This window comes from Ceratotherium simum, chromosome 16 (assembly GCF_057802395.1).
Source record: "Ceratotherium simum simum isolate JZ-2026a chromosome 16, ASM5780239v1, whole genome shotgun sequence".
Classification (NCBI taxonomy): domain Eukaryota; kingdom Metazoa; phylum Chordata; class Mammalia; order Perissodactyla; family Rhinocerotidae; genus Ceratotherium; species Ceratotherium simum.
This window is the reverse complement of record NC_141915.1, coordinates 30,632,574-30,704,662: the sequence shown is the minus strand read 5'-3', so window position 1 is coordinate 30,704,662 and position 72,089 is coordinate 30,632,574. Positions and strand designations below refer to the sequence as shown.

The 72,089-nt window shown below is 42.7% G+C and overlaps 2 protein-coding genes across 2 annotated transcripts in view; one reads left to right on the top strand and one right to left on the bottom strand.

Annotated features, from left to right (window-relative positions):
* Positions 1-27,107, top strand: part of DGKE (diacylglycerol kinase epsilon) — a 27,300-nt gene extending 193 nt beyond the window's left edge. The window contains exons 2-12 of the mRNA XM_087440943.1: positions 352-828; positions 10,287-10,446; positions 12,255-12,374; positions 14,228-14,371; positions 14,643-14,800; positions 15,172-15,223; positions 16,413-16,526; positions 17,586-17,657; positions 20,603-20,730; positions 20,949-21,060; positions 21,707-27,107. Coding sequence (XP_087297069.1) covers positions 374-828; positions 10,287-10,446; positions 12,255-12,374; positions 14,228-14,371; positions 14,643-14,800; positions 15,172-15,223; positions 16,413-16,526; positions 17,586-17,657; positions 20,603-20,730; positions 20,949-21,060; positions 21,707-21,886 — 1,695 coding nt within the window. The 5' untranslated portion in view covers positions 352-373 and the 3' untranslated portion in view covers positions 21,887-27,107. The remainder of the gene's footprint in view (positions 1-351; positions 829-10,286; positions 10,447-12,254; positions 12,375-14,227; positions 14,372-14,642; positions 14,801-15,171; positions 15,224-16,412; positions 16,527-17,585; positions 17,658-20,602; positions 20,731-20,948; positions 21,061-21,706) is intronic.
* Positions 27,108-51,282: 24,175 nt separating this feature from the next.
* Positions 51,283-71,420, bottom strand: TRIM25 (tripartite motif containing 25). The gene is made up of 9 exons (XM_087440942.1): positions 70,728-71,420; positions 66,686-66,781; positions 63,406-63,639; positions 61,183-61,354; positions 59,813-59,878; positions 57,337-57,363; positions 56,925-56,999; positions 56,747-56,845; positions 51,283-55,747 (listed from the first exon to the last, which is right to left on the bottom strand). The coding sequence occupies exons 1-9, from the start codon at positions 71,340-71,342 to the stop codon at positions 55,218-55,220; spliced, it is 1,914 nt and encodes a 637-aa protein (XP_087297068.1). The 5' UTR covers positions 71,343-71,420; the 3' UTR covers positions 51,283-55,217.
* Positions 71,421-72,089: the final 669 nt, after the last annotated feature.

Here is a 72,089-nt window from a genome sequence, read left to right as displayed (position 1 = left end):
GGCCAACGGTCCCGGGGCCCGCGGTCGCGGGGCCCACGCGCGCCATCGCGCCCCAAGCCCGGGAGGCGGCCTGTACATTTTTATTGCGCCCTTCCTTGTGCCAGGCCAGATGCGGCGGTGGCGGCCGAGGCCGGAGGAGGAGAGAGGGCGTGGAGTGTGCCCGCGCTGGGCGCCGCCCCCTCGGAGGCTCCGGGGTCGCTCCACGGGGAAGGCGGGGCGCGTGCTCCTCCTCGGAGAGAGTGGAGCCACCTGGACAGACGGCGCCCTCGGCGTCCCTGAAAGGCAGGAAGGAGGGCGGGGCGGGGACGGGGACGGCGAGCCGGGGGTGGACCCCGCGTGTTTCTCTCCTAGTGAGAAATCGTCTTTGGAGAAGATGGAGGGGGAGAGGCGGCCGGCGCCCTACGAGGGCCTGTTTGCGGACGGGCACCTGGTGCTGTGGACGTTGTGCTCGGTGCTGCTGCCCGTGTTCATCACCTTCTGGTGCAGCCTCCAGCGGTCGCGCCGGCAGCTGCACCGCAGGGACATCTTCCGCAAGAGCAAGCACGGGTGGCGCGACACAGACCTGTTCAGCCAGCCCACCTACTGCTGCGTGTGCGCGCAGCACATCCTGCAGGGCGCCTTCTGCGACTGCTGCGGGCTGTGCGTGGACGAGGGCTGCCTCAAGAAGGCCGACAAGCGCTTCCAGTGCAAGGAGATCATGCTCAAGAATGACGGCAGGGACCTGGACGCCATGCCGCACCACTGGATCCGGGGCAACGTGCCCTTGTGCAGCTATTGTGTGGTCTGCAAGCAGCAGTGCGGCAGTCAGCCCAAGCTCTGCGATTACAGGTATGGCCTTTGTGGGTACTGACTGTCCCAGAATGGGCGGTAGGAGTCAGGATGTCATGGAGTGGGCGTAGAGGCCTGCTTGGATCGCTGCAAATGGCATAAACTGCCCACTTCGAGGAAACAAGCTCATAAACATCCCTGGTATTGTACAAGCCGGGCAGCTTTGCAGTAGTCATTTGCTGAGATGGTGCTTCTAGCCTCCACTGCTCAGCCAACCGGCCCTTTTGTGTCATAAAACTTGGCTCTTAACTTTCATCCAAAGTTCTCCAAGTGCTGCATGCTTCATGGCCACTGTATGTTATATTTTAGCTTTTGTTACTATGGATCATCTCCATTTTACGTAAGGAAAAGTGAAGTAGGGACAAATTAACTTTTCCCTAGAGTCGCAAAACTGATTCATCCTGGCTGTTGTAGTATGAATGTACAGTGAAAACAAGTGTCATTCCAAGGCAGCACTTTAAGCTGCTTTTTTGCATACATGTAGGTGTTGGTGCTATAGTGAGCACGTAAAGGGACACTTCTTTTGCCAGATGGTCTTTCAGGATATGTAGCATGTGACTTTGATTAAGCCAAGAATTTTTTTTTTTTTTTTTTTTTTTTGGTGAGGAAGATCAGCCCTGAGCTAACATCCATGCCAATCCTCCTCTTTTTGCTGAGGAAGACTGGCCCTGGGCTAACATCTGTGCCTGTCTTTCTCCACTGTATATGGGACGTCGTCACAGCATGGCCTGACAAGCAGTGAGTCGGTGCACGCTGGGGATCTGAACCCCCGGCCGCCAGCAGTGGAGCGTGCACTTAACCGCTAAGCCACGGGGCCAGTCCCAAGCCAAGAATATTTTAATGGCTTTTATGTACACCCTGGACAACACATTTGTGTTCTTAAATATTGTCTAAAAATAAGGGAAGGTGTCCTTTGATCTTGTTAGAGATTGGTCATAAAAGGGCGTGCTGCCTTGCAGATCTTCTGTTCTGTGGTTGAGAGAATTGTACTCAGTGGTAAAATAGAACTGGTGTTCAGGATTTCTAACCCCCAGGACAGGTCTCCTTTAAGATCTCCTTTTCCTCAGCCTTAAGTCTCGACATCTTCATTGTGATGGATTTTATTTCTGACAAGTAGAAAAGGCCCCTAAACATAATTAAGAACTGACATAGAAAGCTGGCACTAGATAGCAAGCTACTTTTTTTTGTTTTATTTTTTCATTATTTTATTTAAAAATCCATTTTTTTAAATTAGCGTGAGCACTGTTATGTCAACACCTATTTTTAAATCTTATTTTAAACAATTTTATACATCAGATTTTCAAAAAATGTGTATTTTAAACAACTGCAGGGTTTTGTGTACATTCATTTTTATTTGCTATCTTTCAAATTTAGATGTTGTCCTTTTGGCATCAGTGAGAGCTAGGTTACCAATGTCTTTAAATAAATTGCATAATTCTCTCTGTAGGTAAGCTTTAGTCTTCAAGAGTTGGGATTAGTTGGAAAGAAGACATGAATTGAGTATTGTTTTACTTCCTTCCCTTCTTTGTGTCTGTGCAGAATTAGATAAAAATGGCTTCCATAAATATCTTAACTGCGTTTCATATACTCCTTAACAAATAATCACACTGCTCTGATCCTCCACCCAAATGATATTTCTAGAAATGCATATTTGACTGAGTCCCTGCTCTGCTTAAAACTGGTCGATTGCTCCCATCACTTACACTGAGGGTCTTTCAGTGTTAACTCCAAGTGCTTAACACGGTACACAAGGTCCTACATGCTCTCTGAACCCTGTCGGCCCTTCTAGTCTTATCTACCAGCGCCTTACATTAACCTTTATGCACCAGCAACATCAGGCTGGTTGTGGTTTCCTTAAAATGTCAGGCTTTTTCTTACTGCGCTTCTTTTTCTCAAGGCTTTTCTCTCTGCCTTAAGTGTTCTCCTCCTGGCTAGCTTCTAGGCATCCTTAGAGACTCGTCTCTTGCCCTTTCATCCAGGAACTCTTGCCTGATCTTCTACTCACCCCCACCCCCAGATTTTGCTTCTTGATAATGACATAATATCCTGTATCTCAGTGGTTCTCAGAGGTTTCCAGACCAGCAGCATCAGCATCACTTGGAAACTTGTTAGAAATGCAAATTCTAGGGTTGCCAGATTTAGCAAACAAAATAAAATATTTGCAATATTTCGGACATACTTCTACCAAAAAATTATTTGTTATTTAGCTGAAATTCAGATTTAACTGAGCATCTTCTATTTTTCTGGCAACCCTAGCCCCACCCCAGACCCACTGAATCAGAGACTTGGGCTGGGGACCAGCAATCTTTGCTTTAGCAGGCCCTGCAGATAATTCTAAAGTTGGAAACCACAGCTGTATTTATGTACCTTTTTAAACATGAGCTTCTGTCCTTAATTTTATGTCCCCCTCTTTGAGCACAGTGAATGTTCGCGATAATAGATCTCCTTTTCCTCATTAGCTTTTTTTTACTGGTTCCTGAGCAGTCTGTTCCCAGCGTGCTAGAACCCCTCACCCATGGTAGAAATAGTCTCTGTGTAATTTAGGAAGTATTTGTTATTCCCAGGAGAAAAGAGCACAGTGTCCTGGAGTTGTACATGTTCTGCAACGTTCTGATTTATTTTAGCCAATAATTTTATGCAGGATTACAGTCTGCTATGACCTTCTGTAGGAGTGAGATATTTTGGAAAGAGAAACAAAGCAAATATCTGTTTAGAACCATTAGACACAGACCAGACTGTCCTGCTCTGGATTTTACCCAGCCCTGCAGAGAGCTCCTTGCGTGTCTGCATCATACTTGGGAAGGCCGAGACTTGAAGTCAGCTCTGAAGACTGTTCAACAAGTTAGCAGCATTTCAGAGGGTGGTAACGACAGGTGATAACTGAGGCTGAAGCCTGCAGCCCAGTCAGACTCTGCAGAATACGTGACAAAGGCCTTTTTGTTTATACTCATTCCATCCTTATTTAATTCTCACATATTGAGCGTCTGTTTTGTGCAGGCACTGTGCTAGACTCTGCCTTCCCTGTCGGTTTTTTTCTCTTTTGTGCATATTCCTGCGTCCACCCCGAACCACAACGTTTTCCTGCACCTCGTATCTTAGCACGTCTTTCCTGTACTTCCTTTTCTTCTGCTCACCTCTCTTCTGACTAAAATAGGGAATCAGGTTGTATTTTTAAGTAGTCATTACATTTATTAAATAAACCTGTGTTCCTTATAGTGCTCTGTCTCATTAAGAAAACTTGAGGTGCCTTTTTATTTATTTGTAAGATTTTTTCTTCGTTACATGCCACCCCCCATCCCCAACACACACACACACACTGATTAATAAAACAAAGCTTGTGACTCTTAGTAGCTAATTACATTGGCCACTTTTAGTCTTGGCTTTGATCTTAAATTTTATGTTTCTGTGTTCTATTAGTATGTTTTTATTCATTTCATTAATTATTTGAAACAATGAAAGATGCCAAATCATCTTCTAGAGCAGAGGTAGGCAAACTCTTTCTGTGAAAAGCCAAAACTAAGTATTTTAGGCTTTGCAGACCGTATGGTCTGTCATAATTACTTGACTGTGCTGTCCCTCTGAGTACAAACCCAGCCACAGACAATACATAAAGGAATGAGGGTAGCTGTGTTCCAGTAAAACTTGATTCACGAAATCAGGCAGCAGACGGACGTGTTTGTAGTTGGCCAGCCGCTGTTCTAGTGTGAACTTCATAAATGACCATCTCAATTTCACATGTAATTCTATTGTCTCCTCCAGCGTACTAAAGAAAAGAGCTATTGTGAACAGGTAGCTTTAGAGAAAATAAGAAGCAGTGTTGCCAGACACATGAAAAGATGTTCAAAATCACTAACTATCAGGGAAATGCAAATCAAAACTACAATGAGATATCACCTCACGCCCGTCAGAATGGCTATAATTAACAAGACAGGAAACAACATGTGTTGGAGAGGATGTGGAGAGAAGGGAACTCTCATACACTGCTGGTGGGAGTGCAAACTGGTGCAGCCACTATGGAAAACAGTATGGAGATTTCTCAAAAAATCAAGGATAGAACTACCATATGATCCAGCTATTCCACTGTTGGGTATTTATCCAAAGAACTTGAAAACACCAATTTGCAAAGGTACATGCACCCCTGTGTTCATTGCAGCCTTATTCACGATAGCCAAGACTTGGAAGCAACCTAAGTGCCCATCAAGGGACGAATGGATAAAAAAGCTGTGGTATATATACACAATGGAATACTACTCAGCCATAAGAAACGATGAAATCCAGCCATTTGTGACAACATGGATGGACATTGAGGGCATGATGCAAAGTGAAATAAGTCAGAGGGAGAAGGTCAAATACCGTATGATTTCCTTCATTAAGTAGTAGATAATAACAACAATAAACAAACACATAGGGACAGAGATTGGATTGGTGGTTACCAGAGGGGAAGGGGGGAGGGAGGAGGGTGAAAGGGATAATTGGGTACATGTGTGTGGTGATGGGTTGTAATTAGTATTTTGGTGGTGAACATGATGTAATCTATGCAGAAATAGAAGTACAATGATGTACACCTGAAATTTTTACAATGTTATAAACCAATGTTACTGCAATAAACAAAAAATTAAAAAAAAAAAAAAAAAAAAAAACCGACACCCAAAGGCAGAAAGAAGCAGCATGACCTAAATTCCCAAGTAGTCATGAAGATAGTGACTTTGAAACATATGTCAGTAATATTTTAGGAACCGAGAAAAATACAGATGGTGAATGCATACGTGTAAATTGATACTATTAAAAATTGTGCATATAAAGTTAAAACAGATCCCAAATTAACAAAAAATCCTTCAAACGCAGATGAAAATTTAGGTTTACATTAAGGAGTAGTTTGAACAAATATTTATCCAGTTATTATTTTTCAATATGATTAATTTGTTTTTTATAATTCCAGATGTGGGATATAATGGAACACCCCTAAAGATGAACACATGAGTTTTTCTCAGTTTAGAGACCATAGTATTTTCCTATATTGTTACAGAAGCTTATTAAGAGAATAATAGGTATATGCAAAAAAAAGATAATAGTAAATCATTGAAACATTATTGTAACATCTATTACCACAACTTTTTTTATAAACAACCATATATATACATATATATGCATAGATACATATCAAATTATTCCCATTTTATAAGTGATGAAACCAATTCAGATGAATTATCCAATCACTGATTGTGATCTCAAAGCCAGTAAGTATAATCCTAGAATAAAAGCTATGGCTGATTTTTGTGTAACTTCTGAATGATTAAGAGGTAGTGCCTTTGAGCCGGCCCTGTGGCTTAGCGGTTAAGTGCGTGCGCTCCACTGCTGGCGGCCCGGGTTCAGATCCCGGGCGTGCACCGACACACTGCTTCTCCAGCCATGATGAGGCCGCATCCCACATACAGCAACTAGAAGAATGTGCAACTATGACATACGAGTATCTACTCGGGCTTTGGGGGGAAAATAAATAAATAAATAAAATCTTTAAAAAAAAAAAAAAAAAAGCAGTGTTGCCAGGAGTTTTTTTTTTCCCCTGTGTGAAAGTTCTTTTTAAAAACATAGTGCAGTCATACTCCTGCACAAGAATGCCACATAGGGTGACATTCTATGGCTTGATAAGGGTTTTAGTGACATGAATATGTTCATTTGTCAAAGCTCAGCAAACGTACAGACTGGTATATTGCATCATATGTAAATTTAACATCAAAAGAAAAAAAAACCCATAAACAAATAATGAAGTCTAGGTAATGCTATGCCTGCCTGCCGAGGTATTTAGGAAGTATTCTGATGTCTGTAGTTTACTTGAATGCACCAAAAATAAGATGGATTAATGGATGGATAGAATGTAACAGAGCAGCTACAGTAAGATGTTATCTCTGGAATGTAGGTGGTGGGCACACCTGTGTTCACTATAAAAAAATTTTTAACACAAAACATGTTAAAAAGCAAGGAGACTATGCTTATTTTATGGAAAAACTTGCTGAAATGTTGAAAGATGAACTCTCATAATGTCTGCAATATATTTTCAAATGATTCAGCAATATATGCATTTATATTGAAAGAGAGAAAGCAAATGTGGGAGAAAAAATTAAGAATCAGAATGAAGAGTTGGTTTGAGGGTATTCATTTTGCTATTGTTTTGATTTCTGTGTAGGTTTAAAATTTTTCAAAATAAAAAATAGGGAAAAAATAAAAATCAGAAGCAATTATTCAGTGATATGATTGCTAAAACTAAAATATCAACACATTATTAGTAATGTTTTACTTTCCCATCAGGTTTGAAATCTAGATGGAGTTAAATACTAATTACAAAATATGTAAAGAGACCAAGTCTCAATTTTGAATATGATATTTCTGAGGGAGAGTACAATGTCAAATAACTAGTAAGCAACTTGGCTTTACCTTTGCAGAGCAAAGGCTGATAATAGCCATCATAGTTAAAACAATCTTTTCTAAAATTTATGAGAATTTAGTAAAGGATAAAAGGTATCACAAATCAGTGGGAATAGAAAAGATTAATTCATAAATCTTGCTAGGACAGGTGCTCTTTGGGGATAAAAAAAGGTAGATCTTCATATCACACTATACACCAAAATTAACTCCAGATGGATTAAGCAGGGATTCCTGGTTCTTACATAGATAAGGTTCCGGGAAAGCCTGACACTTTCATGAGATTCTCAGTGGAATCTGTAGCCCCAGAAGGTTAAGAAGCACCGAATTAAAGACATAAATAGGAAAACTGAATTGGGGTGGGGGGATAACTGTAGATGAATACTCATCTAGTTTGGAAATGGTAAAGGACTTCAAAGCATAAAAGCATTTAAATAAACCACAACAGGAAATATAGATCTATCAAAAAATAAACTTAAGTACATTAAAAAGTAAATTTAAAAGAAAACTGAAACAAGTTTGCAATAAATATAAGAGAAAAGAGGTTGATATCCTACATAAATAAAGTGCATGCAGTTATTAAAACCTAGTAAAAGATGACTATAGGACATAAATCAGTTTACAAAAGAAGGCAAAAAATATTCAACTTCGCTTAGTGATCAAAGACCTCCAAATTAATAAAATACTTTTTCTATGAAATTATCAAGGAAAAATTTTTAAGTGCTACTGAGCAGTATTAGCAAGTGTTACATATGATGGACAGCTTCATGCACTGGTAACAAGCAGACTGGACAGACGTATTTAGAACCTTAGGAAAGTGCATGCAGTTTGACTTAACAACTTGACTTGTGAGATTCCAGGGAAATAATCTCATTTATGTTTAAGCTTCTTCATCAGGTTGTTTATACTTAGAAAGACTCTCTAAATTTTAAAAAAAAAGAGAAAAGGGGTAAGATAAATTATATCTCCATATGATCATATGATGTGATATTATACATTCTTTACAAACCTTTTTTTTTTTTTTTTTGGTGAGGGAGATTGGCCATGAGCTAACATCTGTTGCCAGTCCTCCTCTTTTTGCTGAGGAAGATTGGCCCTGAGCTAACATCCATGCCCATCTTCCTCTATTTTGTATATGGGACACCGCCACAGCGTGAGCAGTGCGTAGGTCCACACCCTGGATTCGAACCTGTGAACCCCGGGCTGCCGAAGTGAAGCATGTGAACTTAACCACTACGCCAGCAGGCCGGCCCCACAAACTGTATTTTTTTAAAAATATTTAATGGCATAGGACAATATTCATGGTACAATGTGGGAAGAGAAGTACTACCCAGATATATACACATCATATCCTTAACCTGAAAAACAAACATATTTGTACTATAAAACTGAGAATGAGTACATCAGAAAGTTAAGAGTAACTGTCTCTGGATGATTTTCATTTTGTGTCTGTATTTTCTAAATTCTCAAGCATAAACTGATACTACCTTATTTAAAATACAATTTTAAAAATTTATACGAGTAGTTCATGAATATATTCTGGTGTTTAGAAACTCAAACAATACTAAAAGAATATAGAGTCAAAGTGAATGTTCTTCCCATCCCTCAGTTCCACTCTCCTTCCCAGAGGAAACCATTGTGAAATAATTCAGTGGGGATCCTTTCCGGTTATTTTCAATAATAATACACCATTTTAAAGTCAGTAGTAGAGCAGTAGGTGGAGATAGTATACTTTGGCTGCATAAGCAGTCTATTGTAGTTTCTCAGGCTTAGTTTGAAAGCAAATATTTAACAAAGGTTATCATGCGTGATACTTTACAGTTTTCTCTTTAGCAGATGTTGCAGATAACTCTTCTGTTAGCAGTGAACAGGACTCTTGAGTAAATAGCAGTAATTACTTGACAACTCTGAACATCCAACTGGAAAAAACAACCTTAAAATAGAAGTCCAGGAGAGTTGACCTTGGGATGAAAGAGTTTTTATCCTCTTTTTTTTTTTTTATTGTTTATGTAATTGTAGCCATCATTTTCTGTTGGCCTCCTTTTGTCTGTAGGGTCAGATCTGCATCATCTGTGAGTGGATTAAACACTTAGCAGATTGACAATAGAAACAGCGACCTTGAGCAGCACTGTCCTCTGCTTGTTGCAGCATGGGTCCAAAGGTGGAGGCAAATCGGAATGTACATGTCTCTTCTGTGTTCCAAATGCAAACATACAGATGAGTTTTGTATTAACTGCCAGCATGAAGTTAACTATTTCACTGCATTTACTAAAGTGTTCACAGATGGTTATTGGGTAAGACACTTGCAAGCTGGACCCGGAGGAACACTTCAAGGACCCAGGCCAGCAGGGCATTTAAGCAGCAAGGACTTTAAGCCTCACAAACCTATTTCAGCCAAAGCACAAATAAACAATACACAAAACCATTGTTCTAGACGAGTTTTTCTTCAGGTGGATTTTATCTACTGGTGTTTACCATGTTATAAATTAAAACTGAGCAACTGTTTAAATATTCATTTTTAAAATAACAATAATGGTAGCATAAAGGATTTTTATGAATGTAAAAGAAATGAAAATTTAGTGAGAAGAGGGACATTGTTTTACAATTTTGGTATATTTCTTTGGCTTAGAAGTCAGTAGATTCTCCTGTCTGTCTCCTGTCTGCATTCAGCTTCTTGATATAGCACATGTCATACAGGTTCTGGAAACCTCCGCTGTACACTTGTGAGAGACTAAAAGTGGAATAACATCTTAATATTCTTATTGAGATGATTTTAACCTCAGAGACACCCTGAAAGGATCTTGGGGGCCCCAGACCACACTTGAAGAACCACTGTTAGATTAAACTGCCAAGTATGTTCAAACTTTATTGCTCCATTTTCACCATGCAGATACAATTATAAATCTTATTTGCCAGACTTTATACACAGTGGTGATGAAATTACTGTTTTATATTTTTTTGACAAAAATGATTGGTTGGCAGACCAGTAAGATTATGGTTTAAAATTAATTATTGTCTTTGTTTCTTCCTTCCTTTAGGTGCATTTGGTGTCAGAAAACAGTACATGATGAGTGCATGAAAAATAGCTTAAAGAATGGAAAGTGTGATTTTGGAGAATTCAAAAACCTCATCATTCCACCGAGTTATTTAACCTCTATTAATCAGATGCGTAAAGACAAAAAAACAGATTACGCAGTGGTAATCAGAGTTTATTTTTCCTTATATAACTGATTTCCAAAAAGTTGTTGAAGTCTGTGTGACATAATTATGACTGTGTGTGTGAGAGAAGAATCATTATGGTAAGCCATAAAACCCTGCCCACTTCCTAGAGATGTGCCACAAATTCTGGTTCTCTGAGTTCTTTCACATCTAAAGGGAGATTGGAAATGTTATATTGGTGGTTTCTGTGTCACTGCCTGCATCTCAGTCACTTGGGAAGCATTTTAAAAATACAGATTCCTGGGCCAGCCGCGATGGCCTAGTAAAGTTCGACGCGCTCCGCTTTGGTGACCCGGGTTCAATTCCTAGGTGCAGACCTACACCACTCGTCAGTGACCATGCTGTGGCAGCAACCCACATACAAAATAGAGGAAAATTGGCACAGATGTTAGCTCAGGGCCAGTCTTCATCACCAAAAAAACAGATTCCCGAGTCCACCTCCATGGTTTGATTTAGTAGGGCTAGGGTAGGTCCCAGGAATCTGTATTTTTTTAAGGTCCTCAGATGGTTCTGATGAACAGCCAGGTGTGAGATTCATGATGACTGCCTGTGAAAAGAAAACAGATTTTCCTCATACATTGTTCTAAAAGAATTTTTCCGTTTGGAACTTTACATAGGGTGCCTGGAGGTAGGTTTACATTGCACATTAGATGTCCCCACAAATGACATTGAACATTAAAGCTGTTGCAACACTTTGCAGTATGTATGTATATGAAAATTGATATAAATGTATCTCTCAGTCTTTATGTAGCTCTTAAGGAATAACTATAAAAATTTGCATTTATTTCCTACTTTAATATGCCAAAATATTTGAACTATTTTATTTTAAAATTGTGTCTTTTCCAAGTTAGGATTTTATATCTTAAATGTCATCTTTGTCAATATTCCTGCAAAAGAAAGAGGCATGTTAAAATTTAAAAACATTATGTTTAATGTTGTTGTGATACATATTTTTTAAATGTACAAGCCCTTATATATCTGAATTCAATCTAGGATCACAAGAGATGAGAATCAGTAAGTAAAACCATGGAACATCTTCATTAATGTTTACATTCACAAGGAGAAGGGGAGAGGAAAGAAATGGTTAGGTTAGAAAAACATGAATTTCATTTAACTTTGGGCTTTGTAGAAATCTGGATTCTTGAATCTATTCCTGAGCACCCCATTAAAAAATTAAAAAATAAATAAATAAAAGAACTTGCAGAGTAAAATACAAGAGAATATATCCAGAAAAGGACAGGCAAGGTGAGAGAGCAGAGAACATCAATGTTCATTCTATGGACAGTTGAAAGAACTTGACGTGTATTGCCCAGGAGACAAGGCTAATGAAAGCTATAATGCTTCAGGTGTTTGAGCACAATAGTTACAGGGAAGAACAAATGAAATCATTTCTGGTTGCTTCAGGAAGCAAAGTTAGAACAAGAAATGAAAGTTATTGAAAGACAGATTTTTTTAACTCAGTTTAAGTCAAAACTCTCTAATTGATTTAGCAGTGGAATGAGCTGCCCTGTTTGTGAGTTCCTTCTTATGTGAGTGTCCAGGCAGACGCTAGATGGCTATCTAGAGTAACGTGGAAGAGAATTATACATTAAGTGAAAGTTAAATTAGTTCATCTCTAAGGTCTCTTCCCATTCTCAGAATTCTTTGATTTTTATATTGTATTGACTGTCCTGGGATAGTTGTTTTTCTCTCAGCAAATTTACAGCACTGTTGTTATCAAGAAATGAAAAGTTTGTCGCTCACCGTCTTTGAGCTATTAAACCCTTTCACTCACATTAATTTTTTAGCTAGCCTCTAAGCTTGGAAGGCAGTGGGCTCCGTTAATAATCCTGGCCAACTCTCGCAGTGGGACTAACATGGGAGAAGGATTGCTGGGAGAATTTAGGATCCTCCTAAATCCAGTCCAGGTAACTAAAGAGAAAACCTTCCTTTCTGTATTAATCTTTTCATTTTTAGCTTTTCATTTTCCCTAAATTGTAATGGCTAATGCTTTAAACCAGTAATCACCTGATTATAGAAAAGAATAATAATTATAAAATTATCAAGCCAGTCGAATATGTGGAGAAAGAGGCACTCTCATAGTGAGGAAATAAATGGTGCAGCCACTTTGGAAAACAGTTTGGCAGTTTATTAAAAAGTTAAACATAAATTCACATTCCAGCTAGCAATCCCATTTCTAGGAATCTACCCAAGGGAAGTGAAAACATATCTCCCACAAAGACTATTATGCAAATGTTCATAGCAGCATTATTCATAATAGCCATAAAGTGGGAACAACCCAACTGTCCATTAATCGGTGAGTGGATAACACATAATGTGGTGTACCCATGCAGTGGAATATTATTCAGTGATAAAAAGGAATAAACAATGAATGAACCTCGAAAGCATGCTAAGTGAAAGAAGCCTGCAAGGGGCCTGTATTGTATGATTCTGTGTATATGACCTGTCCAGAAAAGGCGAATCTAGCAACAGAGAGCAGACTAGTGGCTGCCTGAGGCTAGGGCCAGAAATTAGGAGTGACTGCACATGGACATGGAGGGATCTTATTGGAGCATGAAAATGTTCTAAACTGGATTATGGTGATGGTTGCACAACTCAGTAAACTTACTAAAAATCATGTAATTTTTCACTTTAAATGGGTGAATTTTATTATGTGTAAATTACACCTCACTTTAAAAAATTCACTTTAAAAAATAAGAAAAAAAGGATCACACTATAAAGATGGAGTTTACATGCCAGCAGATTCTACTTTGAGAAACTAAACAACCCATTGTGCAACAATCAGAAATGCAATAATAGCTTTTTTCCTTCCAATTTGTATTTTTCCCTTTCAAATTTATACAACTTAAGGAAATTATAAAAATAATAAAAAAAGAAAGAGAAAATCACCTGTGGTTTCCCCACACAAATACATCAGTTGTTTTCATTTGTCCATGTTCTTCCCATGAATTGTCTGTGCATTTACATATTAAAACTATTGTAACAATAATCTAGATACAAATTTGCATTCTGTTTTCTTTACTTAAAGGTATAAGTATTTTTCCATGTTGCAACATAGTCCTTATAATTACATATGTAATGACTTGACTAAGATAATTAATCAAATGGATAGATCATAATGTATTTATCCAGTCTCCTGCTATTGGAGATGGAGTTTGTTCCCAAGGTTGTACAGCTATGAATAATGCCACACTGAATACCTTTATACACAGGGCATTTTCATCTTTTGAAATATTTTCCCAAATCATTTACAGAATTATAGATATCAAGGATTCTTGCATCTTTGTGTCATTTTATGCATATTACAAAATAATTTTCCAGATATGTCTACTAACTTACACTAGTAATAGATTTTAAAAATTCAGTATAAAATATGAAGCACTAGTTAAAAGTGAACTTAGCACATTCAGGTTTGCTATGAACAGGAAGGAGGCAGTGTTGTCTAATGGATAGACTATAGGATTGATTTGTATGTCAGCACTTTATTATCGGGGGAGTCGTAGGCAGGTTCTTTAACCTTCCTGTGCCTCGATTTCCTGGTCAATAGAATGAGGCTTACTCATGCTTTGTAAGGTCAGTGTCAGGATGAACCACAATGAATATAGAGTCTGGCATAGTGCCTGGTGTATGGTTGAAGACCAAATGCATCATAGCCAGGATTGTGATTTTGCCATATCTCTACTCATCTAGAGGGAAATGATCCTCACAAATGGATGTCAGTGTTGGATTAAAATAATTTTTCCTTTTCTTTCATTTCTAGGTTTTTGATGTAACTAAAACGCCCCCTATCAAAGCCCTGCAACTTTGTACTCTCCTTCCCTATTACTCAGCCCGCGTGCTTGTTTGTGGAGGGGATGGGACTGTGGGCTGGGTCCTGGATGCAATTGATGAAATGAAGATTAAGGTATCAATCTTTCAGACCTACTTGCCTTTCACAGAAGCATTTCCAAGATAATTATATAATATTTTTGGTTATATTTTTTATTATACAGATGAATATTGGAAGACATTGCCAATTTTGAATATTATGATTAAGCATTTAACATAACCTTTAGCAAAACAATACAGTTGTTATGTTTGTACCTTTATTGCTTTGGTCTTTAAGTTTTACCAAATATGATTGCCCTACAAATAGTCTGAAGAGAAAAATCTAAAATATACCTTCCATATTCTAGGGACAAGAGAAATACATCCCACAAGTGGCAGTCCTGCCTCTGGGAACAGGCAACGATCTGTCCAATACCTTGGGTTGGGGTACAGGTTATGCGGGAGAAATCCCGGTCGCCCAAGTCTTAAGAAATGTGATGGAAGCAGATGGAGTTAAACTAGATAGGTAAGTTCTACTTTCCCCCAAAAAGTAGATTTCTTGAGCTTTGGGAATATTGTTTGGTTTATAAATGAAGACTTGTGTAGTTATAAAGTTAAATTAATGTAAGTGTAAAAGACTATGTTAGTTGTACTTGGTTGGTGTTTTATTGTGTTGCTGCATATTTTGGTGTTCTGTGAGGACTAAAGGCATAAGTTAGGCTGAGTACTTACCTCTGAATTTGCATACTCACTTAGATGTGCTTATTTTTTCAAATGCTGTTTTACTAGAAGAACTCCATCTACCAGGCATCCAGAGTTGATTTGTAATCATTACAGTTAATTGGTAGTTAATTTGGTAATAATTACTGATTTTTTTTTTTAACTTATGTTTTATAGATGGAAAGTTCAAGTAACAAATAAAGGATACTACCACTTAAGGAAACCCAAGGTATGTTTTTGAGGCTTCAGCTGCAAGTAGTGTCAACAGACATGATGGAGTGCCTCCCTTGTGCAGGCATGGCTCTGTGGTGGGGACAGAGACACAGTGCTTATCTCTGGGGGCTGGTTAGGAGCAGAAGAGAACCCCTGTGCTCAGCTCCCAGGTTGGACTGTGAACGGTGCTGAGGAGAGAACAGGCTGCGAGTGTGCTTAGTTCTGCCCTGGTAGACCAGCGGAAAGATTTTGGGGGAAGTGACATGTGAGTTGGTCCTTAAAAGGTAAACACAACTGAGATCAACAGTGAAAGGAGCAAAAGACTTTCCATGCAGAGGAAATAGAGACTAAAGGGTGCAAGTCATGGTTAGCAAATAGCAAATAATACAGAGATAGCAGGTCTGTATTTTCGAAAAGATACTCTGGAGATAGTGTGAAAATAGCTTGGAAACCTGCAATAGGGCAAAACCGGGGGAGTGTTAGGATGAGGAGAATTCAAAGACATTTTAGAGGTAGAACTGATCAAGACTTGACAGCTGATTGACACTAGAGGAAGAGAGAAAGTACGTATTACTACTAGATTTCTAGTTTTTATGACTCGATGTATGGAAATGACATTAACCAAGGTAAGAAAAATAGAAAGAGTTTCAGTTTTGAGTAGGAAGGAAGTGAGTTAGATTTGGGGCATATCAACCTTGAGGCTGTGATGCACTGAACAAGTTCAAGTGGGAAATTCAGGCTTATTGCTCAGTAACAAGACAGAGCTGAAGGTGTAGCTTGAGGAATCCATGCTGGACTGAGAAGTAAGATAAATTAAGGGAGGACCAATAGCCTGGGTTGAGACTAATAGAAGCCGAGATCCTGAAAGTTGCAATACAAGTAAAAAGCAAATGTCATGTGAACACAGGAGTGCAAAGTCTAGATGCAGAGCATCATTCTGGATGATAAGATCTGAGGTGCAGCATATTAAACAGAAATGGAAGGTGAAATTCATATCTATGTTATCAGCCTTTGAACTATGAAGCCTTTGAAGCTTTATTTCTGGAAACTTCACTGGATAGCATAAAATAGTTCTGTGTGAAAAGTAAATTCAGAAAGTATTAAATTTTCATAAAGAACATAAAGCCTGGGATTTACATATTTATTATATGACACAGGTTTGTACTGAAGCATAATCTGTTGCTTATTTCTACCCTTTTTCACAGGAATTCACAATGAACAACTATTTTTCTGTTGGACCTGATGCTCTCATGGCTCTCAATTTTCATGCTCATCGTGAGAAGGCACCATCTCTGTTTTCTAGCAGAATTCTTAATAAGGTGTGTTGGATAAAATAACATTTCCTGCTTATCACCGAAGGTACAGTAAAAATCAATAGTTCAATTATATCTAGCACTCTTTCAAGTAGATTCAGATAGAACTAATTTATGAAAGCATTTACCTGCTCTGTTTTGTGTAAGACTGTCAGATTACATCCTTAAATGTATTTTATTAAAGTATTTTATAACTATGACAAATTTTTTAAAATTTAAAGTAACAGTTTTACAGCATATTTTGCTTAGATGGCAACTAAATGGAATATATGATAGCTTATCTTACTTAAATGGCAACTAAAATTGGAAAGAAATTTTAAGCAGGATAAATTTTTGGTGAAGTCATTAATGGAAAAATAGATTCCATTGGCTTGAAAAAACTCCAAAAGGTAGATAAGGTGGGAAAAAAAAGGAGCCTTTTGTTTACCACGGCTTTTAACTAAGATCATCACCCTGGTTTCTAGTACAATTGATTCCTTTGGTGGAAGTTTTGTTTCGGAATTTTTTTTAATGACTTTTGGTGATTAAGCAACAGGATGTGAAAAATAAAACAATTTTGTTCCTGGTTCTGTTTTAGAAATATTTCTAATTTACACATAGTTTCCTTTTATTAATATAGTTACTAAGGCAATAAGTATTGCTCTTTATACAATTGGTAATTAACATCTCAGTGCTTCCATCAACCTTTCTATATTCAAAAGTGATTATAAAACGCTTGCTAGATTTATCTCTATTACTTTCATTAAGTAATTTGAAGTACTAGGAAAAGGTGGAATTTTCTAATTTTAATATAGTATTTCTTTATAAAATGTAGCTTTTTGGATAAACTGGGAGAAAACACCATATAGACACAAACCACTCCTATCCCACATTCCCCCTGAAAAACGGGCTAATTAAACTCAAAAGTACTGGTGTGCCTTTTTCCCATCAGTATCCCGTCCCTAGTCCACTCCAAGGAAACATGACTCGGCAGCCACACCAGGGAGCTTTGGGACAGCGTCTTGTTCTTGCTTACAGGGCTTGTGAGATTGCTTTAATATCGTATTTTCTGTCCATTTCTCATAGGCTGTTTACTTATTCTATGGAACCAAAGATTGTTTGGTGCAAGAATGTAAAGATTTAAATAAAAAAGTTGAGGTAAGCTTTTAAAGTTTTAGGTGGTCTCTGGATTATGAACTTTGTTTTTTAACAAAAGTGCTGAATTTTCTATTAACATATTTTGCTAACATATATGGAGTATTTATTGTGTGCCAAGCACTTTACTAAATGCTTTATATACACGTTATAAAACAAAATTCTAATTTTTAATTCTAATTCACACTCAATACAACCCTATAAAACAGGTACTATTATGTTGCCATTATGCAGAAGAGAAAACCATTTGAAATTAAGTAATTTGCCCAGATTCTCACAGTGCCCAAATACACATGTAATCAGGATTTCAACCCAGGTTTATCTAACTCCAGAGTCTGTTTTAACTCACGATGAACAGCTTCCGTTCATACACGATGTGTGAAGTTATCTCACACAGTGCCTGACTCATCACTGACTCTCAGAAGAAGTTTAAACCCAAAGGTTAATTTGGTTTACAGTTGTGTAAATGGTTGTTTATTACAGTTGTGATGTATCTCTCTTAGATACTAAAGCAAAATAAACATGTATGAGCAAGAAAAATGGGATATTAATGCATGTTCATTGCTACAGTATCCCTGATACCATGATATGGCAAAGTCTTATCTATATTCCTTGCTTGCTTCCTAAAGAATCTGTAATGATTAATAACAACGACAAAGACCTTAATAAAGAAACCTAGAACTAGTAAAATAAGTAAAAAGGGAAGAGCCAAACAATAAACAGCTTGGGAAAAGAGTGAAAAAGATGAGCAGGGAGTGAGGAGCCGGACTCACATAAGCCCAGGGAAGCTGCTGTGGTCAGGCGCATACTCCGCTCACAGCCTCTGCAGCCACAGCACAGAAGGAACGGCAAGATCTTCCATTAAAAGAGTTTCCTTCTGCTTTATCATATTTCCTTTTTCCTGGGCTTTGGTAGCACTGGTAGAAAAGCATACAAAGTAGCACTTTATTTTTTTGTCTGATATTTTATTCATATAAAAATTATTTGTGAAGCCACATACAAAATGCCAGGCACTGTCCTGGACACTGGGGATACAGTGATAAACCCCTTGCTCTAAGTTGATAGTCTAGAGAGAAGAAAGACATTTAAACCACATGGCAGTGCAGTATGAGAAGGGCTATGATCAGGAAAGTATGCAGTTTTATAGGAATAAATAAAAGCAGTATATAACCCAGGGGCTGGAGAAACTATCTAGGGAAAGTGACTGTAACAAGCAAGTCTTTGTGGAAGAAGTGACAAGCTGGAATCTGAAAATTAAGTAAGAGTCAGCTGAGTGAAGAAGGAGGTAAAAATGGTTCTAAGCTAAGAACAGCATGTGCCAGGGCATGTAGGCAAGAGAGAACATGGCATATTTGAGTGAGTTCAAGCTGGTGCATGGCTCAAAGGAGGGAAAGTGGCAAGAGCTGAGGCTGGAGAGACAGACAGAGGCCAGATCACAGAGGGGCTGTATTGGTCTGTTCAAGACTTTGGATTTTCTCATGAGCACTGAGTCAGGCCATTGCAGGGTTGTAATTAGCGGATGACATATTTGCGTTTTATAAGTGTCAATCCAGCTGCTCCGTGAGAGATGAATAAGAGGAGAGTAAAGCTAGAGACAGACCAGTTAGGGACATTTTAGGGAAGAGATGATGGTGTGTGGGACTAGAGTTCTGTTAGGAATGATGGAGAGGGACTGGTACTTAGAAGTAGTGTCAGTTGGGCCGGCCCTGTGGCTTGGTGGTTAAGTGCATGCGCTGCGATGCTGGTGGCCCGGGTTCGGATCCCGGGTGCGCATCGAGGCACCACTTCTCCGTTCATCCTGAGGCCGAGTCCCACATACAGCAGCTAGAAGGATGTGCAGCTACGACACACAACTATCCACTGGGGCTTTGGGGGGAAAAATAAAATAAATAAAATCTTTAAAAAAAAAAAAAAAAGAAGTAGTGTCAGTTGTTTTTGGTGATTAATTGGATGTGGAGAGTAATGGCAAAGAAGTCAAAGATAGCTTCCAGGTTTCTGGCATAGGCAACTGGGGGGGATGGTCCTGCTGTTTCCTGGTAGCGGGTGCTGCAGGGAAGATGCTTAACTCAGTTTTGCACATAGGAGTCTTAAGTGCCACAGTCAGTTGGAAGTGTTTTGTGGGCAGTAGGACATACAGATCTGGCCCAGTTCACTTTCCTGGACCAGCAAAATAGAGCTGTCAGCACAGAGATGGCAATTAAAATATAGAAGTGGCTAAGATTTCCCTCCAGGGTCTGTAGCATGAGAAGAGAAAAGAGCCTAGGGCCGGCCCCGTGGCTTAGCAGTTAAGTGTGCGAGCTCCTGCTGCTGGCGGCCCGGGTTCGGATACCGGGCGCACACCGACGCACCGCTTCTCCGGCCATCCATGCTGAGGCCTTGTCCCACATACAGCAGCTAGAAGGATGTGCAGCCATGACATACAACTATCTACTGGGGCTTTGGGGGAAAAATAAATAAAAAAAATAAAAAAAGAAAAAAAAAAAGAAAAGAGCCTAGTACATAGCTGTAAGTAGTGCATCAACATCCAACAAGGCAGGAAGTGGAGCTCTCAGTAGTAACTGGGGAGGAGCATCCGGAGAAGTAGAGCCGGGTTCCGGAAGGCAAAGGAAGAGAGTGTTTCCGGAAAAGAGGGAGGGGGGCAGTAGTGTCAGGTCTTCCTGAAACAGTAAGTTAGAGAAGGCCTGAAAAAAATAATGAGATTTAACAAAAAGGACATCATTGATGACCTTGGTTAAAAAAAAAAAAATCATTTGTTATAATTCATTTATTATAATAAACATTGAACAGATGGGAAAGGCCAGATGACCTTGAGCAAGGGGAAGGAAGTAGTCTTCTCTTACACGTGCCTCTCTCACATCTTATAAATATGAAAATGGATGTGAATTCTAAGTGGATATGTCTGGAAATGATGTGCCCAGTAGTAACTAACTATTTGTATTTCTTTAAAGCTAGAACTGGATGGTGAGCAAGTAGAACTGCCTAATTTGGAAGGTATCATAGTTCTGAACATTGGATACTGGGGCGGTGGCTGCAGACTGTGGGAAGGGATGGGAGATGAGACTTACCCTCTAGCCAGGTATGTACATCTGTGATCTGTTTTTTTATGTCACTGTTTTCTTTAAAGCAGTTTGTTGTTCTTTAGTGACTTAACATTTTTCCCTCAAATTTTCTTTTTTGTATACCTCCTTAATATAAATATTTGATAAGTTGCCCGTGTTAAAAAGTAATTGTCCCAACATGGCTGATTTTATTTTATTCCATCATATAATCCGTATTTCCTTTTTCCAATTCAAGGCATGATGATGGTTTACTAGAAGTTGTTGGAGTGTATGGGTCTTTCCACTGTGCTCAGATTCAAGTGAAACTGGCAAATCCCTTTCGAATAGGGCAAGCACATACAGTGCGGGTAGGTGAGCTATTGCTATAATGGGCTGATTGGTCCCAGTCCATTTCTAAGCCATTGATAAGTAAAAGAAAATATACATGCTATAGCTTTCCTTAAACAGAGATTTACAGCCTATGCTGTTGATCACCCTTCACCAGGGGTTCTAGTGGGATGGGGAAGAAACAGGAAATATGGCCCTCAATCCAGTTCAAGAAGTAAAGCGTTGAGTGGAAAAGAATCCCTTAAACAATCAATGAATAAAGATGTATTCAGGGGGCCGGCCCTGTGGCCTAGTGGTTAAGTGTGGCATGCTCTGCTTTGTTGGCCCAGGGGTAGTGGGTTTGGATCCCAGGTATAGACCTACACACCACTCATCAAGCCATGCTGTGGCGGCGTCCCACATACAAAATGGAGGAAGATTGGCACAGATGTTAGCTCAGGGCAAATCTTCTTCAAACAAAAAGAGGAAGATTGGCAACAGATGTTAGCTCAGGACAAATCTTCCTCAGCAAAAAAAAAAGATATATTCAGATTAGTTTTCTAAGAATGAAATGCTAAGAAATGTCCCTAAGAAGGGTTAAGGGACTATGGATGATTTTATTAAGGAAGACCTTTCTGAACCTTTTTGGAACTGACTTTTTTCTAATTATTTGTTCCCTAATACCAGCTGATTTTGAAGTGCTCAATGATGCCGATGCAGGTAGACGGGGAGCCGTGGGCCCAAGGGCCCTGCACTGTCACCATAACTCACAAGACACATGCACTGATGTTATATTTCTCTGGAGAACAAACGGATGATGACATCTCTAGTGCTTCGGATCAAGAGGACATGAGGGAAACTGAGTAGATGGATGAGGAAATGAAAACTTGGGTACAATCCTCACAGACGAGTAGACACGTATTCATCCAAAAGTAGAAGTTCTCTATCAACTACTTAGTCTTAATTTCACCAGTAGTATAAAGGGTGTACATTTATGTAAATAGCATTCCAAAAACAGCCAAACTTCCAGTTGTTTACAAATGCCAGTTCTTTTTCAGCAAAACGCTTTGATCAGTTAGTACTAACTTCAGAAAGTCACAGAATGTTCCATGGATGTGAAATGTTTTTCATGGCTTTATGTTTGAGAGTGGACTCACTCTGAAGTATGCGCTTTCCTTCCTTATTCTGAACCACACATTTGATGGACACATTATACGTCCAGCAAGATAGGGGTGGAAAAATATTTCCATCTTAATTTTTAATGTGGTGACACCATAACATTTTAAAAATTAACTTGCTTTTTTGAAAGGAGATGGTTAGTGTCAAACCTCCTATAGCATGCCCCTCAAGATTTCCTACAGCCCAGCACCAGGTGGATCCATAAGTTTCTATTTCCAGGAAACCCTAAAAGGAGAAATATAAAGGAAAGACAGTACTTAAAATTTTCATTATAGTTTTTATTTTAGGAGCATTTTCAGACCCCCAATTGTTAATGACCATGTTGAGCTGAAAGTCAGTGTCTTGTTTATAACCGAGTATAGCCAAAAGAGAACCACATAACTGGTAAAAGTTAACATTCAGAGCACCTTGGATTGAAATTGATGGGTTGTGAGCTGGCAGTTCACCAGCTTCTCTTTTGGTTAAAAGATAGTGTCAACAATTCAAAAACTGCACTAATGAAAATTTACTAGTCAGATTAATGACTCAAGAAAAGTTCACTAATGATCGATAAGTTTTAAAAATCCCGTGGTTTTCTAGTATTTTGAAATACAATAGTCTTTTATATCCGAAGTACTTAACAGACTTTCCCCTTGGGGAAGTAGACAGAATCTTCTGCTAAAATATTTATATCGTATTTTTTTTTTAAATGAAAGATATATTTTTTTTTACTTATTTATTTTCTTTATTGTGGTATACCTGTGTTTAATATGTACAATATATGGCTTTATTTAATAAGTTAAATCACATAAATTCTGTCACAATCAGATAGAAATGTGGCCTATTGACTCGGTAATTAAAACCCAAAATTTAATTCTCCTGACAGATAAATTATCCAAATATTCTCATTCTTCAGAAATATTGCAATATTTTTGAAAATATATTATTTTCAAATGTATTATTGCAAAATAATACAATATTTTTGAAAAAGAGGGAGAATGAAAGCACTGGCAGACGACTTTTGGATAACTGAAAGTTTGTTTCATTGTTTTATTTGATCTTCAGTTGCCAAAAACTTATTGAAGGGCTAGTCTCACGGTGACCTCTGGGAGGGCGCTCTTGTGTCGTTAACCGGCCTGCTCCCTCGGGTATGGCAGTCAGCAGACCCACTGGGCCTCCAGCCTGGTGTTTGTCTAACAAATGGCCCATTTGTGGGTTTGGTGGTCTTTCATGGCATTAATCCCTGAAAGATTAGAATGTACCCCCCTAAACACCATCAGCTCACTTTAAGGATCTGTTATGCATCTGTCATCCTTGAATTGCCATAAACTTACATTTCAGTCACCTTCAGGCCCACGCCATGTTTTGAAGGAACAACTTAGTAGTGTACACAGTACCTTATATAAAATAGTTTTATTTGCTTAAATTAGCCTCCTCCAGGTCTCCACGGGAGATGCTAAGTTCTAGTATTGAAGGAGTTTGTGGGCAGGTCTGTTTTCCCCTCCACACTGCTTTCACGGCAGGCCACCTGTGGCAGTATAGGGCAATCTGTCCACTTCCTCTCACGGCTGGATCATGTCTTGAGGATAATGAGTTTTATTCTTGAATTCATGGTCAGAATTGTTACAGATATCACATTTTATAAATACACTTAAATTCACTTTGCTTTAGGCTATACCTTATTTATGATTCATAGTGCTAATTGTAGAATCAAAGTAAGTAGTTAATTTGGGATACCAGAATTTAAAAAATCAAAATAACTGTATAGTTTTTTTGAATTGTTAAAACTATACTCTAACCATAATGTTACATTGGATTTAGAACAGGTTTATAGATAACATCCTCATTTATTTAAACAAATTGATTTTTCAATTTTCATGATCCAGTGAGGTTTTCTCCTGCTGACCCTTCATGAAGTTTTCTGTTGCGTTATTCACTCATTCTGACTTAATTTTTATTTAACAAAGTTATTTCAGAATACCAAATCATAAAACACATGATCTTATTTTAGCAAAATTCACTTACTTAGGCACGTTTGCCCAGCATTTCAAATAAGTGTATAGGCATGTGACTTGTTTTAGATAAGTACCATTTACAAGACTCATGTTTGCAAGTTATATATTAGGGTAGCAATTGTTTACATGATTAGGGATTCTACACTCTACAAAAAATAGTTTGCCACAAGATTTTCCTGTTCTTTAAATTTTAAATTGTCTTGATTTGAAAAAAATAACTTCTACATTCTCAGGAACAACTATATGAAGTAAAGCTTATCTCCATGTCTGTTTTCAGATTTCTCTCATCTTTTACTGTCCTAATACATTCCTAACTTCTCGTCAACGTAGTGGCTTAAATACTGAATACCTGGCAGCTCTTATGGATCCCATAAGTAGATGGTGATAATTTTCAGTGCTTTGTTATGTTTAATAGAAATCAAACTGACTTATGTCTTAAAATACAGGTCATCTAATGGTAAGATTACATGATCTTAAATGTGTTTTAGATTTTCTGCGACAATTAGCTGTGAACCCTTAATGTAGCTAATGTTTATAAAATTTTATAGTCAAAATTATTTATTTTTATTTTTCTAAGGTGTGTCAAAAACATGTAGTATTTGCTTTTTGAAATATGTTTGCCTACTTGAGTTGTAAAATATACTGTGACTCAGAAATTGTAAAGTCCTTTTCACACTGTAAAAATGAATACTACCAGCATGTCAAAAGAAAAATAGTTTGCATTTGTAATATAAAGAAAAATTGCATTTAATGTATATTATGGAATTTTAAATTTGCACTAACTAGAAAACTTTAAAGGTTATATTAATTTACAGATTCATGTGGATCCGAATACATAATTTGTACTTGTTCAGCTGAAAAGGTCAATAGAATAGGTGATAGTTTTGTGTGGTTTTCCCTCAAAATGATGATATTGAAGCAAGAACCAGCACTTTATATTCAGAATTTTCTTTTACTTCTATCTAATTTGGGACAATGGCATGTAGGTAGATTTATTTTTTAAAAATATCTAGAAATTTAAAAAGAAAAAATAGTATTGTTACTCTCTCCCAATCTAAATGAAGATGTGTTCTCAGCAGCAAGACAGAAGAGGTTGTTTTTGTTTTGCTTTTAACAAGTATGTCCCTGCTTTTTCTCAGATTTTCCCTTTAAGGGCCATGTCCTGTTTCTTACAGTGTGGTCTGCAACCTTTCTGCAGCATCAGAACCACCTGGGGTGCTGGTGGTCTGCACAGAAGCCTAAGCCCAACCACCCTTGGCTTCATGACTCAGTCTCTGGAGATGGGATATAGGGGTCTCTGGTTTTGTTAACAAGCACCTCTGGCGCTTCTGATGCACTCTGAGATTTAAAGCTACTGGTCTGTTCCTCGTGTTCACCCAGGGTTTTTGCCAGTTGGATACCATGCAGAACAACTGAATTAATTGGATGTTCTTAAAATTGTTTTTCCTTCACTCCACTAACTACCCTCTTCTCCCCCAATCCTTCTAAAAGAACTCTAGGAGAAACCTGTTCGGATCATATCCAAATTGATATATTTGTCTAAACTCTGTTACATACAAATCGGTGGCTTCAGACTCTTATGTGGAACCGTAGGCTTTGGACCATGATCCCTGGAGTCTTGGAGGACAGGCCGTGCTTCAGGGGCCATGGAGTAGACCCCCAGGGGCTCCTGCTTCCTCACTTCAGTCCGTGCAGCCAGCCCCACACTGGGTGCTGCCTAAGAGAAGATGTCAGTAGAGAAAATACTTCCTCTTTTCAAAAAAAATTCTGTGGTTTTCTTTAAAGGGTTTGGAAGCCACTACTCTAATGACTCTGTCACCTGGTTAATTTTCTGCTGATTTTTACATATTCAGAAACCTCATGTTTTTTGGTGAAAATATTTTGAACGTCTCAGTTGCTGCTTGGAATATGGCCACTTGGGTATTTCACAAGTTTTAAAGGCATTCTGTTGAATAGTGAAGCACTGACTTAGCCTTGGTTTCTCATATTTCTGATTTTAATCAAGTACAGAAATGGTCTCTGTGTTTAATAAATACACACACATGTTTACCCCCAAGACCCTGACTGTGTAGTTGGTGCATGAGGCTTGCTGGTCTCAAAAAGGTGCATTCCAAGATTCTGGAGAAAGAATCAGAACACGTCACCTAGAAGCTGCAAACATAAGTGTACTGCTGATATTAGACCTAAGACACTTCTCAGTCTCTGCAAGGAGGCCCTGGGCTACCTCAGCACTAAAGGAAAGTGTCAGCAGAATGCCCTTAACAGAAGATAAACTATCATCTGGGACCTTTCCATGGTATGGTACTATTTGATGACTGACATGGTGTTGAAAAGAGCTGGAAAGTGGGGTTGCTCTCCTTGTTCCTCTAATATTGTCCGGGCAGGAGGGCATCCTAATGGAGGAAGAGATTGGACCATCTGTGAGGGACTTCCTAAAGTAAGGAAGGGCACTTGGTGTGGTGGGAGGACACTGGCTCACAGGAACATTGCCCTCGTTACTCCAGTTCTGGGCTCTGCCAGCGGCCTTTCTCGAGCTCCATCTGCTTGAATGAGCCCTACAGGTAAACTGGTACTCGGATTGTAATTATTTCATACAAGTTTAGAGCAGCCTGAATCCTTGGCCCTGATCACTGGTGCAGGGGAACTCACCAAATGGGCTCTCTGAGCCCGCAGTGTCGAGGACACGTGCGATGGCTTCTCTTAAGCAGCCAGCTGGCCTCTTGCACTTTCTCCCCCACTCTGGCCACAGTGCTGTGTTCCAACCACTTAATTACCCTGTGTTAATTGCTTTTGTTGTGTTGGGTCTGTATTGTGGTCAGTGCCTACAAACAGAGAAATGTGAATTAAAGCATTTGATATGTTGAAGATGTTGGCTTGGTTTTTAATAAAATTAAAAGTCCAGCACTTTAAAAGTATGGTCCTGTATTGTTTTTTGACACAACAATAAGAAAATCAGTGGCTTTGAGTTAGTTTTGCAAAAGATGGTCCTTGGTCTACAGCAGGACAAACATGTTATGTGGCAAATTCTGGATCAGATACGTTTTGACGGAGGGGAGAATATAAAATTAGCATTGCATGGCTTTTTGTAGCCTCGGGGCATGGAGTGTACACGCTGGAATAACACCTAGGAGAAACACACGTTCCTATGTGTATAGACTGGCTCGTGGCAGAGTAGAGCAATAAATGGAATGAATGAAATGAAGTGAATTCTCATTTTCAGTGGGTACAGTGGAAAGAGTACAGAATTTATTTGAAATATCCAAGTTGAAAACTCAGCCTCTGCCACTGTTGAACATTGTTCTGCCTGGGCCTCAATGTTCTGTGTAAAATTGAGAGTTAACACCCACCTAGGGGTTGCAAACTCAAATACTTAGAGGAATGCAGCAGGTGATAAAGGTAGGAGTGGTGGGGACTGCGGTGACTACAGAGCACCTGATGTCAGGAAAGCAGGGCCAGTGGGGACAGAACTGATCTTTCTAGAAAAGAGAAATTTAGACTTTTTAGATTGAATCTAATTTTTAAATATTGGTTGGCACCTGATTACCTGTAGCCTCCCACAGGCTTATATGATTATAGTGGGGAAAAGAGTGAAGGTATCTTAATATACCTGGGGGAAATATACATTTCCTTCCATTTGAATTTTTATAGAGCTTTATAGTTTTATCAGCTGTGATCTGGATTTCACATAACATTTTGTGGCATATAACATTTTTTATTCATTTCACTAGGTATTAGAGGAAGGAGATTCTATGGTCCAGCTTCCTCTGTCATCTTTATCCAGAAGTCCATTTTTACAAAATTTTTTAAAATAACTTAAAATTCATTGCTCACTTGCCTGTTTTTTTAAAACAGACAATGCCAAGCATAATGCACCTTTTCTTGATCAATAATTTTAAACGTCAATTATCATGCTTCGCTGAGATACCACCGAAGTTCGCAAGGAAGGCTCTCTTATTAATTAACCCCTGACAATTCCAGGTTTTGACTTCTTAAACAACTTTAACACATTTATTGGGCACTTGGGTGTGGTGCTAGTCGCTTTTACTTACCTTTATGTCATTATCTACGACTTTGTGAGGCAGACCTTAATGACTCCATCTACAGATTGGTAACTCAGAGCTAGATGTTGATCCCAGGTTGTCAACCCTGCAGTTTTTTCATCATCCGCACAACCACCACCAGTGATATAAAAAGATAATGTTGAACTAGGTGGACATGTTCTTGTGCTGGGCACTGGGAGTGCTGGGGTTTATGACACAGCCCTCAAAGGGACTCCCCATACAAGGGAACCAATCATACACATCAAAGATAAATTACTCGTGGAAGGAATTCAGAGATTTTGATGAGCTGAAAGTTATATATTGCCTATAAATAAGAATGTACACCTGAAATTTTTACAATGTTATAAACCAATGTTACTGCAATAAACAAAAAAATTAAATAAATAAATAAATAAATAAGAATTTAATTTTTTGGTAGGGTTTTGGGACTAGGAAATAGAGCATTTTTCTCATGTGTGAGTAGATAGAAAAGTAAATGTCTGTGAGAAAGCTATGTACACTGTGAGCTTCTTGAGGACGGGGAGCTTACCGTGGTCATCTTTGCATTCAAATTAATGAGCATTTGCGTATCTTTTGTGAAGATCCTAGTCTATGTGTTAGGGAACACTTACTCTGCAGGACATGACACTCAGCCTCCAATTTCCAGCCTATGGGGGACACTCAGCAGTCTTGGAACAAATGATGTTGCTGAGGCACTGCATTTGTAAGGCAACCCTGACAAACAGCATGGCTGTGTGCTAGAACATGCCTGCCTATATCTCATGCCCCATTCTCTGGGACGTGCCCCAACCGAAGACTCCGCCAGAGGGCAGTGTTCATACCATGTGGTCATTCCTCTCTTGTGGCTGATTGGACCCAGGGTTGTCAACTGACCAGCAACCAACCAGATTCTCGGCAGGGCTTTGTTCTCATGAATGCCTTTGTATCTAAATCTGTACTACTCAAAGTATAGCCCACGAACTGTTTGCTTCCAATCCACCAGCAAATAAGTACAGAAATGGAGGGCCAGCCCTGTGGCTTAGCGGTTAAGTGCGGGCACTCTGCTACTGGTGGCCTGGGTTTGGACCCCAGGCGCGCACCGACACACCGCTTCTCCAGGCATGCTGAGGCTGCGTCCCAAATACAGCAACTGGAGGGATATGCAACTATGACATATGGCTATCTACTGGGGCTTTGGGGGAAAAAAAGGAGGAGGATTGGCAATAGATGTTAGCTCAGAGCCAGTCTTCCTCAGCAAAAAAAAAAAAAAAAAAAGAGGATTAGCACGGATGTTAGCTCAGGGCTGATCTTCCTCACACACACACACAAAAGATGGTGAGTAAGTGTTCAGAAATTTTTTTAGCTATTTTGACAGTTAACTATTGAATCTAATCATAATAAAATGTGGCTTGAATTTTGTATGTCTTTTTCATGTCATTTTTCTCTTTATTGTATTTTATAAAAATATTAATACACGATGTATTGGAAATTAAAAAAAAAAAACTAAACGACGCACTTGGTCCTTCACCACAGTCTGAGACACACTGCTTTCAGTAGCATGCTTACTTCCTTTGGGGAAGGAGGGGGCCCAGCTCCAGTGAGTGTCTGTTTCTTATAAACCAATAAGCTCTGACTAAAATGTTGCAGGAGGCTTGCTTTAATTTGGTAAGAGGAGCTGTAATCTTGAGTGTCTGGTACCAAACCTTGTGACCATGATTCAGACAACGGCAACAGACTCCGGATGAATGAAACAAACAGGAAGGAGGGTGAGATAAGACTAGTAAGAACCTATTATTTCAAGACAGATAAGATATGATGTAAACTGGAACATATAAACTGAGAAAAATATGGTCTGGAATTAAGTGTTATAATTTATATTTGTAAAGTATTTCATCATTTATAAAGCAATTTTGTATATTTTATTTATTCCTCGCAACAACACAATTGAGTAGGAATTAAGTGGTATAATAATTTATATTTGTAGAGTATTTGATCATTTATAAAGCAATTTTATATAACGTATTTTATTTATTCCTGGCAAAAACCCAATTGAGTAGGCAGAGCAGACATAATTTCTGTTTTCCAAATGAGTACACTGTGATTCAGAAGGGTTAGTGACGTGCCAGTGTCACACAGAGCTGGGATACCAATCCCGTCTTGTGACTCCAAAATCTAGTGGAATTTGTGTTGCTTTGTTTTTTCCCTTTGTTATGCCATCTTCTGTCTAGGTCAGGGGTTCTTAACCTTTACTGGGTGACGTGCAGACCTCTGTAAGAAGTTGGTTACAGTTATGGACACACACACACAGACCCGTGTTGCTATACACATACAGCAGAATTTTGCAACCAACTTCAGTAAATACTGATTGTGCACACTCCATGTGACTGACAGAGATGGGGGCGTGCAGGACGTGCAAGGCCAAGGCCTGACTGATTCAACCCACAAAGAAAGAATAAGCCAAATGTGCCAGCTCCCGGGATTTTTGTCTCACACCCTGAGAAGTATGACATGACGGCAATGTGAGCTGTGGGACACCCATTGCTGAGGAGCTAATTCTTTTTTTATTTATTTATTTATTTATTTTCCCCCCAAAGCCCCAGTAGATAGTTGTATGTCACAGCTGCACATCCTTCTAGTTGCTGTATGTGGGACGCGGCCTCAGCATGGCCGGAGAAGCGGTGTGTCGGTGCGCGCCCAGGATCCGAACCCGGGCCGCCAGTAGCGGAGCGCACGCACTTAACCGCTAAACCACGAGGCCGGCCCAGGAGCTAAATCTTGACTGCAGGGAAGCGGCTTGGTATTCTCAAGCCCGTGCCTCACCAGAACCCCAGAGAAATGAGAAACCTTCTCATGACAGCTTCCCAGGGGAGATGAGGAGGGGACCAAGACGGCCTCGCACAGCTCTTAACAGGCCTCCCATCCGCTCACGTCTGGGAGGGTCACAAGGCATTCTGCCAAGACTCGGGTAAGGGGTGGTTCAAGCCTTAGCCTAAGTGGCTATGTGCAAGGGCGCCATGACAGCACAGCACAGCTGTTCCTTTACACAGGGGAGAGCCAGCCTTGAGGAACAGAAAACAAGCTTGGTTCTAGATGTATAGACTGTAAAGTTACATTGGGAAATTCATGTAGAATTGATCAGGGCTGGCCAGAACTACAGGTATAGATCTCTGTGTCATTTGCAGAGAGCTGGGAGTATAATTGAGTGTTGGAGTTTCAACTCCAGATCCTGGCTCTGTCACTCACTAGGTGTGTGTTCCAGCTACCGGAGGAAGTAAGTGTGTTACTGAAAGCAGTGCTTCTCAGGCTATCTGTGGTGAAGGACCAGGTGTTTTGTTTCGTATGTTCCAGCTGTCACACCATGGCTGCATGGCAAATTACCTGAAAACTTAGTGGCTTAAAATAACATTTATTGGGGCCTGCTTGTGGCATAGTGGTTAAGTTCAGTTTGCACGCTCCGCTTCGGCGGCCCGGGGTTTGCGGGTTCAGATCCCAGGTGCGGACCTACACCCCTCATCAAGCCATGCTGTGGTAGCGTCACATACAAAACAGAGAAGGATTGGCACGGATGTTAGCTCAGGGACAATCTTCCTCACCAAAAAAAAAAAAAAACCAAACGTTTATTTTGCTCCTGAGTCTGCAATGTGGGCAGGCCTCTGTGCATTTTTCACATGAGTCTAATTCTTCTCCCACTGTCTGCTGAGATAGCTCAAATGCTGGGGACTGAATCAGTGGAAGGCTCAGTCATTCACACGTCCAGCAGCAGATGCTGGCTGTCACTAGGACTCTAGCTGGGGCTGGGGCTTCCTCACACATGGTGTCCGAGTTCCCACTAATGTGTTCCGAAAGGAAGAGCCAGGTAGGAGCCCTCTTTCCTTTTGTGACCTAGCCTCAGAAGCCACCCAGTGTCACTTCCACCATTTTCTACTCACCAAGGCAGTGACAAAGCTCTGCCTAATTTCAACAGGAGAGGAAATAGACTCTGCCTCTCAGTAGAGTGTGGCAGGGTTCCGGAAGAGTATGTGGCCCTGGAAAGAGTGCTGTGGCCATTTTTGGAAAATACAATCTACCAGAACCTGATCTCTCTCTCTCTCTTTATTGTGGTAAAATGAACATAACATAAAATTTACCACCGTAACCATTTTTAAGTGCACAATCCAGTGGCATTAAGTACATTCACAATGTTGTGGAATCATCGCCACTATCCACCCCCAGAACTTTTCATCATCCCAACAGAAACTCTGTACCCATGCAATAATAACTCCCTATTCCCTGCTTCTTCCAGCCCCTGGTAACCACTGTCCTGCTCTCAGTCTCTATGAATACCCTATTCCAGGTACCTCATATAAGTAGAATAATACAATATTTGTCCTTTTGTGTCTTGCCTTTTTCACTTAGCATGATGTTTTCAAGGTTCAAACACGATCTCTTGAGCCTTTTTCGTCACAGGGTTGCTTGGAGGACTTAGTAAGGTAATACAGGTTACAGTCTACAAATGCCTTAATATTCTTCTTATCAAAAAGTGGAGTCTACTAGCCATCCCATTACTGGGAATCTATCCAATGAACCTGAAATCAACAATCCAAAGAGGCACCCCTATGTTCATTGCAGCATTATTCACCATAGCCAAGAAGTGGAAGCAACCTAAGTGTCCCTCGACTGACGATTGGATTAAGAAAATGTGGTATATATATACAATGGAATACTACTCAGCCATAAAAAAGACAAAATCGTCCCATTTGCAACAACATGGATGGGCCTGGAGCGTATTATGTTAAGTGAAATAAGCCAGAAAGAGAAAGACAAACACTGTATGATCTCACTCATATGTGGAATATAAACCAACACATAGAGAAAACTGTACTGTGGTTACCAGGGGCAGTGGGGGTGGGGGGTGGGCACAAGGGGTGAAAGGAGTCATATACATGGTGATGGACAAACAAAAATGCACAACCCAAAATTTCACAATGTTAAAAACCATTAAAACATCAATAAAAAAAAAAAAGTGGAGTCTAATTCCATTCATATGAGCTGGCCTTAGTGACCTGCTTCCAATGAAGAGAATGCATCAGCAATGACACAGGGGGCCTTCTGAGGCTCGGTGATAAAAGGTGATATGGCTTCTGCCTGGTCCTGTTGGGACACTTGCCCTTGGAACCCAGCCCTCTCTTTAGCCTTGCACGGAGAAAATTTACCTGCTTCAGGGGAAGCAAGCAGCCACATGGAAAGGCCCCAGCTAGCAGTAACTGCCAGACATGTGAGTGAGCCAGCCTGAAGATGATTCCAGCCCCAGCCTTCAAGCCACCACAGTGGATGCCACGTGGAGCAGAAATGAGCTTTCCCAACCAAACCCTACACAAATTGCAGAGTCAAGAGCAAAATAAATGTTGTTGTTTTCATCCCCAGGTTTCTTTGTTACACAGCAGTAGATAACCAGAACACATGTATAGCAGAAAATGCTGATTCACCACCCAACACGCATTTCCCTTCTTCTTTCTTGTGCTCCAAATGAGGTACTCTGAGCCAAATACTCGGAGAAGGTGATCCCATCCCAAATCAGGGTAACCAACATGGTAATGCTGTTCTCTTGGCAGCTGGAGGTAGACATGTGACCTAGTTCTAGCCAATGAGACGTAAGGGGGACATCTGCTGGGGTGCCTCCAGAAAAGACTGCCTGGCTCTTACAAAGAGAGACAGAGACACTGTCACAACCGCATGGGATACCTGCAACCATCACAGTCATTTTCTGACCATGAGGTAAGCAAACCTGGCGACAGAGCCAACAGGCCAAGACTGGCAGTGTAGAAAGAAGGAAGGACTCATTGATGACAGTGTTGAGGCACTAAGCCAACCAACCCTGGATCTGCTCTACCTTGGGACCACTCGGTATGTGAGAGGAAAGTTCTCCTTATTTTTTTAAGTGGGTTTTCTGTTTATTGCCACCAACAGCAGCATCCTAACTGATATGTTTATGTAAAGTCTGGCACATTACCGGGAACACAGGAACACAGGAAGTGTAAATAAATGTCAGCTATGGTGATAATGATGACAACGATGATGATGATGATGATGAAAGTGGGTGGGTTCTTGGGGGGCAGAATGCTAAAGTGAGAATAGCAGAGGCTGTGGACCTTGGAGAACACTCCCCTTTAGCGGAGAGTGGACAAGTAGAATCAACAGAGGATGAAATGACAAATAACCAGGAAAGGAAAGGGAAGTGAAGGATGATGCAAGCCAAGGAGAGTAGAGAATATCACTCTGCAAGGGGTGGTTCCACCAAGTAGAATGCTGCACGGGAGATTCTATTCCCCTCACATCAGTGGAGACATCAAAGTGGACCAGACTTGACACATAAAAGCCCAGATGGATGTATTTGCTGATGCCCCCTGAGGCGTTCTTCCAGACCAGTGATTTCCAAAGTGCAGTCCCCAGATCATCATCATCAACAACACCTGAGAACTTGCTAGAACTGTAAATTCTCAAGCCCCACCTTGGACCTATTGAATCAGAAACTTGGGGTGGGGCTCAGTAAACTGTTTTAACAACTCCTCCAGGTGATTCAAATGCCTCTAAAGTCTGGGAATCATCCAGACTGAATACCTAGATGCTAGCAAACTTGCTCCTAAGCACGTTGTGTCCTATGAATTGCCCTGTGGGAGAAATTCGGAGAACTAAATCCTGGGGCAAAGTCCATCTCTACCGGGGTGGTGAGAATTTCCGGGGGGGGAGGGGAGCAGTGCGCAGGGCAGAGATTTTCTCTGTGCAAGATTGAAGAAAGAAGTCTCTCTTGGCAGTAAAATCAGAAGATGGACCCAGGACAGGGGCCGGCTCCGTGGCGTAGCAGTTAAGGGCGCGCGCTCCGCTGCTGGCAGCCCGGGTTTGGATCCCAGGTGTGCACCAACAAACGGCTTGTCAGGCTACGCTGTGCCGGCATCCCATATAAAGTGGAGGAAGATGGGCACGGATGTTAGCCCTAGGGCCAGTCTTCCTCAGCAAAAAAAGAGGAGGATAGGCATGGATGTTAGCTCACGGCTGATCTTCCTCACAAAAAGAAAAAAAAAGAAAAAAGAAGATGGACCCAGGACAGAAAAGATAAGCTAAGATCTAGAGCACTTTCCTAAGGGAACACCTTGGAAAAATTTAACTTTCACTCTTTTCTTTTTTCCTAGGATTCTGGGAACAGTCATATTTAGCATCTGGTTATAAATTTTACTTTTTTCCTCTGTTATAAATTCCTCTGGCTGACCCCAAACGTACAGCAGCATCTCTTACACACACTAGAGCTTATATTCGTCCATTCACACACTCTGCAAACATTTCTTGGGCATCTACTAAGTCCCAGGCATTTTTCTGTATATTTAGGAAATAAATTCTGTGTATTCAGCAGTGAACAAAAGAGGAAAACTCCTGCCCTCAAGGAACTTACTTTCTGGAAGGAAGTGAGAGAGGAGGATTAAAGGGCGGTGTGGCCTTCCTCAAACTGCCTCACACTTGGAATAAAATCCAAAACTCTGCTACGGTATCCTCCCAACACCAGACCCATTCCTGCCGCGGGCCCTTTGCTCTTCTCCCAGAGCATTGCATGGTCTGACCCTCTCCCCCACTTCAGTCTGGATGCTGATCAATGTCACCCATCAGAGGGGTCTTCCCTGAACACTCCTCTAGACCAGCACACACACAGATCTATCATGCTAGGCCCTTACCTTGCTCTCTTTTCTTTATTGCCCTTTTCCCCCTACTAATATTTATCTGTGTTGTCTGTTCCTTGTCCTAGAATGTAGGTTCCATGAAGGCAGGGATTTGGGTTCGTTTTTTTTCACTGCTGTATCCCCAGCATGAGAACAATGCTTGGCACATAGTAGGAACTCAAAAAGTATTCACCAGGGAGCTGGCCCGGTGGGGTAGTGGTTAAGTTCCCCTTCGCACTCCACTTGCGTGCTCCACTTCGGTGGCCCAGGGTTCGCAGGTTCGGATCCTGGGCACAGACCTACGCACCACTTATCAAGCCATGCTGTGGTGGCATCCCATATAAAGCAGAGGAAGATGGGCACAGATGTTAGCCCAGGGCCAGTCTTCCTCAGCAAAAAGGAGGATTGGCAACAGATGTTAGCTCAGGGCTAATCTTCCTCACCAAAAAAAAAAAAAGTATTCACTGAACTGTAAGTCACCCTCAATGAGGCCAGTGTGGCAGCAGTAGCATTGTATGGTGGGGGTCGGTGTCCAGAGTTCCAGGTGAGGACTCACTAGTGAACCACAGAGGCACGCCTGGGGGAGGGGTGGTGGGACAAGTTATGTGGAGGAGCCGTCCTAAACAGAGTGACAGAAGATGACCCATGACCTAGGGAGGCAGACCCTGGGGCTATACCAGATTTTGCAAGTTGGTGGGGTTTTTCCTTAAATATTGTGGCTTTGTTAAAGAACACAGGGGAAAGGAACCACCTAACGGAAAGGGAAAGATCAAGACGCAAAAGAGAGGAGACAACTGTGGGATAGAATTCCAGCATCTACCTTTCACCTCCTCTTAGTCTCCACCTTGTCATAAGGCTGGGAGTTATCACTTCTAGTATTCTCTCCTTTGCCCCAAAGTAAAGACTGCTGTTTCCTAAAAGTGTACAACAGTGCCTAGTACTGCTGTACGTAATTTCTGGCTATTGGCTACCTTCCAGACAGGGGAGAAATGAAGAGTCACTCTGTGTCATTGTTAGCACATGTTAAAGAAATCTGACTGGAGGCATATTAAGTAAACAGTTAGACCAAGAGTAGTGTCTCATTATGAGTCACTAAGGAAAAGACCAGTAAAAGCAAAACAGAAACCACCCCACCCAGCAGATGGGAGTCCTGTTAATAGAGCAAAGGGCTGCTTGTGGAGCAGTACAAGATTGTGCAGCCACCCCACAACAGGGAAATAAATGCAGAAGCTTTTTTTGTTTACATGCATTTCATAGAATTTTTTTAAGGTTATATTGATGGCATCTATTTCTGACTAAAGATAGTTGGCACTTCCTACCTCATTAGTAAATTTAGATTTATATTTTTAAAAAAACAGCTTTTCAGGGGCCAGCTGGGTGGTGTACTGGTTAAGTTCCGCGTGCTCTGCTTTGGCGGCCTGGGTTCACAGGTTTGCAACCTGGTTGCAGACCTACACCACTCATCAAGCCACACTGTGGCAGTGTCCCACGTACAAAACAGAGGAAGATTGGCACAGATGTTAGCTCAAGGTTAGACTTCCTCACCAAAAAGAGGAAGATTGGCAACAGATGTTAGCTTAGGGCCAATATACCTCACCAAAAAAAATTAAAATAAAAATAAATAACTTTCCAAAAGGAAACACAGCACAGATTGCATTCAGCCCTTTCTTTAAGTGTTGTATAGAGAGGTGTCATTTCTTACAGATAAGCAATGAGTGCTTTACAAAGTGGGAATCAGTTTTGAAGCTTTTTTAAAAAATAAATAGTTTCTGTTAAAGAAGGATTGATTCGGTTTGACATTTTAAGATTTTAGTTTCTGTTCTCCAAATAGGTGACACTACTCTTTGTGTCACTTCAAAGGTTATTGTATCTGGTAGTTCCTGTAGCACCAGAGGGTGATTAGTAATCCAAAATTATTAATGGATATTGGCTTGAAGGTCAAATGCTATTTTGTGTGTGTGTGTGAATCTTTTACATAGAGAAAGATGAATGTAAAATTGAAAACTGAGTGGTTTTTTCATATGAACATTCCCGTATCCTCAAAAGTGGAACAACAGTAATTCCACAGAACAACAGTAAATTAACATTTATGGTGGCCAACCTGAAACCAGAATGTAAGTGTTAAAGGAGAAAGAAAACACTGAGAGAACTATGGCAGGTTTTTTTCAGCATTATTTCCCATTCTACATGCTTAGTTACATTAAATATAAATGGTCTAAACACAACAATTAAAAACAGATTATCTGATTGCATAGAAAAGCAGGCTCCAAATATATGCTGTCTACAAGAAATACACTTTAAATATAATGACACAGGTTAAAAGCAACAGGATGGAAAAAAAGATACGTCATGCTAACATTAATCAAAATAAAACTACAATGTCTATATTAATATCAAAGTCAATTTCAGAGCAAAGAATCTTACCAGTTAAAGGAGAAAGAAAACACTGAGAGAACTATGGCAGGTTTTTTTCAGCATTATTTCCCATTCTACATGCTTAGTTACATTAAATATAAATGGTCTAAACACAACAATTAAAAACAGATTATCTGATTGCATAGAAAAGCAGGCTCCAAATATATGCTGTCTACAAGAAATACACTTTAAATATAATGACACAGGTTAAAAGCAACAGGATGGAAAAAAAGATACGTCATGCTAACATTAATCAAAATAAAACTACAATGTCTATATTAATATCAAAGTCAATTTCAGAGCAAAGAATCTTACCAGGTTTAAAAAAGGTCACTTCATAATGATAAAGGGGTCAATTCACCAAGAGGACATAAAAATCCTAAATATTTATGCACTTAGTAAGAAAGCTTCAAATTACATAAAATGAAGACTGATAGAATGTCAAGGAAAAATAGATACGTCCAGAATTTTACTCAGAGATTTTAACACCCTTCTCACAGTAATTGATTTATGTAAGGATAGAAAAGACCTGAACAACACTATCAACTTGACAGGTTGACATCTATAGAACACTCTGCCCAATGACAGCAGTACACACATTCTTTTCAAGTGCACATGTAACATTTTCCAAGCTAGGTCATATTCTGAGTCATAAAACAAAACTTGATAAATTTAAAACAATTCAAACCATGCAAAGTATATTCTCAGACCACAATGGAATTAAATTAAAAACCAATAACAGAAAGATATCTGGAAAATTCCCAAATCTGTGAAAACTAAAAAACACACTTCTAAATAACTGATGGGTCAAAGAAGGAATAAGGGAAACTAAACGTTATTTTGAACTGAATGAAAGTGAAATCATGGATACTCAGTTTCCAGTTCCACACGTAAGAAGCTTGGAAGTTGCCACTCTATCCTAACAACAAGTAAAAAGCTCAACAGACTGAAAAACCAACAACTCTTCTTGGATCTGTGAGAGTGAGGAAGACACAGGGCAAACTGCTGCACCCAAGGTTAGAGAGACAGACAGGAAAATACAGGGAATCACAACTTCCCAGAGCAGAGACTCATGAGCTGAAACCACCACTGGAACCAGTGGAGGAACAGGAACACCTGAAGTGTAATTGACGAATTGCTGGAGGCTCAGAGTGGACAGCTCTGGGAGTTGAGAACTCCACTGGAAATCAGCCATAGGGGACCCCCAACAGGTTGGGAGATTTACTTCAAAGAACTCAACTGGGTTCCCACAGTAAATATTGGAGAAAAAATCCCCTCGGGCTTCTGGCAGGAGGAGGGGGAAAGGAACCATTTTGAAATACACCAGAGCACTCTGTTCTTAAACAAGGCCTGCCTTTAGGAGAAACTAGTTAACCTCCTGGGGTTTTATCAGGTTTTTTACTGACCTGGGAGAAGGGAAATACCCAGCTCCAGCCCCCTCTAGCCATCCTGTCCCACTTGGAGGAGGGGAGGGAAAAACTGAGAAACACTTGTGAAGTTCACAGTCCAGAAGCACAGGCTCCCTAAAAGACTGAGACCTAATCATACAGCTGTAGAATGCTCCTCCTCGCCCACACACACCTCACCACCACACTACCAAAGGCCTATTTACAGCAGTTCCTTTACCCAATACATTGTGTCTGGCTAGCAAGAGGAAATTATAAGGCATACCAAAAGGCAAAAAACACAATTTGAAGAGATGGAACAAGCATCAGAACAAGATATGGCAGGGCTGTTGGAATTATCAGACTGGGAATTTAAAACAACTATGATTAATATGCTAAGGGCTTTAATGAATAACGTAGACAGCATGCAAGAACAGAAGGGAAATGTAAGCAGAGAGATGGAAATCCTAAGAAAGAAGCAAAAAGAAATACTAGAGATCAAAAACTCTGTAACAGAAATGAGGAATGCCTTTGATGGGCTTATTAGTAGACTGGACATGGCTGAGGAAAGAATCTCTGAGCTAAAGTATATACCAATAGAACCCTCAAAAAGTGAAAAGCAAAGAGAACAAAGACTGAAAAAACAGAACAGAATATGCAAGGGCTGTGGGACAACTACAAAAGGTGTAACATATGCATAATGGGAATACTAGAAGAAGAAGAAAGAGAGAAAGGAACAGAAGGACTATTTGAAAGAATAATGACTGAGAATTTCCCCCAAATTAATGTCAGACAGCAAACCACAGATCCAGGAAGCTCAGAGAACACCAACCAGGATACATGCCCCAAAAAATTACACCTAGGTCTATCATTTTCAAAATACAGAAAATAAAAGATAAAGTAAAAATCCAGAAAGAAGTCAGAGGGGAAAAACACCTTACCCATAGAGGAACAAAGATAAGAATTAGATCCAATTTCTCCTTGGAAACTATGCAAGGAAGAAGTGAAATATTTAAAATGTTGAAAGGAAAAAAAAACACCATCCTAGAATTCTGCACCCTACAAAATTATCTTTCAAAGTGAAGGAGAAATACTTTCTCAGACAAACAAAAATTAAGGGAATTTGTTGCCAGTAGACCTGCCTCACAAGAAATGTTAAAAGAAGTTCTTTGGAGAGAAGGAAAATACTATAGATCAGAAATTTGGATCTACATAAACTAAGGAAGAACACTGAAGAATAAATAAGTGAAGGTAAAAAATAATTTTTCTCAGGGCCAGCCCTGTGGCATAGTGATTAAGTTTGGCATGTTCTGCTTCAGCAGCCTGGGTTCACAGATTCGGATCCTGGGTGCAGACCCGAACCACTTGTCAGCCACCCTGTGGCAGCAACCCACATATAAAGTAGAGGAAGATTGGCACACATATTAGCTCAGGGCTAATGTTCTTCAAGCACAAAAAAAAAACAAGGAGGATTGGCAACAGATGTTAGCTCAGGGCTAAATGTGTATTTGATTATGTATGCTTATGTATACATCTTATGTAAATGTATGCTTGTGTATGCTTATATATAAGTGAGATGAATGACAGCAATGACACAAGGGACAGGAAAGAGGAATTAGGATAATTTTGTTGTTGTTGTTGTTGTTGTTGTTGTTTTGTGGGGGTTTTTTTTTGTTCTTTTGAGGAAGATTGGCCCTGCGCTAACATCTGTTGCCAATCTTCCTCCTTTTTTTTCCCCCTCCCTTAAGCCCCAGTACATAGCTGTGTATCATAGTTGTAGAGTTGTAGTTCCTCTATGTGGGACGCCACCTCAGCATGGCTTCATAAGCGGTGTGTAGGTCCACGCTCAGAATCCGAACCAGCGAACCCTGGGCTGCCAAAGCGGAACGCGCAAACTTAACTGCTATGCCGCCGGGCTGGCCCCCAGAATTAGGATAATTCTGTTATTATAAGGTACTCACACTACCTGTGAAGTGGTATAGTGTTATTTGAAAGGATTTGGACTAGCTGTAAATGTGTACTGCAAATTCTAGGGCAACCACTACAAAAGTTTTTTAAAAAGTATAACCAATATGCTAAGAAAGGAGAGAAAATGGAACTACATAAAATGCTCAATTAAAACCAAAAAAGGCAGAAAAAGAATAGAAGACCAAAAAAGGAGCAAAGAACAAGGGTGACAAGTAGAAAACAGTAACAAATATTATAGCTATTAATCCAACTATATCAATAATCCCTTTGAACATGAATAGTCTAAATATACCAATTAAAACACAGAGATTGTCAGAGTGGATCAAAAAACAAGACCCAACTATATGTTCTTTACAAGAAACCCATTTCAAATATAAAGATGCATATAGATTAGAAGTGAATGGATGGAGAAAAATATACCATGCTAACATTAATCAAAAGAAAGCAGGAGTAACTATATTAATTTCAGACAGAATGGGCTTCAAAGCAAGGAAAGTAATCAGGGATAAGGAAGGGCATTACAAAATGTTTAAGGGTTCACTTCTCCAAGAAGATATAACAATCCTTAATGTGCATGTGCCTAACAATAGAGCGTCAAACTATACAAGGCAAAAACTAATAGAACTGCAGAGAGAAATAGATGAGTCCACTATCACTGTTGGAGACTTCAACAACCCTCTATCAAAAATGGCCAGATTAGTAAGGAAAGAGTTGAACTCAACAACACCATCAATCTACTGGATATAATAGACATCTATAGACTACCTCATCCAACAACAGCAGAATTCACATTATTCTCAAACTCACATGGAACACTCACCACGATAGAACACATTCTGGGTCATAAAACACACCTTTACAAGTTTAAAAGAATAGAAATTATACAAGGTCTGCTTTCAGACAACAGTGGGATTAAACTAGAAATCAGTAACAGAAAAATAACTGGAAAATCCCAAAATACATGGCAATTAAACAACACACTTCTAAACAACACATGGGTCAAAGAGGAAATCTCAAGAAAAATTTAAAAATATTTTGAGCTAAATGAAAATTAAAATATAGCTTATCAAAATTTGTGGGATGCAGTGAAAACAGTGCTTAGAGGGAAATTTATAGCATTGAATGCGTATATTAGAAAAGAATAAAGATCTAAAATCAATAATCTAAGTTTCCACTTTAGGAAACTAGTAAAAGAAGGTAAATTAAATCCAAAGTAAGCAGAAGAAAAGAAACAATACGAATTAGAGCAGAAATCAGTGAAATTGAAAATAGGAACTCAATAGAGAAATCAATAAAACAAAAAGCTGATTCTTTAAAAAAAAATCAATAAAATCAATAAGCCTTTAGCCAGGCTAAGAAAAAAAAGAAGACACAAATTCCTAATATCAGAAATAAAAGAGAGGACATCACTACAGATCCCATGAACATTAAAACATTAAAGGAATACTAAAACAATTCCATCCCCACACATTTGATAACCACTTAGCATCCCAGTCTGGAGTGTTTGCACTTGGATTATTTCATTGATGATCAGAGTTCACCCAAGCTCTCTGGCCCAAGACAAGAAAAGTATCTGCCCAAAGAAAAATCCTCTGACTCCACTGTTAGTTATTGGACATGTATTTCAGGTGATTTTAGAATAGGCATTTTGTACCTGCTTCCAGCCATCAAGGGTTCTGAAATATTGAGGTCCAATCCCAGAGCAGGCCAATCAGCCAGCAGGCAGTGGATCCTGGTGGTGAGCAAACACTCAGAAGTCACATAGAAGAGCATTCTGAATCCCGGTCATCTGTCCCACTGGGCTCCTGGCCCCAGGAGAGGGACTGGCCTAGGCAAGACCTCAGGTTTGGCCTGGAAGAATTGATTGTCAAGGCTGGGTGAGAAGTTTCAACTTCTAATAGATGGATTAGCTCTTGTTTAATGGAGATGACATCACTGATTCAGGGTCAAGAGATTGGAAATCTTCAACCTTGTATATGCTTTCCTAGAATAAACTATCTTCATATGGCAAAGATCTACATTTTTAAAAAATTTATCCATTTCTCCCTCCCCTGACACCCCAAACCCCCACCTCTGGCAACCACCAATCTGTTCTCTGTCTATGAGCTTGTTTGTTCATTTGTTTGTTTTAAGATTCCACATATAAGAGAGATCATATGGTATTTGTCTTTCCCTGTCTGACATTTCATTGAGTATAAAGCCCTTGAGGTCCATTCATGTTGCCTCAAACGGCAAGATTTCATTTTTTATGGCCAAATAATATTCCATTGTGTGCATATATATACACACACACACACACACACACACACACACACACACATATATGCATGTCACATCTTCTTTACCCATTTATCCATCGATGGACATTTAGGTTGTTTCAATATCTTGGCTATTGTAAGTAATGCTGCAGTGAACACGGAGGTGCATATATCTTTTCAGGTTGGTGTTTTCATTTTCTTCAGATAAATACCAAGAAGTGGAATTGCTGGATCATATGGTAGTTCTATTTTTAATTTTTTGAGGAACATCCATACTGTTTTCCATAGTGGCTGAACCAATTTACATTCCCACCAACAGTGCACAAGTGTTCCTTTTTCTCTGCATCCCCTCCAACACCTATTATTTCTTGTATTTTTGATAATATCCATTCTAACAGGTGTGAGGCAATATTTCATTGTGGCTTTGATTTGCATTTCCCTGATGATTAGTGATGTTGAGCATCTTTTCCTGGGCCTGTTGGCCATCTGTATGTCTTCTTTGAAAAAATATCTCTTCAGATCTTCTGCCCATTTTTTAATCAAATTGGGTTTTTTTGCTATTGAGTTGTATGAGTTCTTTATATATTTTGGATATTAGCCCCTTATCAGATAAACTATTTGCAAATATTTTCTCCCATTCAGTAGGTTGCCCTTTCATTTTGTTGATGATTTCCTTTGATGTGCAGAAGCTTTTAGTAAGATGTAGTCCCACTTATTTTTGCCTTTGTTGCTTGCTTTTGCTTTTCGCATCAGAGTCAAAAAATCATCACCAAGAACTATGTCAAGGAGCTTGCCACTTATGTTTTCTTCTACGTGTTTTGTGGTCTCAGGTCTTACATTCAAGTCTTTAATCCATTTTGAGTTAATTTTTGTGTTATGTAAGACAGTGGTCAAGTTTCATTCTTCTGCATGTAGCTGTCCAGTTTTCCCAACTCCCTTTATTGAAGAGACTATCCTTTCCCCATTGTACATTCTTGGCTCCTTTGTCATAAATTAATTGACCATATATGTGTGGGTTTATTTCTGGGCTCTCTATTCTATTCCATGGATTTATGTGTCTGTTTTTATGCCAATATCACATGGTTTTAATTACTGGAGCTTTGCAACATAGTTTGAAATCAGGGAGTGTGATGCCTCCAGCTTTGTTCTTCTTTCTCAAGATTTCTTTGGCTATTCAGGGTTTTTTATGGTTCCATACAAATTTTAGGATTATTTGTTTTATTTCTTTGAAAAATGCCATTGGAATTTTGATAGGGATTGCATTGAATCTGTAGATTGCTTCGGATGGTATGGATATTTTAACAATATTGATTCTTCCAATCCATGAGCCCAAAATATCTTTCCATTTATTTGTATCTTCTTCAATTTCTTTCATTAATATCTTATAGTTTCCAATATACAGCTATTTCACCTCCTTGGTTAAATTTAATCCTAGGTATTTCATTCTTTCTGACACAATTGTAAATGGGATTGTTTTCTTAATTTCTCTTTCTTATAATCCATTATCAGTGTACAGAAATGCAGCAGATTTTTGTGTGTTGATTTTGTATCCTGTAACTTTACTAAAGTTGTTTATTAGTTCTAACAGTTTTTTGATGGAGTATTTAGGGTTTTCTATATCTAAATATCATGTCATCTGCAAATAGTGACAATTTTACTTCTTCCTTTCCAATTTGGAAGCCTTTTATTTCTTTTTCTTGCCAAATTGCTCTGGCTAGGACTTCCAATATTATGTTGAATAAAGGTGGCAAGAGTGGGCATCCTTGTCTGATTCCTGATCTTAGAGAGGAAATGCTTTCAGCTTTTCACTATTGACTATGATGTTAACTGTGGGCTTATCATATATAGCCTTTATTATGTTGAGATATGTCCCCTCTATACTCACTTTGTTGAATTTTTATTATAAATAGATGTTGAATTTTGTCAAATGCTTTTTCTGCATCTAGAGAGATGATCATGTAATTTTTATCCTTCATTTTGTTACTGTAATGTATCACATTGATTTGCATATGTTGAACCATCTTCCATCTCTGGAATAAATCTCAATTGATCATGGTGTATGATCCTTTTACTGTATTTTTGAATTTGGTTTGCTAATATTTTGTGGAGGATTTTTGCATTTATGTTCATAAGGATATTGGCCTGTAATTTTTTTTTCTTGTGGCATCCTTGTCTGATTTTGGTATCAGGGTTAATGCTGGCCTCATAAAATGAGTTTGGAAGAATTCCCTCCTCTTCTATTTTTTGGAAGAGTTTGAGAAGGATTGGTATTAATTCTTCTTTGACTGTTTGGTAGAATTCACCAGTGAAGCCATCTGGTCCTGGAATTTTGTTTTTTTGGAGGTTTTTGATTACTGATTCAATGCCCTTACTAGTAATTGGTCTGTTCAGATTTTCTATTTCTTCATAATTCAGTCTTGGCAGGTTGTATGTTTCTAGGAATTTATCCATTTCTTCTAGGTTGTCCAATTTGTTGGTATGTAAGTGTTCATAGTAGTCTCTTATGATCCTTTGTATTTCTGTAGTATCAGTTGTGACATCTCCTCTTTCATTTCTGATTTTATTTATTTGAGTCCTCTCTCTTTTTTTCTTGGTGAGTCTAGCTAAAGGCTTGTCAATTTTGTTTATATTTTCAAAGAACCAGCTCTTAGTTTCATTGATCTTCTCTATTGTCTTTTTAGTCTCTATTTCATTTATTTCTGCTCTATTCTTTGTTATTTCCTTCCTTCTACCAACTTTGGGCTTTGTTCTTTTTCTAGTTCCATGAGGTGTAAAGTTAGGTTGTTTATTTGAGATTTTTCTTGTTTCTTGAGGTAGGCATTTATCACCATGAACTTCCTTCTTAGAACTGCTTTTGCTGTATCCCACAAATTTTGTTATATTTCCATTTTCATTTGTCTCAAGGTTTTTTTTATTTCTCTTTCAATTTCTTCTTTGACCCATTGGTTGTTCAGTCGTATGTTGTTTAATTTGCACATATTTGTGAACTTTCCAGTTGTCTTCATGCTTTGTATTCATATTCAATTTCTAGTTTCATATCATTGTGGTCAGAAAAGATGTTTGATATGATTTCAATCCTCTTAAATTTATTAAGACTTATTTTGTGGCCTATCATATGATTCATCCTGGAAAATGTTCCATGTGCATTTGAGAAAAATGTATATTCTGTTACTTTTGAATGGAATGTTCTGTATACATCTGTTAAGTCCATCTGGTCTAATGTGTCACTTAAGGCCAATGTTTCCTTATTGATTTTCTGTCTGGATGATCTATCCATTGATGTAAGTGGTATCATAGAAAGTCAAGCAAAAGAACAGGATAAACGTCAAAAAAAAAAAAAAAACCCTTAATGAAATGGAGATAAGTAATATACCTAATAAAGACTTCAAAGTAATGATAATAAAATGCTCACCAAACTGGGGAGAAGAATAGACAAACACAGTGAGAACTTTAACAAAGAGATGGAAAATATAAGAAAGTGCCAAATAGAAGTCACAGAGATGAAGAATAAAATAACTGAACTGAAAAGTACACTAGAGGGGTTCAACAGCAGACTAAATAAAGCAGAAGAAAGGATCAATCTACTTGAAGACAAAGCAATGGAACTCACCCAATCAGAGCAGCAAAAAGAAAAAAGAATGAAAAAAGCAAAGATAGCATATGGGGCTTATGAGACAACACCAAATGGACTAATATTTGCATTATAGGGGGTCCCAGGAGGAGAAGAGAGAGAGAAAGGGGAAGAAATCCTGTTTAAAGACATAACGGCTAAAAACTTCCCTAACTTGGGAAAAGAAACAAACATCCAGATCCAGGAATCCCAGGGAGTTCCAAATAAGAGGAGTCCAAAGAGACCCACACCAAGACACATTATAATTAAAATGTCAAAAGTGAAAGACAAGGAGAGAATATTAAAAGCACCAAGAGAAAAACAATTTGTTACATACAAAGGAACCCCCATAGGACTATCAGCAGATTTTTCAGCAGAAACTTTGCAGGCCAGTAGGGAGTGGCATGATATACTCAAAGTGCTGGAAGAAAAAAACTTCCAACCAAGACTACTCTACCTGATAAAGTTATCATTCAGAAGTGAAGGAGAAATAAAGAGTTTTCCAGATAAGTAAAAGCTAAAGGAGTTCATCACCACTAAACTAGCCTTACAAGAAATGTTAAAGGAACTTCTTTAAGCTGAAAAGAAAGGGTGCTAATTAGTAACAGAAAACATATGAAAGAATAAATCTCACTAGAAAGGTACATATAGTAAACGTGGTGGATTATCACTTGTAAAGCTAGTATGAAGGTTAAAAGACAAAAGTAGTAAAAATAGCTATGATTACAATAATTAGTTAAGGGATACACAAGATAAAAAGATGTAAGATGTGACACCAAAAACATAAAACAGGGGGCCAGCCCAGTGGCATAGCAGTTAAGTTCATGCACTCTGCTTTGGTGGCCTGGGGTTTTCAGGTTCGGATCCCGGGTGCAGACAGACGCACCACTTATCAAGCCATGATGTGGCAGCGTCCCATATAAAGTAGAGGAAGGTGGGCATGGATGTTAGCCCAGGGCCAATCTTCCTCAGCAAAAAAGAGAGAAGGATTGGCAAAGATGTTAGCTCAGGGCTAATCTTCCTCACACACACATAAAAAAACATAAAATGGGGGAGCGGGTTAAAAATTTTGAGCTTTAGAATGGGACCAAACTTAAGTTATCAACTTAAAATAGACTGTTATAGACATAAATTGTTATATGTAAGCCTCATGGAAACCACAAAGCAAAAACCTATAGTAAATACACAAAAGATAAAGAGAAAGGAATACAAGTATACCACTAAAGAAAATCATCAAACCACAAAGAAAGAGAGCAAAAGGAGATGAGAGGAACTACAAAAACAGCCAGTAAATAATTAACAAAATGGCTATAAGTACATACTTATCAGTAATCACTTTAAATGTAAATGGACGAAAATCTCCAATCAAAAAACATAGAGTAGGGCCAGCCCCATGGCTTAGCGGTAAAGTGGGTGCGCTCCGCTACTGGCAGCCCGGGTTTGGCTCCCGGGTGCGCACAGACGCACCACTTCTCCGGCCATGCCGAGGCCACGTCCCACATACAGCAACTAGAAGCATGTGCAACTATGACATACAACTATGTACCGGGGCTTTGGGGAAAAAAAGGAGGAGGATTGGCAATTGATGTTAGCTCAGAGCCAGTCTTCCTCAGCAAAAGGAGGAGGATTAGCACGGATGTTAGCTCAGGGCTGATCTTCCTCACAAAAAAAAAAAAAAAAAGACATAGAGTAGCTGAATGGGAACAGCCATTCTGAGAAAGCTGAGTTGGAATGAGATCCTTCAAGGCCATGGGATCCTTGTGGAAAAGTCAGGTGAAATGACTATAAAAACAGGTCTTCAATGATGCTTTAATAAGCTGAATTGATGAATTGATGGAGCCATGGAAACTAAAAGCATCATTAGTCACTAATGGAAACATTTGGAAATGGTATATGACCAATGATTGAGAGCCAGTTAGCAGTGAAGCAGAGTCTCAAATCCTATATTCACATTCTATCTATAGAAGAGAAGGTTTTAGGGCATAAACCTTTTGGGAAATCTCTATAGAGCCAGACAATCAACTGAGAGGGATCTAGAGTCATACTACATTCGTGTCTGCCCACCAAGTCAGTCATGGGGATCACATGGAAATTCTTCAGAAGCCAATGAGCCTGGGGTGTCTCCCGGGACTGTTAGACACTGTCAGCCCATGAAGTGGACACAGCAGCTGGACATCCTAGAAGCACCATACCCAAGCCCATGCATCAGCATCTCATCAGCAAACTTCTGAGGGAAGGGTCTGGGGACTGTCCAGCAGGATCCCCCATGGATACTCCATCAGGAACTTTCAAAATCCAACCAGGAGAAGATGTGCCCCCACCTACGTGTTTTCAATCAAGAAAATCCGGGAGCATATGGGGAAAAGTGAAAAAACTCAATTGTCTGAACTTCTGAGAGGAAACAACTGTTTAGCACAGAAAATCTTGTCACAAAAGATGGGCATGGGAAATCATCAGTGGTGAGGCATTTTCACCCAAATGACCCCTTCAAAGAGACTTTCTTATCGCATCACTATCTCTTCTCTCCTCCTTCACTCTTAGACCCACTTTTTTAGAGCCTTCTCATAGTTTGTTGAGATTGTTCCCCAGTTAAATGCAGGTAAGCTACCACCCCAGGGTCAATAAAGGCTGGGGATCCATCAATTATTTAAGATGCAATGGCATTTCAACACTACCTGGGGACTGGCAAGAAGACAGACGTAAGACCCATAAGAGAATCCAATATTATGAATGGTCACTCCAGCAGACCACAAGTGACTTTAAAATTAGCCTCTCACACACACACACACACACACGCACTCACAGCCTTGCTGTGCTTTACTGAGGAGTTGCAAGGTACCATCTTGAACTTTTTATTGGAACAGAAGAGCATCCCATGACAGTTTAAGTGGCGTCTCTGAATGGAAAGACAAGTCTGTCACTGACATACTGAGTATTTTTCTGGGTACAGTGACAGTGAGGAAGAAGAAACTGCAAGAAGAGGTGAGGATGAGAGAAAACAATAACGAGGGCTTGAAACCCTGGGGACCTGACACGAGAGAGAAGAAACTTGGGAGCTCCTTTTAAGAGCAGTGCGTTTTATTCTTACAGGTTGGTCAAGAAGGGCTCATTCAAAGTTTGCAAGTTCCACCACCTCTATTCTGATGCTAACTGGTGTACTGCAATACAATTCTGCTGCTAACCACCTAGAGTCAGCGTTAGGCTCTACAGGCTAAAAGGACACCGTCCCATCAAGACTGCCCTCACTTTAGACACTAGGCACACGACAGGGGTCCCCAGGCCACCCACACTTTTGACCAACTGCTTACAAATCCAGAAGGTTCCCATGATGTCATAGTCTGTTTGGGCTGCTATAAGAAAAATACCATAAATTGGGTGGCTTAGGCAACAAACACTTATTTCTCACAATTCTGGAGGCTGGAAGTCCAAGATCCAGGTACTGGGAGATTTGGTGTCTGGTGAGGAACTGCTTCCTGGTTCTTAGACAGTTGTCTTCTTGCTGTGTCCTCACATGGCAGAAGCGGTGCGGGAGTTCTGTGGGGTCTCTTTTATAAGAGCACTAATCCTATTCATGAAGGCTCTAACCTCATCACCTCCCTAATCACCTCCGATACCATCACATGGAGGGTTAGGTTTCAACATACGTGTTTTGAGGCAACACATTCAGTCTGTAGCACACGATCTTCAGGTTCAATCATTCACTAGAATTCACAGAGTTCAGAAAAGCGCTATACTTATGATGACAGTTTTATTTTCAAGGATACAAACCAAGAACAGCCAAATGGAAAGACAGAGAGTGAGGTCTAGGAGGGACCGAAATGCAGAGCTTCCATGCCCTCTCCCTGTGGAATCAGGGTGCACCACCTTCCTGGCTCATCAAATGTGTTCAGTGGAGCCTCAGTGTCCAGAGGTTTTATCAGGGTTTCGTCACATAGGCATAACTGATTGAATCATTGGCCACTTGATTCAATTCAATCTCCAGTCCCTCTCCCCTCCCTGGAGGTCAGGCTGGCTCAAAGTCCCAACCCTCTAATCTCATGGTTGGTCTTTCCGATGACCAGCCCCAATCCTGAGTCATCTCAACTCTGAGCATAAACTCAAGTGTGATCCAGGGGCTCATGAATAACAAAGACATTCCTACTACTTGGGAAATTCCAAGAATTGAGAGTCTCCCCACCAGGAACCATGGACAAAGGCCAGTCGAATTCCTTATTCTACAACAACCTCAAATCCACACCTCCTGTAACTCCTACCCCTATTTAACAGGAATAAAATCCACCGGACAGTGCCCATTGCTGGCCTCAGCTGTTTTTGTGTCATTCTTAAAACTCTTTATTATAGGAACGCTCAAGCATAATCAACAGTAGAAAGAATAATATAATGAACCCTCACATTACCGTCACTGTTTCCCTAATTATCCGCATGTGGCTTACCCTTTCACTCATACCTCCTGCCCTTCTCCCTAACCCCCATCCTCAGATTATCCTGAAGCAAAGCCCAGAAGGACATCTTATCAGTCTGAGAATTCTTTATGCAAAGCTTCCCAAGGGGGTGCTGCACCATAGCAGTCTTCACATGGGCTATACGTCTGCTGAAATCTGAACCCCCTGGGGGCGGCTGGGTGGGGCCTGAGCATCCAGAGGCCCTGGGCAGTAGCCTCCCATGGTGGGTGCCTCATTGGTTGACTCCAGCATGATAGATGAGTAACGTTTTCTACATGCACTGCGATGCAAGAAAGACCACCAAACACCACTTTATTACATTCAAAGTTTCTAAGGCATGTCATCAGCCTCGGCTCTCGTATTTCTCGTGGGTTTCCAAAGATCCATCTCTACAGCCCTGACTATCACCTGAAGAATCAATTCTAAAAAAATAAGCTGAGGGAATAATAGCTCAAATACTCTTAATTAATTAAAATCAATGGGGGGGAGCGGGCAGAATCAGGTAAGAGATACTGTATCAGTATTAGTTATAGATTGTAGATCCATTTCAGAGTAATTAAAACAGGGGAACCAACCAAGCAGTCTTAGATAATACAAAACCTTGATCCTGACCTTTCATTTATCATGTCAGAGTGACTGAGACAGTCCCTGATACCTGGGTCTCAAATAGTATGTTTATGTTTGTGTTTCTGGGAATTTCTCACACCTTCCCAGGGTTCAGAGTTGTTCCCTCACACACTCTAGGAGGCATCTCCTCCATGATGGGATGGAAACAGCAGTAAGCAGAGTCATCCAATACCTGCCCATCCAACTCATTCTGCAAAATGAGAAAAGTCAGATGAATACAAAGATTCCTCCAACCCTAGGACTCAGCGGCCCTGCAAGGCGAGGGAATGCAAGGTTGGAGACCGCAAGGGTGCGCTCCTCGATTTACATCTCCAAAGCACCTTTCACAGAGCTCAGCTTGGGTTACCTATCCGCCTCTCTTATAAACAGAGGGACTCATGCTTCCCTATCCTGAGCTGTACGTTCACCAGGGAAGAGCCCTCTCTGTAGCCCTCATTTATGCAGAAAGGAGCTGCAGCAGGACCCAAGGATTAATCTTTGGCATTCTCCTCCTCTAAGCCCAGCTGTTTCCCAAGTATGAACTGGCTTCAGACAGGCTTTTGTTTCAAAAGATCAATGAAGATGCTTTGATCATCTCCAAAAGCAGAGAAGAATCACCAAAGAATGTTTCTTCCCAGTAGAAAAGGAAGAAACATTAAAAAATCACATCTCAGCTCTTGCAGAGAAGTCTTCCCTACAAAGATGACCTCTCTCCCAAGGAAGTGGAAGTCCTTGGGAGATGACACAGATCAACACATCTGTCAGGAATACCAAGTGCTCTGGGCCCACTGGAGTGCCCTGGAATTCCAGCACAAGGCCACAAATGTGTTAAGTTCTCAAATAGCCATATGAAAAGGTCTGGGGTCCCCACTGCCCCAATGATGACCTCTTTTTCATATCACAAGGAGCCTGACCTGAGCTCTCCTCTTGGAAAGCCCAGAGCTGGGCTCATTTCACCACAAGAGGTTAAATTTCTCCCACTTTTGGGATGGGAACTTATATCCTGACAACATCAGGATACAAGGAGCTTGGGAAATTCCAGCAATCCATTCACTCCTGCCCTTAGCAGACTGGGGTTATTTTCACTGCACAGAAACACTGCAGGAAAAACAGCCCTTTGTGCTTGATCCCTGTAGCTTGGTCCCTCCTGGGTCCTTAAAGTCTTTCCTGACCCCTAGCCTGGTCAATTCTCACACCTGGAATTGGCTCAGACAAGGAAGACAGCAGAAGGGGCTAGGGCCGGTGACAGGCCTCTAACTCAGGCAAGGGCCAGCACTGGGTCTGCAGCCTGTGGCCAAGGATGAACGGGAATGTTGCTGTTTCCCATGGGATCTGCTAGATGGTCCTTCTGGCCATAAGTCGTGAGCCCAGCAGGTGACCTAGGATGGTCCCTGAGGCAGCCACACACAGCCTTCATGATAACAGTCTTCAGATATCGGGCTTAGCTGTCCACTTGACTGTGCTGGCCACAGTGGTATCTACACAAGCCAGTTCGGCAGCTCACAATCCTGGGCAGGGGGTCACTGGGCGGTGGGGGGTGGGGGAGGGGCTGTCACTGAGAACAGTTATCATTAAGAAGGCAAGACACTCTAATAAGAGCAAAATCACCACACTTCTGTCACCCCAGGTCAGTGTCCCTTCTTGCCCAGAGGAGTTCCCTGCCCCAAAGCCTAGGCTATAGGAAGAAGGCCTCCAGCCAGGCTCCACGGCTACAGCCCAAGGGTCTCTACCGAGATGCCTTTCATAACACTTGGGAGTGGGAAGGGTTTCCGTCCACACAGGACCTGGGTCACCTTGACATCAAATCAAAAATTCAACATAGTCTGATTCAGATCATGATTTGAAGCCTTAGACTGAAAAGGTTCCTGTTTGATTCAACATTTTAAAACCATCAATTGGGGTGATGAGGGGGGCAGGAGAGGAAGGGAGGCAGGGCTATTTTCCAGTGGAGGAAGAGGACATGCTTCTTTGGGAAACTCTGGTCTGGGAGGAGATCTGCTGTGGTGGCTTCCCTCAAGCACAGAAAATAACCAGGAGTCTAAGCATTCACCCCAACCCCCATATGTGGGTAGTGGGGGGTGAGTAATATTGAAATTCAATGACTTTGGAATTTTACAAAGATCTATAGAGTTGAATAGCCCTATAGAGAGTAATCAAAACACCAAAACCTGAAGGCTGCTCCAGAGAGCAAAGGGACATACACCACATGACCCAAGCAAGATCCTGCAGTGGCTATAGATTTTCTCCAAGAGGAAAGGTGCAGTAAGGACTTATTCTCCAAAGCCCTACCCAGCTGCCCAGCACCCTGGAGATCTACCAAAACAAGAGGGAGGGGGTCACCCTGCCCTGATGGGCACGAGGAGGTAGAAACGCCTCCTCACTCACAACACAATCACCCCCACCCGACCCCTTTTCTTGGCCAAATCCCTCCTCTATCCCATCCCCCCACCCCCTCACCCTCCACCAACGCCCCTCCCATCCTTTCATCCTAGGGACTGTCCTAGTCCATCCTAGGGGACTCTCAGGGAAGTCCTCCAGGAGTTCCACCTGCAGCATTTTCACTAGAGTCTTGGGCACTCCACAGGTAGTCAGCCAGAGGGAGTGTCCACGGCCTGCCTACTTGGAGGAGCAGATGGAGAGTGTAGCACCTGCAGAGAACACCCAGAAAGCTGGGTACAGAGCTTCAGTAAAGTCCACCTTGTACTTATACATCAGGTGGACCTTGTCGGCGACAGCGAAGAAAATGACGAAGCCATGGTCGCAGTTGAGAAGCACACCAACCCGTGTGGCCTTGGTGGAGGGCAGGGTTTTCTCCACATTGTTGTGCCAGGCAGAGATCTTGGTGTTGAACCACTCCACGCACCAGGAGGCGCTATTGCGGCCGAGTCGGCTCTCGGGGCCCTGCCGTTTCATGCTGCCATAGCAGATGCCCACCCCACAGAAGTTGTTCTTCTGCAGCTCAACCTCCCAGTAATGGATCCCTTTCTTGTAGCAGTGCAGGCCCAGCACCTGAGAGCAGTATGTGAACCTCTGGGGATGGGTCCGGTAGCTCTGGGGTATGTCAGCCACAGAAGCTACGGTGTAGTTCTCTGACAGAGCCACCTTGTTATGGGCGGTGTTGTAGTCCAGGATGACTTGAACAGCATCTAAGAAAGCATTACCCCAAGGAATCAATTACAAGGGGCCCAAAGTACTCTCACTTTTAAACCTTTCCCCAACTGGTAGTATATATTCATTTGTTTTATCCATCTGTCCATCCATCCATTCATGTATCCATCCATCCATTCATCTATCCACCCATCTATCCACCCATGTATTCATCCATCCATGCATCCATCTGTCCATCCATCCATCCATCCACCCATCTATCCACCCATGTATCCATCTATCTATCTATCCATCTATGCATGCATCCATATATCCATCCATCCATCCATCCATCCATCCATCCATCCATCTATCCATCTATCCATCTATCCCAGCATCCATACATACATCCATACACCCACGCATCAACCCATCTATCCATCCACCCATAACTGAGGCCTAACTGAGAGTGTAAAATTCCAGAGAGAGCAGGAGGAATGGGATCCAGAGTCCAGAGAAAGAGGACAGGGAGGGAGGAGGAAGAAGGTATAGATTCAAGTGAGAGGACAATAACTAACAGGATGATGGAGTCCCCTCCTAGGGCATCTCTCTTCTCTGTGAAGCAGAGGAGGCTGGGCGGGACAGGAAGAAGAAGGAGGTTTTGGCAAGTGGGAAGGTTTTGGAACAGCAGGGGGGTTGACAGGAAAACCAGAGCAGGAGAGCCGGCAGTGGGACGCCCAGTGATGTCTCAGGCACAGCCACTGGCTGCAGGTGCAGGCCCAGAGAAAAGGATGAACTGGGTTCAAGTAGGGCCGGGGTTGAGCCAGAATGGACAGCAAGACGGGGATTTAAAGGACTGATTATGGAATCTAGACTGGCTAGGAAGGGAGGTGAAGAAAGGCAGGTGCTGATGGAAGGGGGAAAGCCAGGGTGCAACAAAGCAGAGGACAGGCGAGTAGCTGACAAAGGACAAGATGGACAGAGGCGAAGGCAAGGAGCCGGCAGAGCCGCGCAGGAGAGGCCAAGGGCCAGCAGGACCGAGGGCCGAAGCTACTCACACTCCAGGAGCTCAGGTCTGGACTTGGTTAAAAAGGCCTCCAGGACCTTGGCCTTGAGAGACACCGGGTTCCCCGGCGGGGTGGTGTGTTTGGCTTCAGCTGAGTGAGAAAACAGAGAACGATTTTCAGAACGAACTCAGCGTGGACACCCCACTGCCCCTTGCTCACAATAACTCACCCTCCAGGCCAAGTAGTTTTGAATCCACTGTCTGCTCTGGGGCTCCAAAGGTGGGAGTAGACTTGCTGGATGAGGCTGGAAACAAGGGAGGAGAAACATGAGTTGGGGACATGACACAGCATGACCTGATGGCCTCTACTCCCTTGCAAGCTGATTTTCGAGAGCCATTTCCACAAACACACACCTGGACAACCAGCACAACACAGGTGAGTCCAGACAGGGCCACACTCAGGACTCATTTATCCTTGTCCTCACCTCCAACCTCAGGCCTGCCCGCCATTACAGAACATACTCATAGAGCTCAGGCCCTGTCACAGAACCCTGATAAGACAGCTCAGCTTTCCCCGCCAGCTTTTAGTTCTACGCTCAAGCAGTCTCAAGAAACAAACAGACGCAGAAACATGTAACTTACGAGGTTTCTTGGGCTTCTTGTCATCTTCTGAAAAAGAAAATTTTCAGAATTAAGATATTTTAGAGCATAACACAATGAAACTTTCAAAACACTGTAATAACAATCATTTGCACGAATTCTACCCATACAAAAAAAGCTAGGGGGGCCGGCCCGGTGACACAAGCAGTTAAGTGCGCACGCTCCGCTGCGGCGGCCCGGGGTTTGCCGGTTCGGATCCCGGGCGCGCACTGACGCACCACTTGTCAGGCCATGCTGTGGCGGCGTCCCATATAAAGTAGAGGAAGATGGGCATGGATGTTAGCCCAGGGCCAGTCTTCCTCAGCAAAAAAAAGAGGAGGATTGGCAGATGTTAGCACAGGGCTGATCTTCCTCACAAAAACAAACAAAAGCTAGGATGTTTTAAGCTGAAAAACATAAGGAGTCAACAGGCAAATGAATCTATGGTGACAGAAACCCACATCAGTGGTTGTCAGGGGAGGGACTGACTAATAAGGAGCATGAAGGAATTTGGTGGGATAATGGAAATTCTTGATGTTGATTTGGGTAATGGTAACACACACGTATGCATTTATCTAACTACACATAACTGAAAATTTATCTAACTACACATTTTAGATCTGTGCATTTTACTGTAGGTAAATTATATCTCCATAAAAGAAAAAAGACAAATGGAGAGTTAGCAAAAAAAGTGCTTGCCAAGTATCACAATAGTCTTTAAAAACTATCTGGAGAATGTGCTTATGGGAAGGGAGTTTAGCTAAAGCAGTGTTCTCAAAGTGTGGTCCGCAAACCAGCAGCATCACCATCACCTGGGAATCCGTGGGAGACGCAAATTCTCGGGTCCCACCCCAGACCAGCTGAATCTGAAAGTCCAGGGGTGGGCCCAGCGATCTGGGTTACGAGCCCCCTGGGTGATTCCACTGCACACTCAAGTTTAAGTGGGCTAGAAGATTTCAGGTTCGCTCTTTGCCACCTTCCCACCACTGGAATAAAAAGGGGGGTTTGGGATCTCACCCCTGCCCTCCTGCGGGATACTTTATGTTACAGACAAGCCCTGCTCTCTCCTCCTGCCCCCCACCAGACCCTCCCTCGGCCCCACCCGGCCCATTTGCCCGCACTCTCCCCCTCATTTCCTCACCTTCCAGTCCTCTCTTGCCCACTCCCACTGGACCAACATCTTGGGAGGCCCCCCTCCCCAGTCATCACAATCCTTAGGCGTCTCATCTACACTGTGACCAGCCCAGCCCTCCTTGCCTACTTCCCCATCCCCGCCTGGTGGCCAGCATCCACAGCTCACTGGTGCTAAGGGTGGTGCCTGTGATCTGGGGCAGCAAGAAGGAAGCTTTCAGGGGGAGTGTAACTTGAGAAGGATACAAGTTGACAGTATTTTTCACCTACTCTTCCTCTTCCCTTTTCACACACAGTGTCTTTCCACATTTTCCCGCTCAGCCAAGGGCCCCCTCCTCCATCTGCAGCCCAGCCCTGGACTCTGCTCCAGGGATGGACACCACACATCTGTCTGCCAAAGACAACCTAAACACTAAAAAGAAACAACCAACCACACAAAACCAGCCCAGAGTCTCTCATCCCCCAGCCCCCCAATGGTGTGGGCATCATCCTCGGTTCACACTGACTTTTTAGGGAAGCAGGAGCAGCCAACAGTTCAGAGGCACAGTGATGGCCTTTCAAGAGCTTTCACACTCAAGTGTCCCATGTGAACCTCCTCACAATCATCCCCAATAGTTGATACCATTATGGTCCAAATGCAACAGATGAGGAAACTGAGGACCTCCTTCTCCCCAGCCCTGTCTCAACAGCATGTGCCTCCTCAACGAGGGTGACATCACCCCCCAGGGGGAAAAACTGAGTCCTGAGGGGAGGGAGAGTGAAAAAAGTCTTACTCTTTTTATGTATAAAAGCACAGTATATAAACAGATATACAGATAGGTGTGGTATTAAAATTGCATGGGCAGGGGAGATTAGGGAAAATATAGTTTAAAATGGCTAGTGGAGTAAGGGGAGAGAGGGAATAATGAAAAACAGGTTGGGGAGCGCTGTGACAGCAGAAGCACATTACAGCTGAAGACTGGACAGCTCTGAGCTACTAGAGGTTGAGCCTCTGCTCCTCCGGGACCACTGCCAGTCTCCTCCGGGAGGCTCTGCCCAGGGCCAGAGCTCAGGTGTTGTAAATATTTCTCCGGACCAGTAGCTTTGGTAATCTTGCTGTTCCAGACAGCCTGAACATCCAATGCCGATGGGCCAGTGCTCCTAAGTACCCCAGGGGAGCTCCTGCAACAGCCCTCGGGGGGCTCTTATCTGATAGTCACATTTATCTCCAGATGCACTCAGGTCCCCACAGTAATCTGGGATGGGCGGTGCCTATCTGGAGGTGTGCGACACCTGTGAGTGTCTCAGCCAGAGGACCAGCCGGTCACAGCCATGCTGTTGCCACAGGGGCAGCGGTGGTGGTACTTACTCTGGACTTTCTTCCCAGGGCGTGGGAGTTTGTATGCGGACGATGCACCAAGCTCTCCAGGGTCCCCTGCACCAAAAAAGGAGTCAGTTTATTCGGTTCTTTCAAACCAACCCTAGGAGCCAGCTTTGCCACCAGCAGGCAGTAGAGGGTTTACAAAGACAGCCATTTCCACCGACCTTCCCCATCCATTCATTTACAAGAGCTAGAAACAGGATAATAGAAGGACCAGTTTGGGGTGTTCCCTCTTTTTCTCTGGCTTAAAGTGTAGCTGGGCTTGAGTCTTTTCTCCACCAGCATCCAGCTCCATGACCTGTGAACCCTCGCTGTGCTCCAGTTTCTTCCGGCATATAATGGGGATGATTGCCCTCACTCGTGGCTGATGAGATCACATGCCTGGCGTGTAGTGGTAGTTCCTTTCTTTCTGGTTTTCCTCTCTCCCTTCCTCCCCCCAACCAGGGATCACTGATGGAGCAGGAAAACAAATATGTGTGGCTAATTCGTCAACAGCTTCACCTTCTACAATGGAGCCATGCACAAGTGTTTCAGGGGCCCTTCTGCAAGGACACTTGGCTTGCTGAGCTAAAACGGAGAGCAGGCCAGTGGTGGCTGGCAACGGGACCAGGGACCTGAGTCAGCAGATATTTAAGAAGCAAAATCGGGGCCAGCCCCGTGGCTTAGCGGTTAAGTGCGCGCACTCCGCTACTGGCGGCCCAGGTTCGGATCCTGGGCGCGCACCGAGGCACCACTTCTCCGGCCATGCTGAGGCCGCGTCCCACATGCAGCAACTAGAAGGATGTGCAACTATGACATACAACTATCTACTGGGGCTTTGGGGAAAAAAAAAAAAAAACAAGGAGGAGGATTGGCAATAGATGTTAGCTCAGAGCCAGTCTTCCTCAGCAAAAAAAGAGGAGGATTAGCATGGATGTTAGCTCAGGGCTGATCTTCCTCATCACAAAAAAAAAAAAAAAAAGAAGCAAAATCGGGTGATGGATTGGATATGTGGGGGAAGGAAAAGAGGTGTAAGGAGAAATTCTAGGTTTCTCTGACCCCAAAACTAGCCATTCCCCCACAAAAAAAAATACACTGACAATCCAGCACCCATTCAAAACCCATCTGAGTCAGCCTCAAGATCACAGACAAAAAGAACCCATCCCGAAAGGCCCATCATAACATCAACCCCCCAGAAATGTTTTAGGAAGGATGGCTACAATCTCAGGATGAAGCAAAAACTCCCCACTACCCACTAGATGAAGGGCAGATGTTTCAGGACCCCTGAAACTCAAGCCCCAATGCTCCAGATCATGACCCCTCCCCCCCACCAAAAACTCAGAAGGGACCCATCCCGTTCCAGGGGTCCCAGTGGTTACCTGAGCCAGTGGGCTCATCAGGCTTCTTATCCTCGGACTGCCTGATACACCGCTTCAGCTCGTTTTTGAGGTCTGAGGTGCTCTGGCAGATGCCCTTGATCAGCTCGTGATTCAGCTCCACCTTGGGGACGTAGACTGGCTTCGTTGCGATTCCTTGCAGTTTTGCTGCTTTCTGGAACAAGCCAGGGGGTTAGTGCAGGCAGCTCTGGTGAAGCCAGGGCCTGGGCTCAGGTCTCATGAACCCGAGGAGGAGCTACCTTATGCCCATGGGTGCTAAGTCCAATCGGCCTTCTCAAATTACAGGCCAGAGGCCCCGGGGGATAAAGTGTCACTTTAAGACACAGTGATCTGGAGCTGGAAGGGCCCTGGAGGTCGCTCACCTGATGGGGAAACTGAAGTCAAGAAATGACAAGTGTTCTGCCAGGAACTCTGCGAATTAGTGGCAGAGACAAAGTTGGGACACAAGTCTCCTGAGCCCCATGGATAACGCTCTTCCTACTCCTCCAGCTGTGGCTGAAAAAGTATAGGAGACTCAGGACTGTCTCCATCCCTCTAGGACCGGCTCTGAACACGTGTTCTGAACGGAGTGGGATGCCTCGAGGGATGCAGGATTCAGCCAGGGCACATCCAACAAAAAGGGACAGTCTTACTGAAGGTCCTGAACTTTGAGACAAAATCAGGTCATACGATATCAAGGGGCCCATAGGTGGACTCAAAATGTTTCTCAGAGAGCTTGGTGCAGCTGTTCCACAAACAGGAGTGAGCAGGTGAAAGGAAACTTAAGGCCACCCAGCCTAGGCATGGATGAGGAGTCTGTGCAGGGAGAAGAGAAGGCTTCCAGCCACTCCTGTACCCTCCAGGACCTGAACAAGGAATGTGGACCTTGGAGGTGTCGTAGCACGTCCCAATTGATGGGGCTCAGCAGAACACCCACTGCATGCCAGGCACTCTGCTACGTGCTGGACATGCCAGGAGGAAGAAGGGCAGTAAGAAGGGATGGGCCCTGCTTAAAAGGAGCTGACAGCCTAAACAGACATGAAAACAAGTAACCTCAAACAATGCTGTCAAGTGCTATAGTAGAGGCTATAGCATCACATGCACGTAATGGCAGAGTCATGGGATCCAAGGAAGATGGGGGAAACCAGAGTTGCCCTGGAAAAAGGGCAGGATTCACTAGGCAGAGAAGGTCAGCCATGGCATTTGCATCCAATCCCTGGCGTCTGGGGAACGGTGAGTGCTCCGCTGTGATTACAGCATGGGCTGCGGCTGGGTGGCAAGAGATGAGGCTGCTGGCAAGGGCAGTGCCTGGTCACCAAGGACCTTGTGGGCCATGCTAAGGAACATGAAGCCAGAAAGGGCAGGAGGTCTGTGCTTTAGAAGGACACTTCAGGGGCCCATGCAGAGGAGGGATGGGGGGAAAAGGGTGGAGGAATATGCAGTAGGCAACACTCTAAGATGGCTCCCAATACTCCCGCCTCCGGGGTACACATCCTATATAATCCCCTCCCCTTGGGTATGGGCAGGACAGTGAATATGATAGGATTCACTCCTGTGATTAGGTTGCGTTATATGGCAAAACTGAACAAATACTGCAGATGTAACTGAGATCCCAAAACTGTTGGTTTTGAGTTAATCAAAAAGGCAATTATCCTGGGTGGGCCTGACCTAATCAGGTAAAAGCCCTTAAAGAGGGATTGGACCTTCCTGGAGGGAGAAATTCTCTGCCAGCTTTGAAGAAGTAAGCTGCCAAGTTGAGAAAGGGCCACATGACACAGAATTGTGGCAGCCTCTAGGAACTGAGAGTTGACCCCCGCTAACAGCAAGCAAAAAATCAGAACCTCGGTCCTACAACCACAAGGAACTGAATTCTGCCAACAACCATGTGAGCTTGGAAGACAACCCTAAGCTCCAAAAGGAATGGAGCCCAGCTAGCCCAGCCAACACTCAGATTGCAGCCTTGTAAGACCCTAAGAAGACAACCCTCTAAGCCATGCCCAGACTCCTGAGCCACAGAAAGTATGAGATAATAAATGTATGTTCTTCTAAGCCACTAAGTTTGTGGTAAGTTGTCAAGCAGCATAGAAAACTAATACAGGGTGCGTCTCAGGGATGTTTCCAACACTCTCTTACAGCCCCAACTCCTTGAGAGCCCCACTGCACCTATAATCAACATCGTAACACTAGGCAGAAAGAGCATTCCACAATGTCCTCATCAAGACCCACCTCCAGAAACTCAAACTCGTCCCCCTTATTCAGGGTAAGTTCAGTCTCCTCCTTCAGGGTCTGGATCTCACTCTTCTTCTTGAGGAGGACCTGGTAAATGTGGTCGAACTTGCTGCTGACCCTCTTCTCCTCTTCCTTTATCTTTCGTGTCGAGTTGGCCGCCGAGGCATCAATGAGAGCTTTCATTTCCATGTATTCCTGCCCAAGCTGCTCCATCTTCCTTTGTGCAGCCTCCTAAGAGGGCCAAGACAAGAGGTGTCCATTAGACTGGCAAAAAAGCTAAGCCTGCCGTACCAAGGGTGTGTGAGACGTGGAGCGCCAGGACTTCTCTCCTGTACTTTGTGGGAGTACAAATGGGAAAAAACACTTTGAAGAGCAATTTGGCAATATCTAGTGAATTTGAAGGTGCTCATTCCCTACGCCCCAACAACTCAATCCCAGGAATACACTCTAGAAAAATTCTCGGACACTGCCCCAGAGACACACACAAGAATGCTCATGGCAGCATTGTATGAATTAGCAAAACCCTGGAAACAAATCAAATGTCTATTAATAGGAGCCTGGATACATAGGCTGCAAGTTATTCACAGGATGGAATATTAAACAGTAATGAAAATTAATGAACTGAGGCAATGCATGGATAAATTTCCATGAGGGAAAAATAACTTGTAGAAGAAGACATACATTGTGATGCTCTTTAAATAAAGCTTAGAAACAAACAGAAGAGTACCATTTATTGCTAAAGGAATGCATACATACAGAATAAAAGCATAAAGAAACACATGGGAATGAATGAGTAAATTCAGGATAGTGGTTACTTCTGGAAGAGAGGAAGGGGAATATAAAAAGAGAGAAGCGTAGTGGGGGCTTTAACTGAATTGGTGATATTTTATTTCTTAAGCTGGGATGCAGTTCACGGGTAATTTTTTTTTAAAGAGAGGGTATGAAACTGTTCTAGAAAATTTCTAGAGAATATCATCCTCTAAAACTATACTGACCAATACCGTAGCCACTGGCTACATGAGGCTAACAAGCACCCAAAAAGCGGCTAGTCCAAATTAAGATGTGCTAGAAGTGTAAAATACACCTGGTTTTCAAAGACTTAGTACAAAGAACGGAATGTAAAATATCCCATTAATGTTCCTTTATTGATTATATGTTGAAATGATAACATTTTGGATACACTGAGTTAAAATGTATTATTAAAATTAATTGCATGTGTTATCCAAATGAACTTAGAGTTACATATGAGACTCACATGATATTTCTATTGGACAGCACTTGCTCTAGGAGCTGCAGTTTCCCTTTCTATGTCAGGTAACCTCAATAGCTCAAAATCAAATACGACAAAGAGAAACACACAGAAGAGGGGCAGCATACAGGGAACACCGAGTTCAATTATTTCTTTATCCAACCCGTTGCTCTGCCACCTCCACTGGGACTACCAGTGTCCCTGAGTGTTCACTCTCCTCTTCTTCCTTTCAGTAAGAGAACACCCCTGCAGTTTAGATGGGCAGGCAGCTGCCCAGACACAGACTACATTTCCCAGCCTCCCCTGCAGCTGGGCTTGGTCATGTGACTAAGCTGCTCCCAATGCAGTATGAGCAGAAGTGATATGTACAACACTCTTCTTCCCTGTCCTCCTTCTCACAGGCTGGAACAAGAATGCAATGGTGACCCAGCTTCAACCAAAGAGGTGAGGAAAACGCCCCATGGAGTGGTGGGGCAATAAGAAGGAAAGACCCTGAATCCCTGAATGATCATGTGGAGCAGAGCCATCCCACTTGTCTGGCGTGCTGATGTCTGGCCTTGAACTGTCACAGTGAGCAAAACAAACTTCTATCTTATATAAGCCTCTGAATTTGGGGGGTATCTTTGTTATAGCCGTTTAGCCTGCCCCCTAACTAATACAGGTATTTTCATGTGCACCCTTTTATTTAAGCCTCATGGGCATCTTCAGAAAGTAGTTGTGATTCCATTGTGCAGAGGGAAAAACTAAGGTTCAGATATCTGTCACCAGGCCAAAGTATTACGACTACTATATGACAGAGCTGGTATTCTAACCCAGACCTCATCTAATCAAGCTACAGCTGCCACAGTAAAACTGGATGCTGCAGCTCCAGAACAGGATATGTAAAAATCAAATCTTCTTGCAATATAAAAGCAACGTAATCTCATAAAAATTGTGAAACTAGAGGGAAAACACCATCCCTAATCCTACCACCCTAACACTTCCACTACTATCCTTTTACTATACTTCCTTCCTGTCTTTTTTCCTATACTCCCTGTAATGGGTTGAATGGTGGCCCCCAAAATGATATATCCACATTCCAGAACCTGCAGATGGGACCTTACTCAGAAAAAGTCTTTGCAGATGTAACTAAGGTAAGAATCTTGAGATGACATCATGCTGGATTACCCTAAATCCAATGACAAGTGTCCTCATTAGAGACAGAAGAGGAGAGACACAGAGGGAGGGGAGGCCATGTGAAGAAGGAGGCAGAGATTGGACTGATGCAGCCACAAGTCAAGGAATGCCAGCTGGAAGAGGCAAGGAAGGATTCTTCCCTAGAACCTTCAGAGGGAGTGTGGCCCAGCAGACACTTTGATTTTGGACTTCTAGCCTCCAGAGCTGTGAGAGAACACATTTCTGTTGTTGTAAGCCAAGTTTGTGATAATTTGTCACAATAGCCCTAGAAAACTAATACACTTCCTTTCTATAAATAGATAAAACTCTAGTGGGTTTACACTTTTGCTTCCTGTTTTTCTCCCACTTAAATTATAACTGCTTTTTATATTACTACTTTTTTGTGTGTGTGTGAGGAAGATCAGCCCTGAGCTAACATCCGTGCTAATCCTCCTCTTTTTGCTGAGGAAGACCAGCTCTGAGCTAACATCTATTGCCAATCCTCCTCCTTTTTTTTTCCCCCCCAAAGCCCCAGTAGATAGTTGTATGTCATAGTTGCACATCCTTCCAGCTGCTGTATGTGGGACATGGCCTCAGCATGGCCGGAGAATATATTACTACTTTTTAACCATAATTTTTAATGACTGCTCCCCTCCCCCAAGGTTGGGCTTGAAGTAGTTTTCAGTTTGAGTCTGTGAAGGATCTCTCCAGGGCACACAGCTTTTTGCATGTTTTGCAAGGTTGACATTTAATTGTGACACTTGTGAGTGGACCTGACACGAGCCTTGTGGAGGTCAGAGCTGAGACTGTCCTGCCTGGAGGCCGAGGGGGCCCCCAGGGCCGGGGCTGCCTGTGGAGAGCCCTGTCACTCACCCGCACATCCTGCTGCCTGGCTCTCACATCCTCCAGTGCTCTTGATGCACCGTTGATCTGACTGTACATGATAGTCAGTTTATGCTTCAGCTTGGTCTGCAGAGAAAACAAACCAGGATGAGAGAGCACCTCACCCAGCCTCCACCCAACACCAGGGACCGTCCCCTGAATCTACCCCACAGGGGTTTCTACCACCTGCCTGAAGCTTTTTGAAGCATTCTCATACTGACTGCCTCCCTTCATCCTTTTAGGGGGACAGTAAAGCAGTTATGAGTACAGGATTTGGAGCAGGACAGACCAGCGTTCCTGTCCCGTTTCTCAGCTGTCCAGCTGTCTCTCACCTCAGTTTCCTCGGCCGGGAAATAGCTGTAACTGTTCCCACCTCACAGGGCTAGTAGGAGGATTAACTGAAACAATGCGAGTCCTCAGCACAGTGCCCGGATCTTAGTAAGAACAAACTGAACGTCAGCTATATTATTATGAGCTTCTTCACTAGGACCCGTTTTACAGATGATGAAACTGAGGGAAGGAGGACAGCAAGGTGGCCAAACTCACACAGAGACAGAACGAGCTGGGACAGCTGCTTCAGTAATGGCAGACGAGGCCATTCAAACCAACCCTCCACTACAAACAACTAGAAAGCAAACAAAATATTGGGGAGGAAATCTGCTAAAAGATTATGGAGCACCAACAAAGCAGGAAAGGATCACAGAGCCAAGATCCGGGGGAAGGAAACCCAGAGAGATAAGCCTAGCATCCGGGATTGCTCTCCCAGAGCCATCTGCCAACGCTGGTAGACGGCCGGGAGGCAGGGGGACAAAACTCAGAGTCCCAGGCTCACTTGGTAAGACCCACACGTGGGGACCTCCAAGGCTACACCCTAGGAATAAGGATGAACCAGTGGCAGACCAGCCCACAGTCAGCAGAATCCCTGAAACTCAATGAAGGTGACTCAGAATCGCAAGGCCCCTAGTCACCTCCAGAAACAAAGGTAAATGATGCATGAAGGAAGAGAATATCATCTGAGCTCTCGCAGTATTTCTATAAATTTTCATAACCAATATCTGAGTCTCCTACCTCCTTGCTCAGATGAAATTTTGGAGCACAGACAAGGGAAAGAAAATCACCACCACCACCATAATAATAGCAGCTAGTGTTTATTATGTACTTACTATAAGCCAGGCATTGCTTTCCGTGTATTAACTCATTTAAAGCTAAGAACAACACAGGAGGCAAGAGTTACCCATCCTTATAGATGAGGACGTTGAAGTACAGAGAAATTAAGTGGCTTGCCCCAGGTCACATCACTATTAACTGTGTTACAAGATCCTGGTGTTACAATTATAGACACATGTCCAAACTAAAAACGCTGGAAATTTCTAGAAAAAAAACATTTACTTCCCCTAACTAGCTGGCTCAGCATACGCTGGCCCTCCCTTCCACTTTCCTGCCTCTCCCACTCCACTCGAGTATTCAGGGCTGAATCCAACCTTGAGTCTGGATTTGAACAACCCAGTGACAGTCACATGCAGGGCCGGAAACAGAAACTCAGGCCACACTAACTCCACCCTGAAAGCCCAAGTCACAGATGATGTTTTAGATTCGACCTCTGTGACAATGCCCTTTGACCTGGCCTCTAACAGTGGCCAAGATAAACTGTGGGCCAAAGGCAGAAGGCCAGGCCCAGGCAGATCCGGCCTCGCAGGTCTCAGAGCTGGAAGAGACCCCAGGACACCCGGGGGCTGCCAACCGTTTCACCTCCAAGAGCCACTCTTAGCAACGCACCCCTGAACTCTATCTTTCGAAATATCTTATCCACCATTAATCAAACGCATATGATAGTCTCCTGATGGTGAAGAGGGGCCCACATAGTTCCAGACAAAAGGAAACTGGCCCAAGGACTTTGACAGCCATGACAATCTCCGAATCAAAGGTAGAGAACTTTTAAAGTTCTGAGGATCCTTCAGGGACGGGGACTTGGGTCCTCCATGTGGGAGGCCCCAGAGTCCTGAGTCCACCCTGCACTGACAAACCAGCCGCCCACAGCTGGGGCACTGCCCAGGTGGACCTGGCTCTGCCACCAGCAGTGAGGAGCAGCAAGGCTGGGAAAGGAGACCAGATAAAGGACTCAGCCAGGACAATGAGGGGACAAGACAGGGGAAGACTTGTTACAAGGATTAAAAAGCCGAGCATGTAGGGCACACAGATAAACTGGGCGCAGACTCCAGCTCCCGGCCCTGGAGGCTCAGAGAGAGTTGAGGCTCCGGGCCAGACTGAGAAGGGTCCTCCTGCCCCTACTTGCCTTCTGCCTCGGCAGAAGCCAGGCTGCCCTAGCCCTCAGGGGCTGGGGCAAAGAAGATCTGGGCAGCCTGACATACTCCACCCAGCACACTCTCCTCTACCCAGGGCCTGAGTAACGGAGACAACAATGGCGGTTCTCATGGAGCATTTGCTGCAAAACGCTGTCTGTAGATGGCCTCATTTAATCCTCCAGGTACCTTCTGAGATAGATACTATTATCATCCCCTTTTAGGATTTCTCAGCTAGGAAGCAGAGCCAGAATTCAAACCCAGGCCTCAACATCCAGCTGTGGTGGGAGCCCATGTCACCCAGCCACGCTGCCTGACACTGAGCCTGCCTACGGAGCCCTTCCCACGCGCCTCATCTCTTCGGAGCCTCCCAACCACCTTTGGAGGTGGGGAGGGAATGATATTTATCTCATTTTACAGATAAGGAAGCGAAGGCTCAGAGAACTGCACTGACTTGCCTAAACCACGGCTGATGTGGGGCAGAGCAGAGCTCTGGCTCCAAAGGCAAGGCAGGTTCTTCCCCAAGACAGGTGGAGACAGGGAAGGCTGGGCCTGAGATCAACTCTGTTGTACCTCAGAGGTGACCTTTCAGGCCATGCCTGGAGGTCCGGCATCTGAGACTCGGGGGAAAAGTCCAGAGGAACGCAGCTCAGAGCAGGAAAAGCAGACCAGGTTGTGGAAGCACTACAGCCAGACGGGAGCAAGGCTTGCACCCTGGTCCTGGCCCCACTGCAAACCTCCCCCAGACCTCCCGTCTCCTTTGACAACACAAGGACGGTCCTTGTTCTCCCCGACAGTACTGCAAGAACAAAAGGAAATCAGGCCATGCTTGGGAGCCTAGACTGACAGAACAAAAGTGGTTTGATTACACCCTTTCAGCTTCTGCCTTGAGCCCACGGGGGGGGGAAGTTATGATCCCCCAAACCACTCAAATCATCACAGACCTGGAAGGCCTCTTAGGAATCCAGCTGGTCCCACCTCCTTGCTTTACTGATGAGGACTCAGACCCAGGGGCTCAAAGTCGCACAGCAGGATGGAGGGCTCTATGGTGCAAGAGTCTGTCTCTCCCTGTGGGTCATATCCAAGGATTCTTGGACTCTGCCCACCCTCTCGCTCATAACCATCCTCTCCGGTCACCAGAACTTTCCAGCTTACCAAAGGCTTTTTATCACATGACCTCAAACCTCCAGGAATGTCCGCTGCTCTGAACTCTGCAGACTTGGATAGGAGGCTGGTCCATGGGGAGAAATGGCAAACCGTGGAGTCAAACCAGCTGGGGTCCCAATGCCCACTTAGCCACTTACTGGGTTAGCTCTGGCTAAATTAACTTCTCTGGACGTCCACTTCCTCAACTGTAAAATGGAACTAATTATACCCACCTCGTGGCTGCTGCCAGGATTTAATGAGGGAACACAGATATGAACCTCCAGGACTCATACTTGACATTCAAAACCCTCTACTAACCACCATCAGACACGTACTAGGCTTAAGGCAAGCACCACCACCTGTGTCTTCAGTGGCACCCTCTACAAAAAGCGGGGGGGAGGGGGACCACGGAAGATGGATGAGGGCTGTATGTTCTCCCAGCCCCTTTCTACTCTGACACTGGCGATGCCCCTGCCCGGGATCTTAGGCCAAGCAACGAACCCAGGTGATCCAGGGTAGCCCAGGATGCCCAGAGTGGCACAGCAGGCCCAGGCTTCTCCTCTGCGCCGTCACCCACCACCCCCTACCTCCAGGTCGGCGCTGGCCTGGCTCAGGGGCGCAGGCGAGCAGGTCTTGTGCTCCACCAGGCAGATGTGGCAGATGCACTCGCCGTGCTCGGGGCAGAAGAAGTCCCGCAGCCGGTTGTGCTGGGCGCACTTGCGGCGCATCAAGTCGGAGACGGGCGGCTGCAGCGGGTGGTCCTGAAAGGCGGGGCTGTCGAAGTGGGGCTGCAGGTGCTCCTGGCAGAAGGAGGCCATGCACACGAGGCACGTCTTGACGGCGGCCGCCTTCAGACAGTGGTCGCAGGCCACCCGGGCGGCCGGGGCGGGGGCCGCGGCGCGGGCGGGGGACTCGGCGCGGGCGGGCGGCGTCCAGCCGTCGGGGAGCACCTCCCGGGCCAGCTCGACCTGCAGGAACTGCTCCACTACCGCGCACAGCACCGTGTTCTTCTGCAGCTGCGGCCGCGCCTGGTAGACCGCGCGGCACTGCGGACACCGGTACGGCGCGCCCTGGGAGGCCCACGTCTCGTCCAGGCACTCCCCGCAGAAGTTGTGGCCGCACGGGGTGGTGACCGGCACCTTGAAGGGCTCCAGGCAGATGGAGCACGACAGCTCCTCGGCCAGACTGAACAGCTCCGTCATGGCGCTGCTGGGGAGACCGACGGGACGAGCTGGAACCACGGCCGCGACTGCAGCACTCTCTCCCCGAAGCCACCAAGAAAACGAAACTGAGCGTCGCGAGGGGAGGTCCCCACTGCCTTTCAGGAAGTCACGTGAGGGCGCTGGGCGGGGGCGGGCTGCGGGGGCCCCCAGGGGAGCCGGGGTCGCTGCGGTCCGAGTCGTGAACTAGCGGGGCGCTAGGCTGGGTTTCAGACGATCCTCCCGACCACCAGGGGGTTCCTAGGGACACTCTGCCGATGAGGAAACTGATGCGTCGGGCGGAGCACCCTGGATCCCGGGAGCCAGGGGCAAGATGCAGTAGGGCTTCTGCACAGACGCGCCTGCAGCGAGTCCCTTCCTTTGCAGAACTCATCCACACCGGAGATATCCCACTACCCCCGCGGACAAGGCTGTCCCAGGACAGACCTTTACAAAATAAGAGAAGGAACAAACGACTGCCTCTTTTCTTTTTTTAAAATCCTTCCTTCCTCTTTTCTGGTCCTGGGCTCTGGTATATCAGCCTACGATCCCTGATCCCTGAAGGCTGGAGCCCATCATCACACTCATGCTTAAACTTGGTGATTTCTTTCCGTAAGACCGATATAACATGCTTTTTTTTTCTTAATTTCCATTTCTACTTTTACTGCGGTTTGGAGATATCCCAGTTTAACAAAGGTTTTCTCTAACACATACACACTTAGATTTACACACATGCACACACAAAAATAA

What these genes read in the sequence shown, in the direction of transcription:
- TRIM25 (XM_087440942.1), bottom strand. Translation starts at nt 71,342, where the DNA reads ATGACGGAGCTGTTCAGTCTGGCCGAGGAGCTGTCGTGCTCCATCTGC. An exon ending in TGATGAGCCCACTGGCTCAG is followed by an intron (nt 59,879 to 61,182) that starts GTAACCACTGGG and finishes TTTTTGGTGCAG; the next exon opens with GGGACCCTGGAGAGCTTGGT. An exon ending in CAAGAAGCCCAAGAAACCTC is followed by an intron (nt 57,000 to 57,336) that starts GTAAGTTACATG and finishes CCTTGTTTCCAG; the next exon opens with CCTCATCCAGCAAGTCTACT.